Source organism: Mustela erminea, chromosome 14 (assembly GCF_009829155.1).
Source record: "Mustela erminea isolate mMusErm1 chromosome 14, mMusErm1.Pri, whole genome shotgun sequence".
Taxonomy (NCBI): Eukaryota; Metazoa; Chordata; class Mammalia; order Carnivora; family Mustelidae; genus Mustela; species Mustela erminea.
Genome location: NC_045627.1, coordinates 54,424,005 through 54,496,093, shown reverse-complemented (window position 1 = coordinate 54,496,093; position 72,089 = coordinate 54,424,005). Strand labels below are relative to the sequence as shown.

Sequence of the window (72,089 nt, the reverse complement as noted above, 5' to 3'; positions counted from 1 at the left end):
TGCCAGGTTAACCTACAGGAAAAAGGGAGAGTTGGAATTAGGCAGTCAGTCATATGTCCTTGGACTGGAGATGAGTCAATAGAATCACAGCTATTTTATTTTATTTTATTTTTCTTTTCAAAGATTTGGTTTATTTATTTAGCAGAGAGCCAGAGAGAGAGCACAAGGTGTGGGGCAGTCAGAGGAAGAGGGAGAAGCAGGCTCACTGCTGAGCAAGGATTCCAATGCATGGCTCAATCCCAGGACCCTGGGATCATGACCCAAGCCAAAGGCAGAAGATGAACCGACTGAGCCACCCAGCTGCCCTGATCACAGTTATTTTAACAGTGGTAACACATGAGATTGTGATGAGAAAAGGGCACCCAAGGGAGACATGCCAGTGTTCTGAGTAACAAGGGAAAGAATGTTTCCCTGAAAATTATTTTACTTTTTGACTTAATTTAATTTAACTTTTAGAGAGAGAGAGAGAGAGCGAGCGAGCAGGTGGGGGGCAGGGGAGAGAGGGATAGAGAATCTTAAGCTGGCTCCATGCCCAGTGTGGAGCCTGACATGGGGCTCAGTTTCATGACCATCAGATCATTACCTGAGTCAAAATTAAGAGTCACGTGCTTAACTGGCTGAGCCACCCAGGTGCCCCCTGAAAATAATTTTATATCAGAACTGAAAATAATTTTAGAAGATGACGTGCCGGGAAAGTAACAGGAAAGCATGGCCTCTCTCAGCTGATGAAGGGAGAATGTGAAAATGAAGGCAGAGGAGCTGTGGGAGTGGCTGGAACAAAGTGTGCAGCCAGGATTGGTCATGTCTATGCAGGATAACCATTCTGTGGTCACAGCGATAAAGAGGGCACATTTGAGCTTCATCATTTTCTCCCCAACTGCTAGCATGGGGCCTGTGCCTAATAAAGGTTTGTCAAAGAGAAGTACCTTCAGGGATGCAGCCTGGCGCCATGTCTGCTTTGACTCTCAGCTTTTGAGGGTGGGAGCTGGCGTCGAGTGGAGTTGGGAAATGGCACGCATGGCTCTAATCCTCATGCCTCTTCCATGCTGGCATCTATCCCTCTATCCTCCAAAGCCAAGGGGAAATCTTATCTTCCTCCACAATTAGTTCCACTCAATCTTGTAGTTTCTTTGCCACTGGCGATGCTGAATGCCCTGGGGGGCTCCTCTGCAGGAGGAGCCAGCCCCCATCTCCAAGTTCTCAGCAGGGGTTGAATCAAGATTCAAACTCAAGTCTGTTGGCTTAGACCTTTCTACTCCTTCCTTTGGGCCATCACCTTCTGTGGAGCAAGGAAGATACATTTGAGCCATAGTCATCTCAACTTTGATAGAAAATGTGACTTCACTGTGGAAAACAGTACGGAGGTTCCTCAAAAAAGTTAGAAATAGAACTACCTTACGATCCAGCAATTGCACTACTAAGTATTTATCCAAAGAATATAAAAATACTAATTTGAAGGGACACACGCATCCCAATATTTACAGCAGCATTATCTACAATAGCCAAATTATGGAAAGAATGCAAATGTCCATTGACTGACAAGTGGATATATATATATATATATATAAAATATATATCTATATCAATATCTGTCTATCTATATATCTATTACTCGGCCATAAAAAAGAATTAAATCTTGCCATTTGCAACAACACAGATAAATCTAGAGAATATAATGCTAAGTGAAATAAATCAGTCAGAGAAAGACAAATATCATATGATTTCACCCATGTGTGGAATCTAAGAAAAACAAATGACCATAGGGGAAAAAAAGAGAGGAAAACCAAGAAATAGATTCTTATCTATAGAGAACAAACTGATGGTTACCACAGGGGAGGTAATGGGGGGATGGGGATTAAGGAGTGCACTTATGGTGATGAGCACAGGGTATTACTGTATGGAAATGTTGAATCACTAAATTGTGCACCTGAAACTAATATTACACTGCATGTTAACTAACTGGGATTTAAATAAAGACTTAAAAAAGAAAAAAAAAGAAAAAAAATAAGAAAAGAAAATGTGGCTTCACACATTCTGACCACAACCCATCTTCTCATCTCTTTGGAGCCCAAAGTTTTTCTCTGAATATTTCAGCTAGATCCTAACAAGGCTGGGGCCACGGGTTGTTTTGAGAGAATCTAGGGGCAATTTCTCCTGCCAGAACTCTAAGTTTGGAGCTTAGTAATTCTATTTCTGATGACTGCATTCCACAATTACTTCTCCTGTCGTAAATTGGAACTTTGGCAGGTGCATAAAAGAGAGCTGATTTACAACATACCCCATTCTTTTTTTTTTTTTTTTTCTTCTTCCCATCCCAGGCGTTCTTTTCATAACCCCTCCTTGAAATAGTGGGTTTTTTTGTTTTTTTTTTTTTTGTTTTTTTTTTTTTTTAGTGGTTTTTAGTCTTTGTTTTAGGTCTGTGTTTGTTTTTGCTGTTCATCTTCAAAGGAGAATTGGCAGACAGTGCTCTCTGGTTATTTCCTGATAGAATATCCACAATCCAGCAGATAGTCTTGTTCCTCTGTTTTGGAAGCAGAAGCTCCCAGGGTTTTGTGTTTTCTACAGTGGTGTCAGGTGAAGCTTAATGGCTCAGAACCATTGGCAATCAATCCACAGTGGGAGCAAACCTGCCTCCCAAACCCTGTACAAGTGGACTACTCACTTCACCCGTGTAACCATCACCCTCCAATTCACCTTTCAGTTACCTAAAATTAACTCACTGACGAGACCCTGGGGCAACAGTTTAGTTTGCTTCTTCAGGGCCAGATGTCTTTAGTGGGAGAGATTGGGACAATGGAGTACCTGTTCACAGAGCGTCCTGCTTCCCAGCATCTCCCTTCCTTTCCATCTGGAAGCTGTCCCTCAGTCTACTTGCACCCACTGTCCACTGCAGAGAACACACAGGGTGGGATTCTGGCTCCAGCTCCTCTCTGGGGGGTGGGGGGTTTCCTTCAGCCTCGACAAAGGGCGCCTTCTGCAGAATTCCCCAGACAGTGTTAGGGAGTGTCCTCTTTTTAAAGAAAAATGTGCTATTTTTTCCTGACACATTCCACCCATACAACTTTTTTCCTCTGGCTTCCATCTGCCTAGATAGAGATCCTCTCACAGAGCTGAGAAGAATCCTGCCATTAAGGTTATTAACCATGAGTCTTGAGTGGGCGCTGATGAAGACAGCAAAGAAGGGAGATTTGCATTTTCTTTTGTAGAGGATTGTAGAAAGAGGGGGCCAGGAGGGAGGAGAGAAGCAGATGTGTACACTGATGTTCGTTCCTGGATTTGCCCCAGGCAGCAGATATGCTGGAAAGCAGAGAACAGGGAAGGGGGCAGGGGCCTGCTTCTGCCCTGCTCCCTGTTTGGGGAGCAACTGCCATGCAAGGGAGAGTCAGTCAGAGAAGGTTCTCATTGGAATCTCTGTTCAACCATGGGCTCCTGCTTGTAGGGGACACTGAGTTGAAAGTCAGGAGTCCTGAGACAGAGTTCATCCTAACAGTTACTCACATCAGAGGCTGGGGCTCCATCTGGCACCGGTGAGACAGGGCATGAGGCAGCATCATGGGGCAGTTAGGTGGTCAGCTGATTCAGCAGAGAGGAATGCTGGGCTCGACTGAGCTAAGGAAGGATAGACTTCCATGTGTAGCTGGTTTCTAGTACTGGGTCAACATGTTTCGCACACTAGAAATGTTGCTTGGCACCCGGGCGTGGGATGTGGAACTCATTGCCTGCCATCTACTGCCATAAGACTATGTGATTCCTCTCCACATTCACCCAGAAACTGTACTGGAGAGGAGACAGGGAGGGATGGTGGGAAAAAGAGAGGAATGAATAGTTACCCTTATAAGGCATTATTACTCTGAGGGAGGCTGACACTCTGGAGTGAAAAAAAATGGGCACCTTCTGACTGAATGAACCAGGTCTGTAACTTACTGGCCCTTCTGTGCTTTACATAGTATCCATTTATTTTGCCTATTTTCTCCAACATTTTGAGAAAACAGTAAAGGACAAACTGAAAAAAAAAAAAAAAAGCCAATTGTTAGAAACTTTCCAGAAGCTTCTTTTGACAGATTCCCTCTTTGTGCCTTGTCTCTCTAACAATACTTCCTGGAGGTGGAAGAAATACTCTCAGAGTCACCTTCAGGGCTCTGGTGGAGCCGGACCTACTAGTGGGCAGTGTCCTTGGGACGTGAACAGCGTGCTCGTTTGCTCATTCATATAGTGGACACTTCCTGCTTCCTTCTTCCTGGGGCATAACATGAGGGCCACAGAGTGGCCTTTTCTCTCTCGCTCTCCTATTATCTGCTCACATAACAGATGTGATAACCAGAACCAAAGCCCACAGCCCTAGATCAAGCCTGACTGTCTGATGTATCTTGGTCCCTTCCTCTGCTCTGGGGGTGGACCTGGAGTGAGGGGAGGACAAGGAATGTGTCTAAAGATAATGCAGTGGGGCAGTATGAGCCTTGGTTGTTGCTGCTCTGGAAATAGGAAGAAAAGAGACATAGATATGGTGGGTTCTGACACCCAGGCTTCCCAAATTTCCACAAGGATCTGCAGCTAATTTGTTCCCTTAATTACTAAGATCTGTGCAGGGGCTGCCTTGTCTACTCAGTTCCAGAAACAGTTATTGAATCCTTAGCATTCCCCACACAACATGCTAACAGCATCAAGATAAATGAGACTCATGCCCTGTTTTCAAGATGCTTGCAGTCAAGTGTGGAGAACAAAAGCTGAACTATCTTAATTAGTGCCCCAACAAAAGACATTACAGTGGTAGAAGGAGGAAATGATTGGCTCTAGAGAGGGATAACTTAATATATTAATGTCAAAACATTAGGTAGGTGGTTCGGTGGCCAGGTCCTTCATCAAAATTTTTCATACATTTATTTTTGGGGGGCATTTAAAATCAGAATATTTTTGATGTATAAAAACCTAATAAACTCCCCTAGCACTTACACACTGTGACTGTTGTATATTCATAAATATGCTCAGAATAATACATTTACGATGCCAAAAGAGAGACATGCTGAATTTATTGAGCAAACTAAAGAGAAAGAGAAGTTTCTGAGGGTATTTTTTAAACTACCTGGCATTGGGGTGCCTGGGTGGCTCAGTGGGTTAAAGCCTCTGTCTTCGGCTTAGGTCATGATCTCAGGGTCCTGGGATGGAGCCTGGTGTTGGGGCTCTCTGCTCAGCAGGGAGCCTGCTTCCCTTCCTCTCTCTGCCTGCCTCTCTGCCTACTTGTGATCTCTGTCAGATAAAAAATAAATAAAATCTTAAAAAAAGAAAATCTAAAAAAACCCAAACCACCTGGCATTAAGTGCTAAGCATGCCAAATACTAGGAAACTGGATAAAATAAATGTTTTTGACCAAAAATACCTTTTAAATTTTGTATTTGATATATCTTATTTCTTTTTCGTATCAGGTGTATTTTATTTATCCAAGCATTATTTTTATGATTTTTAAAGTGGATGAGGAAACTATGTAAAAAATAGTTACTCCTCACTGAGGACTGACCTCTGTGTTAAGTGCTCATTCCAAGAACAGGAAGCATTTGAAGAGAGACTTGAGAAGGAGGAGAAGTGTTTCTGATGCTAACAGCAGAGGAGGAGGTGGCTTGGCCTCGCACAGTGGGGCATGTCCGCCCTTGTTCTCTTGTCTGCAGGGATAAGAGGGGAAGCATCTGGCGAGGCTGCGAGGGGCAAAGGAGTGCTGAGTTTCTATCAGCTGTGTTATGGGGAGGGGGTCCCCTAGTCTGAGAAAGATGCACTAGGAATCAGGTACATCAAAACTGATCTGCATGACCAGTGGTCACAGCAAAGCCAGGCTCTTACCCCAAGGGAGGGCAATCTTAAAGCCAGCTGGTTTTAAATCATTTCCTAATCCAAGGGCAGTACAGTTCAGGGAAGTTCAACAGGAAGTGACAGGAGTAACACAGAAGCCAGCAAATGCAACCTGTATATAACAGCTTTGCTCAGTCCCTGCCATTTAGGAGACGGGCATCCTGAGGGAGAAGGAGCATGGCGTCTCAGGAAGAACTTGTGGTTTGGCGTGACCAGAGAGGGTTCTAGAGAGTGAGAGGTGGTGGTAGTTAGGGAGGAGCAGGGCCTCACAAGAGCTGAACGCATAGGAACTTGAATTATTCTTTTTGCTGTGGACCATAGAAGCCTGGCAGGTTTTTAGTAGGGAGGCTTTGTTTCTGCTTTAGAAACAGAGGGAAAAGGCTCAAAAATCCTGGAATTAGGATATCAGAGCTGAAGTGGTATCAGGCTTCACTGAATGCTAGTGCTCTCCCTGTATCACAAGTAACTTGTTAACATAATCAAACCCTGTATTTAAAAGCAAATCCAAACAAAAACAAAGCCGAACAATACAACCACAAAACCCTTCCTGTTACTTGACTGTGGTTGAACATCCTATTTCTAACAGAGGCATCTTAGTTATTGGCAGCACAGCTTCTTGATTCTATCCCTATAGCAGGCCCTAGTTCTTACCATTAAAGAATCCTTCTAGAATGATAATCTGATGAACCATTTTTCCTTTACTCCTTAGGCTCTACTGACCCAAGGCAAAAATGTGATATTGGTGACATTGATCTTTCACTCTTCCTATAAGACAGTATGAATTAAATAACATTATTTAATTGTAAAAAAAAGTTTTAATAAAAACAAATTAAAAATGTTGACATAGGATGAAAATGACTTAGGCTTACAGGTAACTGGTCTAATCTTTTAAGCTAAAATATTTCCCCAGATAAGACCTAGATTGGTTATATGACTTTACCGAACCCACACAACTAGCTGGTGGCAGAGCTAAGTCCAGAAAACATCATTCCTAATGTTCTTTCCATTTCACCAGATGACCAGATGTATATCCATCATTACTTCTTTACTCTGGTATTGATTAAAGTGTATTCCTGTTAGCCATTGTTGCTTAGTACCTATCTAAAACTTAATGACTTAAAACAATAATTGGTGATCTCTCATTTTTCTGTGGTTGACTAGGTGGTTAGAGTTGCTGTCGGCTGGGGCTGTATTGATCTGAAAGCTCAACTGGGCCAGACATCCAGGATGGCTCACTTGCCTGCCTGAGAGTTGATGTTGGGATTGTAGGCTGGAGCTCTTAAACATAGATGCTATGAGGCCTATGTGTTTCATAGCATGGCAAATGGGTTCTAATAATGAGAGTTCCAAGAGACCTATATAGTAGCTGCAAGGTTCTTTTTGACCTAGCTTTGAAGTCCCAGTAGTTTGCTTCTGCTGTGTTGTTTATTGGCCAACCAAATCACCAAGACCAGCCCAGATCCAAGGGGGGAAGATCAGAGCCCACTTCTTAGTGTGGGAGTGAATCACAGGAATTGCAGCTCTGTTTAATCTGCCACCGGGAAAGTAGAGAGAGTGCGGTAAGTAGTGATTATACAGAACAGCAGAATTTGAGAACCGTGGCAGTGAGAGCACAAGACAATAGAAATGCGTTGAATTAAGTCTGCAGAAGGCTTTTGTCATAGTTTTAGGCACCAAGTACAGAGGAACCCAGTCTCTGTCTTTCAACACTCATATTCTAATAGGGCACAGACATTAAGCAGGTAGTCACTCAGATTTTCAGTGTTGTAACAGAACAACAGAAGTACTTATTCATGAAAGCATCTACTCATCCATTCATCTGCCATCCTTTATTGAATCCTGGAGCTAAGATGACTTGGGTCACTGAGCCTATATTCAAATAGAGGGGAGATAGACCACAGCACACCACATCCAGAGAAGAATCATTGCAGGCAGTGATTTAAAAAAAAAAAAAAGTGAGATGGGGAAATAGAGGGAGGGGTTGGGGGTAATTAGGGAAATTCTTTTATAGTACAGGAGAGAGCAACTCTTACCTGAAGGATGATAAGAGCTCAGCCAGGTAAAGATCTGGAGGGAAAAAAAACCTTATAGGCAGAGAAGACTAATAATAAAGGCCCTGAGGCATGAAAGGTATTGGGGTGTTCAAGAAGCAGAAGGAGGGGCGGTGTGGTTGGAGCTCTGTAACTGGGGAGTAGGAAGTGTGATATGAGGCCAGAGGGCCTTCCTGAGCTCTGGGGTGCAGAAGGTTCTCCTTGGGAGTCAGTGCTCCTCACAAAGCAGGTGGTTTGTGAGTTGAGTCTTGAAGCATAAAAACTGCACTTGGGTCAGGTGAGTTTATGATGATGGGCGGGGTCATGGGAGGCTTAGGTAGGAGGCAAGGAAGGATAATAATAAAGGGTACTAATATTTATTTGTCCCTAATTATGTTCCACGCACAATGCCACAGGCTTTATCCCACTGAAACCTTATAATCTCTTTATTAGATGGATCTTGTTATCCTTATTTTACCAAAGACTAAATGAAGGTCAGGGGTCAGATTTGGGGTTTGTTGACTTTGGTGTACTCATAGGAGGCCTTTAGGTGGAGCTACATAAATAAACCATTGCTTAATAAACTGCAGCTTGCTTATATCAGGCACTGGGTAAATCAGTGTTGAATAAGATAGGGGTATATATGGACTTGGGAGCGAATCTTCAGTGGGTGGTCCTGACCTTGAGAGGGTAGATAAGTGCCTAGTTTGCAGCTTCATGAGCACCCAGATGGTGTTGCTGATATGCTAATTAAAATATGCTTTACTTTCCAATAACAAATTTTATGATCACTGTGGTGCCATGTGTCCTTTCTGGTCCATAAGTCTCTGAACCCCATTCCTGTGTTTAGGCAGAGCCTTTGTGCCTTTATGAGCAGAGCCTGCCTTCCACAGGAAGGGACAAGGCTCCTTTGAGCTAGTGTGTGGTCGTGTTACCCAGACTTTGAGAACCAGATGCACCTGCCGGAGCTTTGAAGCAGAAGCTGGGCCATACAGCATCTATTTTTGAGGTGTCCTTAGAGGGACTGGATGTGGTGGGCTGAGGCTGCAGGAACAGAAGTTCCAGACAGGATCTCATAACCAGGGTTGGGGCCCTGGGGGTCTGAGATACAGACCTGAGCCCAGTAGTGTCCCTCTGGTCTATTCAAGTTTTCTCATTTTGGCTTAACTTTGTTTATATTTGCTTTGTTAAAAAAATCGCCCAGTTCACTTACATAATTATATTTACTGTGTAGAGTTGAACACAGTCCTCTCTTTCAATTATTTAGTCTCCATAGTGTCTGTGTTTATAAATCCTTTGGTATTCCTTTTGTTTTACATTCATAAAGGGATGTATTTTATTGGAAGATTCTTATCAAATATAACATATGAAAAATTAAGAATGAAAGAAATATCAATTTTGTAAAACTTAAATGTAAGAAAATTGGCATATAAGTATTTTTTTCTCTAAGTGGTTAGATTAAGTTTTTTTAAAATGTCTTCTTCTATCTTACTAGATAATTCAAATTTTGTGTAATAAGCCCATATTTCCTGTGCACTCAGAAAAAAAAAATGAGATGTTATATGAAAAACAAACTGTGATCACATAGCAATAAACATCATTCTGAAAGTTCTATTTAGGCAAATATTTTATATTAATATAACAAGTATCAGATACACATCCTCATGCATCTTTAAAAACTTTTCCAATGGGGGAAAAAAAAATACTTTTAATGATGCCAGTTTCCCTACTGCTTACCTTGACCAAACTCCATAGGTTTTGGTATGGGGTATCCTAATTATTGTTCAGTTTCAATTTTGTCTCTATGTTTAAATCCAGATTTATTTGAATGTCAAGGTGCTTGGAGTTGTTGGCTCTTCTTTTGTTATTAATTTCTGGTTTTACTGCATTGTGGTTACAGAAAGTAGCCTGAAAGATTTTGGTTTTAAAAAATATATTAAACTTTTTTTTTTTTGGCCTAGAACATGATCAACTTTGTCAGTGTTCCAAAGATATATAATGAAATATATACTATCTGTCGGGGTATAGTAACACACACATATATACGCACATAAACACATTGTCATGCATGTATATTTATATATCTGGTCTGCTGGTTAGCTGTATTTGCCAAGCCCTGGAGTCATTTCAACACAAGTTTGTTGAGGCAGACTTGTCCATTTCATTCTCAGCTCTGCCGCAAGTGCCTAACAGGACCTCCTTCACATAGGAATTAAATAAGTATCTGTTGAATGAATTAAAAAAGTTATTACACCCTTAGTTTTCTTTCTGTATGAGACATCATTTTAAAGTTGTACCAAACTCTTCTGTTTTGGCCATGTAATTTTGTTAAATTTGTCTATTTAAAATATATTTTAGTAAGTTTTTAAAAAAAATATTTATTTATTTACCTTAGAGAGAGATTGAGAGAGGGCATGAGCAGAAGGGGCAGAGGCATAGGGAGAGAGAATCTCAAGTAGACTCTGGACTGAGAGCACAACATGGGGCGCAACTCATGACCCTGAGATCACGATCTGAGCTGAAACCAAGGGTGAGATGCTTAACAGACCATGCCATTCACGTGCCCCTCTGGTAAGTTATTCTTGAAGCTTTTGGGTGATATGTATATTTGTATTCATTTCAAGAATACTTACTAAATGCTTGTTATGTCCTAGTCACTGTGCTAAGCACTAGAAATACAATGGCAAATTAAAAAAAAAAATCTAGGCTTTCTGCTTTTCATGATTCATACATATATAATTATGGAAACAAATAACCAAGTAAATAACTAAGTAAATATTAATTTAAAAGAATTCCAATTGTTTTATGAAGGAAGAAAAGGTGCAGTTGTTAAAGGTGGTGAGGAGAGTTGAATTATTGATGGGATAGTCAGGAAGTTGCCCTCCCTGGGATGGGGACATTGAATTGGAGGCCAATGGGCAAAGCGAGTCAGCCCCATGGAAGCTGTGGGGATGGTCCACCAGGCAAGGGAAGAGTACCTTCTATTAATATGAAATCCTTTCTCTCTCATGTGTTTCACTGAGTTCAGTTTGATGCTTCCTTTTTTTTTTTCCCCCCCTTTTTTTGGTACTTACACGATACATGTATTAATCTGCATAATCACACAACCCATACAATTAGGTGTTAATACTTTTAAATGATTTTTGTTGGTCTTATGAACAAAATAATTTTGGATTCTGCCATACCCTCCCACACCCCATCTGTAATTTTTTTGATTTGTAGTATGGGAATTTAATCTATTCCCATTTTTAATAATCTGATAGCTTTGGTTTCATTCCTGACATTTTCCTAGATGTTTTTGGATATTATCCTTTAGTTTTCAACATTGCTTGTCTTTTCCAGTAAGTTTTATATCAGGGAATTATTTATTTCTTGTCCTTGGGTGGTTCTCTTAGAGAGCAGCCTAGTTTCTGTGTTAATCCAAATAATGATCTTTGAATTTCTCTGAGGATAGTAACTGAAATTATTCTTCCTCCCAGCTTTCTTGGGATATAACTGACAAGTAAAAATTGTGTATACTGAAGGTGTACAGCATGTTTTGATATGTGTATATATTGTAAAATGATTACCACAGCCAAGCTAATTAACATACCTTTCACCTCATATAGCATAAGCTACCTTTTTTTTTTGTGTGTGAGAACAATTAAGATGTAGTCTCAGCAAATTTCCAGTATGTAATACAGTATTACTAACTATAGCCACCACACTGTACGTTAGATTCTTTAGAGCTTGTCCTTCTCCCATAACTGAAACTTTGTACCTGTGACCAGTATTTCTAAGTTCTTTGTTTCCTGCCGTAACTGTTTCCTCAAGGGCAAATTATTCTACTGATCCAGCTTGTTGTATCTAATTCATGGAGTTGGTTTTCCTTAAGTTTGGGGTGAACATTTAGCATTCAACTTATAAAGTTCTGGATTGGACACTGGGTTGTATACTATTATACCAGTTGTGATGGTCAGAGTTCAGTTTCCCCTGCCAAGTTCTCCATCATGCCCCCTACCCAGGGTCATTCTTCCCTGGCAGGAAGGCGATCTGCAAGGAGTAACCAAGTGAGCCGCCTTCTCACTCCTCACCTCCAACTCCACTCCTGCCATTGGGGCGGGAGTGGAAGTGTTGGCCTGGGGTCAGAGTGCCTTAAGAAATGTTAGTACTACTCCAGATGGACAATTCTTTTCCTTTTAACCTGTATCCACAAAGGTATGGGGACATTCTTAGGGTATTGTCATACTGTTTTCCTTGGCCCAGTGCTCTTCTGGGACCCTTCCCTGGAACTTCCCTCTTGACCCAGAGTCAGACATTCCCTGGAGTTTTTGGTCCTCTAATGAGCATCTTTCCTGTTGCCTGCTTTTAAACATTTGCTATTATCTTCATTATTTATATATATATTTTTCTGTTATTCCAATGGGATTTGGGGAGGAAAGAGAGAAATATGTGGCCTGACTTAAAAAAGAAAAAACAACTTAAAAAAAAGTATGTGGCCTAATTTGCCATCCAGGTGAGAAATCTGCATATAGAATTTATTGGCTGATATAATATAGCAACAGATCCTGATATGCACCATTTCCTTTTTCAATTTGCTGCCCCCAACACGAAGGCCAAGGCAGAGATTCTTGAGCCAGAATTAAATCAATGAGACTTAAAGAATACAGATTTAAGAGTTTGCTGGTTTTTAGTTAATCCGTCACACAGGGTGTTTCAGGATTCCTACTCAAATAACTCAGAAGAAAGTTATTTTCCAGGTTCAGCACCAAGTCAGTTCTGCCATTTCACAGTTGCTGTTTCCTCCCAGCCAATGTTTAACCAGGATGATGGGGGCTGGTGAAGGTGGCAGAGGACAGTCCCTTGCAGGGGAGAGAAGGACAGGCGGACAAGAATAAGAGCGAATGGAGGCATGCCTCCAGTTCTGAGGAAATACAACAGGGGGAGAGAAAAGGAGAGAAATCTTATGTGACTGGAACAAAAGGGGGTATTGGGGGGATGCCACTGAGCAAGCCGGGTGGGTGGATCCAGGCATTTAAGAGCCTTTCTTGCTGTAATAGTTGGATTTTATTTAACAGGCAATGAGGAACCAATCGTGTAAAGCTTTCAGGAGAACAACAGTATGATTGGAAAAGTGTATTGCATGCCAGTATATGCCATAAAGAATAGACATTGACTTTGAGGGACAAATATGGGAATGCTGGAGCACTTGGGTGGCTCAGTCGGTTAAGCATCTGCCTTTGGCTCAGCTGGGATCGATCCCCGTGTCTGCTTCCTTTCTCAGTGGAGAGTCTGCTTCTCCTTCTTCTTCTACCCTTCCCCACTGTTCATGCTCTCTCTCTCTCTCTCTTAAAATATGGGAATGCCTTTCAGGGGTGTTGACAGCAGCACTACTCAGACAAGTTGACCGACAGGAGGGATCCCATTGTCAGGGGCGTCAGCCTGAGAGCAGAGCATGTCTGGACCCCTTTCTTGGTGTTGGGCTTAGGCTGAGAGAACAGTATAGGGCAAGATGGGCTCCAGCCTAGAAGGGCCTGCTCAGGATCCCCACAAAAAAGCTTGCCCATGCACGTGAAGTTCCATCCTGTGTGGAGGGGAGCACTCCATAGGGCAGCCAGCAGTACCACTGGGATGGTGGTCAGTGCTGACAGGGAGCATCAGAGCTCTGGCGTCACGGTGATTCAGGGCCCAGCATGATGGCGGTGGCTGAGTTCTCTTGGGACAACAGGTGGTGTTGACAAGGATGGGAAAAAGAGGAGGAGGGGCACACTTGCAGGAAGAGATACTGAGTTGAGTTGGGGGCATGTGGAGTTGGAGGTGCTAGTGGAACTCCCAACACTAGTGCCCAGTAGGCAAGTGGGAGCATCCAATTGAGGACTGGAAATGGGACTCTGGAACCTTGAAGAGAAGTCAGGAATTGAGTCATCTCCTAAGAGATGGTTGTGGTGGTGATGGGAATTGGTGAGATTCCTCAGGTCCAAGCAAAGAAAGCAAGCCAAGGAAAATCACGGTCAAGGCAAGTACAGTAAGGATCTACTGCATCCTTGAAGTATTTCTTTATCTATAAAGGGCATTTTTTATTTCATGTGCAATGAGAATTCCAGCATTTTATTATTAGTAGTATTTAAAATAAATGACTCAGAGGGAATTCTGGCCCAGCACAAGAAGTGCTAAATGGGCAAGGCTTGTTGCCTGCCTTTCTGAATTGCTTGTGGTACAATTGGGCCATTCACTCTGTTCCGGGCTCTCTGTGTTTCCTCCTTTCCGGGTTAGACCTATTTGCTAGGGAAAACAATCCATTTCTCAGGGCTTCAGTTTTATGTACTGTTGATCTGTTACTTTATTTCTCTAATCTTTTTCCCACAGCAAATAGTTTTTATTACCTGGAGCTAAAAACAACCTACAGGATACCAAAGCATAAGTTAAGGAAAATCATCTATGATTCCAGTGGGAGGAGTGGGGAACAAATAGTCCACCTACTTGCTTGGAAGAGCATGTGGCCTAAACAGCTATTTGATTTTTGTATTCACTTTTCAACTCGTTGTATTGACCTTATGTTTTTTATTACACTATAAATCTCTTCACCATATTGAAAATTGAGGAACACATTTCTTCTCCTTGGTTCCATGCATCTGAAGGCCATGGGTAGACAAGTGTATAAGTGCCAATGGAAAATAGCTTTTCTGGAAAATAGCTTTTCTGGACTATCAGGTTTGGTCCTCAAAGATTAAGAGCACTCCATGTGGTGAGCAATAAATCTGGATTCTTCTGTGTTTAATTAAGGTAATTTTCCTTCTTAGCTCCAGATGTGGAGATGAGATTCAATTTTGTTGTATTTAAAGGACCATGTCCTTCCAAACATGCATGTCACCAGCATGGAATGCAACCACAGACTGGCTTCCTTCGACTTGAGGAAGAAGTTCTAGCCCCATCTTCTGCTCCTGTGTTTTTCCATTGCATGAGTATGGGTTTGTGAGGTGATGGAATCCCACTACATAAATTCCAGATGTTAAAAGAAGAGCAAAGGAGGGCAAGAAGTTGAACCAGTAGAAGGCAGAGATTGTTACATAATACTTTTTTGCCAGGTATAGTATCTGTGAATAAAGACTTTATTACAGAGAAAGACCAATGCTCCTGCCCTCTTTTTGCAAATTAATCAATAGCTGTTAGGAAAATCACATAGTATTTCTTAGCTAGTTCCTGAAAAGACTCTCTGAAAATAGCAATATCATCACCAAGTAAACATAGCAAATTCTAGGACAAAAGAGAGCTAACAGTCCAGTTAAAATGTCTGAATTTCCACCGCAGTTCTCTTGTTAATGAGGTAGCCTGACCTATGCTTGACTATATCCAGAAAAAGGAAATGCGTTGTCTCAAAGGGAAGCCCATTCCACCTCTAGAGAGTTCAGGCTGTTGAAAGTATCTTGCTTATATTGTTGTGACAAGTTCCTTCTCTTTGAGTTGTTCTCCCTTTTGTTCCAGTTTGTTCTCTTAGAGGAACACAAAGCAAGTAGAATGTTCCTTATTATCTCTTAGGCTATGGGTGTCCAAAGTGATAAATACATGTCCTTGTCCTCAAGAACATCATAACTGAGTGGAGAGAAGGAGAAGTCCCTCCCCAAGGTTAGGGGTCACTTCTTATTCATCTGTATTTTAGTGTATTTTTAGGTAGAACAGGTGGCATAAAGTAGGCAGTGATATTTTTGAGATATCTATAAAATACCAAAAATATTTTTGATCTTGTATTTAATAATATTAATAAATATTTGATAATCAGAAAAAGCAACATTGCTTTTCTCTGGTTCTTATATCCCATGTCAAACTCTGGGACTTTCTGAGTGATGTTGGGTGGAAATTAGAATTCTGGCTCCTTTCCTGCTCTCCTACCTGGCTTACAATGTCCAAACGTCAGTGCTCCATTCTGAATGGCCACGTCACCCATGTGTTTGTGTAGTATCTGTCTAAGGATCCCATCCCCCACGGCTTGATTGCAGTTAGCCTGGCCTAGATAGAGACTCTAGGGAATAATTGAATGTATGAGCACCTGTACAATGCATTCTACCACAGTGGGGTTAGCATTTTTTGGATGCTCCCTCTACACTGCTACTGGAAATGGGTAGTGGTCTCTGCTCTGTGTGAACTCAGTCTGTCTAGGGAGATAATATAGCTATGCCGGGAATCCCAAGACAGTTTTGGTGACAGAGGAGTGGTACAGATTGGCCCAAGAATGGAAAGGGAGAGTAATGTGCAGTGTTAGTGTGCTGTCCAAGAGTCTTGACATGACTAGAGGCATTTCATACCAGAAGGGGTAATTGATAAGACCACTGGCACATAACTTCACAAGGCTGGTTGGGGGAAGCCTCATGAAGAGGTGACACCTGAGCCAGAAGACTGACTGACAGCAATGACCAGCACGGTCTGGGTCATACAGGCAGGCATAATGAACTGGACATGGTACTAGACTCACCAGGGAGGAGACGGAGAACAGCAGTCTCCAGACCCTCCACATTTGTGACCTTTCCCTCTTATGTAAGCAATCCAATGGCATTCTTTATTGATTAGCTCCTAGATGGGATGACCAGCTTAGCAAATGAAAATACAAGACACCCAGTAAAATTTGAATTTCAGATGAACAATAAATAATTTCTTAGTATAAGTATGTCCTGCAAAAAAGAAAATATTAAGATTCTCTGTTGTGGAAGCAAGTACAAAAGTGGATAGAAGAAAGGAGAGAGACGTCCCAGACACCATCCTAGTTAGAGGGAGGTAACGAGGTGGAAACTTCTGGGTTGATTGGCCTCCTCTCAGCTTTGCAGAGACCAGTCTAACCCTTGGCCAGTGTTGGACCGAGCCCAAAGTACAGACAGGTGGTTGCGTGGGGGAGTGTGTGGATGACCAAGCCTGGTCCTTCCCCCTCCCAGGACCCACTAGAGTTAATGAATGGTGGGGGAATCCCAGCCTCACCCTGGAGCCAGCCTGGCCAGTGGTGCTGTCAGAAGAGCTGTTCAGAGCCATGGCTGGGGGGGCAGTGCACTGAGCTGGGTTTCAGCAGGGGTGCCTTGGGCAAGCGATTGAGCTGAGGACAGCAATCCCTTGATCCATTTGAGGCAGATAAGAGAAGGCTAAATCCCCTCAGGTTGTTGTGAGGATTAAATGAATGAATGTAGAGAAAGGCATTAGTTAAATTCCTGGCCTGTGGTGACTATTTCTTTTTTCAGTATTTCTAAGAAAATAGAGTATCTGTTTGCTTCTTCAGTCAGACCGTATTGCAGATGACTTAAGACCGGGCAGCAAATTTGAGGTGGAGCCCATTATCAAAACGGGCGGCCCAGACCACAAAGCTGATTTATCTGAATCATAGCAGCAGCAAATTCCTGTTATTGTAACGAATCACAGCATGTATGCACACAGAGGCAGGGGGCTGGGCCTTGCAGCCAGGGTAACGAAAAGCAGACACTTGCAATATCCTAATGATGTGTGTAGCAACCAAACCTGTAGCCTGGTTACACAAAACAGGCCATAATGAAATCCAGTTTTTTTTTTAATGGAATATTTTCCCTACATGATAAGGTATTGCATATGGTTCTTTCCCCCTTGCACAGCAGTTCCATCCAAAGCAAACATTTTAAAGATTTTAACTGAAGTTGGGAAATGAAAACTTGCCTCGGCATAAGAATGTCAAAGCCATCTGCTAGAAAATCACAGCTCTGCAATATAAAATATGAAGATCTGTGTTGCTCAAAATGATTTAATCATAAAATATCATTTCCTGGAGCTGAACAGAAACGTGTCTACTTGGCCACTAGAGCCTTCTGGAGAAAGTCACTATGTATCTGCAGCGTGGTAATAGTAATTTTTGAATTTCAAAGGGAAAACAAAGGAGGGACTTTGGAAAATAACACTTTGAAGGGATCATCATTTCAATTCTTTGCAGATGATTTTGAAAGTTTTTTGTTAAAACAACTTTGACAGAGACGGAGAAACATAGCCATCCGTTTGGAGGAAAAGAATCAAAATGTGCTGTTTGTATTTTATTTTGAACACATTTAATAAATAAGGACTTCTCTGTACCATGAGAGCAAAATTCCAAATCACCAATGGGATGGGGGGCAGTCAAGAGTCAGGCTGGGCAGCATATGTAGCCCTGTGTTCAAGTGACGAGGACCATATTTTGGAGAAAAGTTTCTCTGGAAGGCCTCTATATATGTATGTATATCTATCTATCTATCTACATCTCATATTATATGTATATTTCCCCAATAGGACGTTTTTTTCAGAGTGATTATCTAGTTAGTTCTGGAAAATTGGTTCTGATACTGCTCCATTCTTTGAACATAAGTTTGATCTGATCTTATTTTAATATTAATTGGCAATTTTTCCTTAGCTTTTTTGCACAAAATGGTGCTCAGTGAACACATGGGGTTTTTAATCATGACATATTCCTATATTTGAAAAACAGTCTGTGCCATATATGCCTATTCTTAGTAGTTACGAACCTAAATGCAAACTTTTCTCTCTTTTAAGCACTCCTAAAATCAGTTGTGTGCATTAATCAATAATGAGCATCCATTTTTAAAATGGGCCTCTGATTTCAAAATTGAGAAAACTTCAAAATTGTATTAGGTATTTATTTTATTTATTTATTTTTTTAAAAAAGATTTTTATTTTATTTTTATTTTTTATAAACATATAATATATTTTTATCCCCCGGGGTACAGGTCTGTGAATCTCCAGGTTTACACACTTCACAGCATTCACCATAGCACATACCCTCCCCAATGTCCATAACCCCACCCCCCTCCCCCCCAGCAACCCTCAGTTTGTTTTGTGAGATTAAGAGTCACTTATGGTTTGTCTCCCTCCTAATCCCATCTTGTTTCATTTATTCTTCTTCTATCCCCTTAACCCCCCATGTTGCATCACCACTTCCTCATATCAGGGAGATCATATGACAGTTGTCTTTCTCTGCTTGACTTATTTCGCTAAGCATGATACGCTCTAGTTCCATCCATGTTGTCGCAAATGGCAAGATTTAATTTCTTTTGATGGCTGCATAGTATTCCATTGTGTATATATACCACATCTTCTTGATTCATTCATCTGTTGATGGACATCTAGGTTCTTTCCATAGTTTGGCTATTGTGGACATTGCTGCTATAAACATTCGGGTGCATGTGCCCCTTCGGATCACTATGTTTGTATCTTTAGGGTAAATACCCAGTAGTGCAATTGCTGGGTCACAGGGCAGTTCTATTTTCAACATTTTGAGGATCCTCCATGCTGTTTTCCAGAGTGGCTGCACCAGCTTGCATTCCCACCAACAGTGTAGGAGGGTTCCCCTTTCTCCACATCCTTGCCAGCATCTGTCATTTCCTGACTTGTTAATTTTAGCCATTCTGACTGGTGTGAGGTGATATCTCATTGTGGTTTTGATTTGTATTTCCCTGATGCCGAGTGATATGGAGCACTTTTTCATGTGTCTGTTGGCCATCTGGATGTCTTCTTGGCAGAAATGTCTGTTCATGTCCTCTGTCCACTTCTTGATTGGATTATTTGTTCTTTGGGTGTTGAGTTTGCTAAGTTCTTTATAGATTTTGGACACTAGTCCTTTATCTGATATGTCGTTTGCAAATATCTTCTCCCATTCTGTCAGTTGTCTTTTGGTTTTGTTAACTGTTTCCTTTGCTGTGCAAAAGCTTTTGATCTTGATGAAATCCCAATAGTTCATTTTTGCCCTTGCTTCCATTGCCTTTGGCGATGTTCCTAGGAAGATGTTGCTGCGGCTGAGGTCGAAGTGGTTGCTGCCTGTGTTCTCCTCAAGGATTTTGATGGATTCCTTTCTCACATTGAGGTCCTTCATCCATTTTGAGTCTATTTTTGTGTGTGGTGTAAGGAAATGGTCCAATTTCATTTTTCTGCATGTGACTGTCCAATTTTCCCAACACCATTTATTGAAGAGGCTGTCTTTTTTCCATTGGACATTCTTTACTGCTTTGTCGAAGATGAGTTGACCGAGAACTGGCTTTCTGGGTCAAGTGGTTCCTTTCCCCAAGTGTTCATCGAACTATAAATACATTCTTGATATTACTCTGTGCCACCGTGGGAATGCATCCCGAGGACTGAGACTCAGAACTGCACCTAAGATTTTATTGACAGATATTCTTTCTGGCTATCACCTTCCATTTATTCTTTGGTTTGCCTTTTATTATCAGGCTCGGTTTTCTAAGTGTCATTCTAAGAAAGGTGAGGGGTGAAGTAGGGGCAGGAATCTCTATTTCCATCATGAAAGTCAACGTCAATCTTTCCTCTCTTGGTGACTAATTGATGCCTCATGTTTCTGGAAATATTGCAGCATTTCATTCAGATTTGAATCTGGATAAGCCAAAGCATTTCCTCAAAAGTCATCATTGGGATCACCTCACAGACTCACTCATTCTATTTACCGGTGCTGTTCCCCAGGCTATTTTACACGTGTCATTCATTGGCTTTATCAGACGGGCTGCTGGTCTGCTGCTCTGCGTGGATTTGATTCTCCAGGCACCAGGAGCTTTTAGGTCTTCAGGCTCTGGTTTGCATGAATGTGTTGAAGGCTGATCTTCTCTCCACTGTAGCTGGCCTTTAAGTGCCCTCAAAATAATACCTTCAGTCTTAGAATAGGAGACTTGGGCAACTCCTTCCCACACAAATTCACTCTCCTCGGGTAAAATGCAAAGCAAGCACAACTGGGCAGTGCCTTCCTCAGTTTCTTGGTTCTCAACAATTGGTCAGTTTCCCCTGGATGGCTGGTAACCTATGAGTTCAGTCCTGTACCATCTTCTGGAAATGTCCAAGAAGACATCTTAGGGAATCTGGCTTTATCTTCATGTCCTGGATCATACAAGGGAACATTTTTCATTGTGGACTAGAACTTGAGTATTGACCAATGGGTGTATTTCCTGGAACTGTGCCTGTGTGTTCACTGAGGAGATTAAGATTCTGAGACCAAAGAGGTGATGTGACTGAAGAAAACTATTTTCTTACTTTCTCAGTGTTATGCACAAAATAGTGTCCATTGAATCAGTCAGTAGGTTTATGATAGGTGACTTCTACATATTAGTAAAAGTTAACACCTTTTTTTTCTTAGATCCATCTCAGTTATTCAATTGCTATTAATTAATTATTAATTATTAATTAATTAAATGCAAGTGTTTAGTCTTTGGGATAACAAGTCATAAGATTAGGGCCAGCACCAGATTTCAAGCCTTCTGGCCATTAGTCGGCCAGTTCTGGGTCATGCACTAATAATTTTCTTATAGCACCTAGAGAAAACTCTCTGTACTTAACGCTTTTCACAAGACAACCTCTTTCTGATTTTTACTGTTGATGAATAAATACCTGCAAGGGGAAGCACTGGGGCAGAGGGCATGAATGAGGTTTTTGTTACATACAAATAGGAAATGTGAGCCAATTTCCAGGCCCACCAGTAGTCAAGGGGAAAGGCAATCTCTGTGAGCTATTATCTGTGTTCAGACTGTCGCATTAATTCTTTAATATGATAATTTTGTCAATACTGTGTAGATATTAATGTTTTTTAAATATACACTGATTTTATTTATATATTTGTATATTTATTTATTTATTGAAAGATTTTAGTCATTTAATTGAGAGAGAGAGAGAGGGCGTGCTGGGGTAGGGGGAGGGACAGAGGGAGAAGCAGGCTCCAACTAAGCAGAGATCTGGATGTGGGGCTCGATCCCAGAACCTGGCGATCATGACCTGAGCTGAAGGCAGATGCTTAACCAACTGAGTGCCCCAATATGCACTGATTTTATCACAAATGAACCTGGCCTCAGGGTGCCTGGGTGGCTCAGTCAATAAAGCATATACCTTTGGCCTAGGTCATGATCCCAGGGTCTTGGGATTGAGCCCCAAATAGGGCTCCTTGCTGGACAGAGTCTCATTCTCCCTCTCCCTCTGCCATCCCCCCTGCTCATGCTTACATGCTCTCACTCTCTTTGTAGCATGCTCTCTCAAATACATAAGTAAAATCTTAAAAAAAATCCAGACCAAACCAAACCAAATGACCCTGGCTTCTTGTTTTGCCCTAACACAGATTGATTTTTATACCCTTTTCTTTCAAAATTTCCACTCATATTTTGTCCATTTGGACAGGGTGTTATGTTTTTTCTTACAGATTTATAAGGTATTTTTGATTTAATGATAATGCTTAGCTTTTTATGACCTGTACTTTACAAATACTTTCCCAATTCATCATGTGCATTTAAATGTTTTGCTAATATTTTTAAACATACACATATTCTTACATTTTATATGGTTTTATCTCCTAATCATTTCTCTTTCAGTTTCGGTGGTATATTCCTGATGAGACCCTCACTGTGCTTGGAAGCTCTTGCATTTTTCTAAGTTGGTAAGTTTATCTTGTGTAAAGGGAAAACTTTTCAAAGGAGAATCTTGACCATTTCCACTTGAGCTTAATGTTGCTTTTGGATTAAAAAATTCTATTCCCTGACATCATCACTTCTTCTCTCTCTCTCTCTTTATTTTTTTTTTAAGATTTTATTTATTTATTTGACAGATAGAGATAGAGAGAGGGAACACAAGAAGGGGGAGTGGGAGAGGAAGAAGCAGTCCTCCTGCCAAGCAGGGAGCCTGATGCGGGGCTCAATCCTAGGACTCTGGGATCATGAGCTGAGCCAAAGACAGATAGATGCTCAATGACTGAGCCACCCAGGTGCCCTATCATCACTTCTTCTCAAACATAACATTATTAAGGAAAATGTTAAGCATACACAGAAGTAGGACAGATAGTGTAATGAAATCTCATTTCTTCATCTCCCAACTTCAATAGTGATCAACACTCAGCTATTTCATTTAATCTTCCCCTTCTTCCCCCCTCCCCCCCTTTGGAGGAAATTCTAGATACTATGTCATTTCATGCACAAATCCTTCATTTTGTATCTCTAACAGAAAATACTTTTTTAAAAACACAATCATTGTATTTTTTCACATTTAGTACAACAATCATTAATACTTTAATAGATATTCACATAAAAATTTACATCAAACTAACTTCTTACAGATGCTTTGCTGAATCAAGGGTGCAGAGAGGATCCCCACTTTGCACTTAGGTGATGTGTTTCTTAGGTCTCAGTCTGTAACAGTTCTCCCTCCCTTTCTTCCCAGTTTGTGGAAGAAACTGGGTCATGGGTCATGTCCTGTAGAGTGTATTATGTTCTGGATTGAGCTGACTGTCCTCTCATTGCACAACTTTTTTATCGTCTATGTTTCCTGCAAACTGGTTGTACCCAAGTCTCAATTAAGCTCATTAATTTTTTCTTTTTTGGCAAGAATACTTTATATGAATGCTTTGTGCTTCCTATTGCATCATATTGGGAAACAATCATGTCTGTTGATGTCACTTTTAATGGTATTAAGATTGATTGCTGAGTTCAACTGTTGTGGGCCTAGGAGTCACCCAGTTGTCTGCATTTCCACTGATAATTCGCTCTGGGATTCAGAGCCAGTGTTGGATAGAACAGTCAAGAGTAATAGGCTGGAGTCAGAAACTTGGGTTCAAGTATTTGTTCTGCCAGTTACTTGTCCTGCCTGGGCTAAGTTCCTTGATCTCTCAGGCTTTTTGAGGCTTACTCAGTTTTGAGGCATGGATAATCCACTTTGTGTGTATGGCTGCTGTTGAAGTTGGATACATTCTTTGTGCAGGGCCTCGGCATGGTGTGGAAGAATAGTAGCTGTGATTTACTGCCATTGGTGTAAGCAGATGGAAAGTGTCTAGATGACCTTAAAGGTCTTTCCAAATCTGAGGTCCTACCATGCAGCTCTGATAGCTGGGTGACCTGTGTATTCAGAGAAAATCTGTGGGCAGGAGAGCTCATCAACCAGTTGTAATAGCTCAATAGAGATGACAATTCTGCCAGTTTAGGGTCCTGTAGGCAGAGCTGAGAGGTCTATAAATTCACATTTACTTTTCAAGTCCCATTTTATAACAGCTTGCCAAATGTGTCGCCAAGATGAAGATAGATTGTAATGACTATATTTTGGTAATTTCTTTCTTTCCTGAAATCAATGCTCAGTCATGTTACAAGGCTAGTCTCCATCTGGTTTTAATCAATGGCAGAGGGAGCACCATTTCTGGACAGAAGGGCTGTGTCTGTGTCTATTCAGGAAAAGCTGCATGGAGAGAGCTCCAGCTGAGCAATTACACAACAGATAATGGGGTCGTGGGTGGTGTGGACCACCAGATGGGCTGGTTCAGGTCCCAGATAGTCAGGTCATCCTTTAGGGCCATTTGTTCACAAATATTGTGAATACCTACTATGTGCCAGGCACAGTTCTAGGCCTTGGGATAGCTCAATAAACAAAACAGCGTTCCCTGTTCTCCTGGAGCTGATGTGTACTATAATTGAGGGCTGTGTGAGGGGGCCCCCAACATATTATCAATATAATCCATAAATTAGAAAGCAAGTCAGAAAGCGATATAAAGCATGGCAAAGAAAGTGTAGAGTGGACTAAAGGGGGTTTGAGGAGCCCTCGGAAGGGTGCGCATTGTGGTTTTAGGTGGGATGGTCTGGGCTGGGAGGCCTGGTTCACGAGAACAGGCTAACGATGGCTTCTTCAGATCTCATACACTCAGTAAACTATTTGCTCAGCCCCAATCTCTGCCCCAGATGAAACTGCCATGCTCAGAAGATCGACTGCCCTCTAACATCCCTGCCCTGGATTCCTCAATCACAGTGCTTCCCAACCTTCTGCTCTTTGCTCTCTGCACCCTCTAGGAGGTCCTGGGTTCCCCTCCTCCCACCCCCAGGCTTATCTCTGGGCCAGGATTCCAGCTTCAGCTCCCTCTGGGGTCACTATGTTTCATTCATTCCCTCAAAGTTCCCTCCTACCTTCTCCCCTAGCTCTATGTGGTCTAAGAGATTTCCTGGCCCCACAACTTTGCCAGGACAATATTGCTTCCTGGAGAAGACTGCCCGGGGAAGTTTGGGGCATTCTGGAAGATCATGATGTCATTGTCACTACCACTATCATCCTCATGACCATCACCACCACCATCACCCCATCTCATCATCTCTAAGAGTGTGACCAAGGAGAATTTCATATAAGCCACACATGGACATGGGTAATGAGCTCTGTCGAGTCGGTCGAATGGGCTGGGCTGGGTAAGGCTTTTGTTTGTCACAGGAAGACAACTTTGTGCAGGCCCTTGTTTAACCTGCTTTTCCCTCTTTAGAAAGAGAATTTCCACCAGATGAATCATGCCTAACATGTTTGCTGGAGCCAGAGACATTTGGCTTCCCAGGCTGTTTACTACAGCACAGACTTTGTCCCGTAAGTGTTCTTAGGAAATGACAACAGACAGAAAATTGTCATTGTTTTTGCTTAAAAAAAGTGGAGGCCTGGAGAGAAGCCAGTCCTGGGTAGAAGGGAGCTCCTATCTGCTGACCTATTCAGTGACACTTGGAACAGTAACAGTGACACTGGGAACAGTAACTCTGGGGCCATGGTAGTGACATGCCTTACAGGTGAGGCCTGCTGAGTTCTGCAGGAGATCCTAGTCACTGCCCCAGGAGGTGGTCCTCAGCCCTTCTTCCCACATTTGAAATTCTGGTTTTTTCAGAGGCAGGCAGGTGCCACTTCACTTGTTCTCTCTCTCTCTGTCTCTTTTTTTCCCTATGCGGTTTGATGGACTCGTACTTATTTAATTAAATTTAATTAATTAATTAATTTTAAAAAAGATTTTATTTATTTATTTGACAGAGAGAGAGAGATCACAAGCAGATAGAGAGGCAGAGCAGAGAGAGAGGGGAAGCAGCCTCCCTGCTGAGCAGAGAGCCCGATGCAGGACTCCATCCCAAGACCCTGGGATCATGACCTGAGCCAAAGGCAGAGGCTTAACCCACTGAACCACCCAGGTGCCCCTTGTAGTTATTTTAACATTTTACTCTTGAGCAACTGAGACTCTAAGGACACCTGTTCTGTGGAAGTGGAGGGGACTGAAAGCTCTTTCCCTCTACCCTCCCCAGTCCGTGTTTGCCAAGTAGGGCTGAGGAGGATTCTCCTGCACAGGCTGGCTGATGGCAAGCCTTTGACCTTGGGAAGCTTCTGCAGCCATGTGCATCTTGCCTTTCTATTCTTACTTTGATGGTTAGCTGCCCGTAGCATGCTCTGGCTGTCCAAGGAGAGAAGCTATTGCTGACACACGAGGCAACAATCAGTATGTGTTGGTGTTTGACAGAATCAAGAAGGGCAGCTCTGTGCCATGACTGTGCCAGTGGGCCTGGGCCCCCTCCCCCACCTGACTTTCCCCCACCACCTGCTGGTCTTTAGATAAGAAGGGACACTGATCATTTAGGGAGGGAGCAGAGTATGGTGGATGGGGCCTGGGCTTGGGTTTTGACAACCTGGGTTGGCCCCTGGTTCTGGCACTCAGGGGTGTGTTTCAGTGGTCTAGTCACTAAATTCAGAGCTAAATTCCTGTGCTCACTTTGCTTTGCTTCTGCACCTTGAATATGGTGTCTTTCCCTTCGTGATAGTAGAGGCAATCCCCTCTACATCCTGGAGTGGCTACTGGACTTACCTGGCATAGAAAGCATGTCCCGACATAGCTTCTGGGAGCTTCAGTGGCCCTTCAGAAGTCTCTGTGCCCCTCTGCACAAAGGCAGCTGTAGCCAGGTGAGGAGACACCTCATGCCCCATGGGGAAGCAGAAAGAGCAAACCATACCATGGGGGCCCGGAGAACCCATCCAGGTGTGCTGACACTAAGGGCCCGGAGGCCTCAGGGTGCTGGAGCCAAGAAAAACTGTCCTGCGATATTTGACCCTATATTCAGTCCCAAATGCTCTGTCTGGAGAAATTGCTTATATGTATTTGTTGCTTCGAGAGTTGGAAAATGTTTCATTGTCTTAATTACTGATTGATCTTTTTCTTTTTTCACATCTTTATTGGCCATTTCTACTTCTTGATATCCACATCTTCTCCAGTAAAAACACACATCAGGACAAAACAAGGCAGTTGCAGAATTCCTCTCCTTGGACTCCACTGAAGTCTCAGGCCATTTTTCTTCCCATGTCCTCTCTGCACCTTCTTCTCACCCTTCCTCCTGGCCCCCCTCTTCCATCTCCAGCCCTTTCCATCTGGGTCTTACTCCTACCAATGCATAGAAACTGTGCCCTCCATACCCAGAAGCCCGGAGAAGCCTCACTCTGCACCCTGGCCCTGGAGTCCCACAATGATGGCCGGACTCTCTGACCTCTGCGGGGTCGTGCTATGGAGTGTCCCTGCCCAGCCTGTCCCCTCTCTCTCTCTCTCTTTTTTTTTTTTTTTTTTTTTAAGATTTTGTTTATTTATTTGACAGAGAGAGAGATCACAAGTAGGCAGAGGGGCAGGCAGAGAGAGAGGGGGAAGCAGGCTCCCTGCTGAGCAGAGAGCCTGATGCAGGGCTCGATCCCAGAACCCTGAGATCATGACCTGAGCAGAAGGCAGAGGCTTAACCCACTGAGCCACTCAGGCACCCCGTTCCCCTCTTTATACCTCTTCTCTCCTTCATCTGGTCCTTCAGTCCCTGCTAGTGACTGCGTCCCCACCTGTCCTGAGTCTTTCTGGGTGCCAGTCTGCAAGTTACAAGCCCTCTGAGCACTTCTCTGTGACATTCTACTGGGATCTAAAATGACAAAAGTGAACTACAGAGTTGTTATAGTTGTAAAACTACAGAAGTGAATTACAGAACACTACAGTGTTCAATATAGAATTCCTGGCCGCCCTGCCCCCAATGTGGAAAGTGGGGCCCCGCTTCTCCTTGCTGTCAGTCTCTGAGTTGTACTGGTACCTTCATCACCCAGCAGCCCAGGTAACCACGGAGTGCAGCTGCTTCTCTCTTTCCAACTCCGCTGTCATCCTTATTTGGTTCTCATGAACTCAGTGAGCACAACCGATCATCAGCCCTGCCTTCTCCACAGCCACTCTGGACAGCTGCCGTACCCTGGACCTCCTTCTTTCTTACAAGACTGTAGTATTCCCCAGATGTTGGAATTCCTAGCTCATTTTTTCCCCATTCCAAGTTGCCTAATCATAACCATGATCTTCCCTGAACAGAGATCTGATTCTGTATCTCACTTCATTTCCTCGCCCGCCCCAGCTGTTCTCTGCATGCCTCCGAGTCTCTCTCTTCTGCCATCTATGGACTTTCTGGCATTTTCAGCATTGTCTACCAGGACAGACCATGAAATGCTCTCTTTTTTTTTTAAACTTCTTAGCAGCTTTGGACATTGTTCTGTCTTCAGCCCTTGACATGCTTCCTTTTCTTGACTTCCGGATCACCACTCTCTCCTGGTTTCTGTTCTCTCTGCCAGCTCATTGCTCAGACAGGTAAATAGTGGCATTCCACCAGGTTCAGCTCTGGGTCTTCATTCAGCACCATGGCTTCACTGAGCTCCCGTGAACGTTGAAATGTGGTATGGAAATCTTTTCCTAGATCTTTCTTCTCAGCTCCAGAAGCACATACCCAACGGCCTTTTTTTTTTTTTTAATTATTTTTAAAGATTTTTATTTATTTATTTGACAGAGAGATCACAAGTAGGCAGAGAGGCAGACAGAGAGAGAGAGAGGGGGAAGCAGGCTCCATGCTGAGCAGAGATCCCAGGACCCTGGGATCGTGACCCGAGCCGAAGGCAGAGGCTTTAACCCACTGAGCCACCAGGTGCACCCCCAACGGCCTTTTTGAAGCTTCTATTTAGATGGCACCTCTTTACAGAATCAAAACAGAATCTGACTTTTGAGCTCAGAGTCACTCCTAGTTCCCGTGTCCCTCGTGCTAGGAAATCGCCAGGCAGATGCTGTCCTCTCAACAACTCCGCATGTGGTCTGCCCCGATAGTGTCACCTGCCAGGGATTCTCAACCACATCCACCATCATCCAGGGGCAGCGCCTTAGAGGGAGTGGTGGCATCTCTCTACTGTATCATGGAAATCGCCTCCATACCTTTTCTGTGTCTGCTTCTGTTACTTGCAACCCTTTTCCTACACTGAGTCTGACCAGTGAGATCTTTTTCAAAACTTCTTCATACCACTTCCCTGCCAAAACCCCTCAGTGACTCTATGTACTTCTTCATTATTATTATTATTATTATTATTATTTGTTGTTGTTGTTGTTTTCAGAAAAAGAGCAGGATCCCTAACTGGACCCAAAGTTCTCCCCAGTCAGGCCTCTGCCTCTCTTTTGGGGCTGTTCTCGCCCATGCCTTGGGCCTGGCCGCTCTCTGCTATTTGGGCTATCGCATGTTACTTTGGTTGCCTCTCTGCACATCCCTCTTCTCTGGCCTGTTCCTATGCACTGTGCTCCAGACTTCAGTCCAAGAGTGGTTCCTTCAAGAGGCTTTGCCTGAGCCTCGGAGGGGCAGGGGCCAATAGCTTCACGGTGCACAGAGTCACCCTCTGCACCCAACCACTGCTGCTCTATAACTCCTTACAGGTTGACCAGATGAGCAGAGGTCTTTCCAGGGCTGTGAGAATCGTGACTCATTGTCCTCCACCACTAGTTGAGAGAATAAATGCTTCTTTTTCCAACACAGCTTGGCATCACATAGACCATATTTGATGATCCTCCATGTGCCACCACAGCTTTGATAAGCCTCTTTCATGGATGAAGAAAGCGAGGCTTGGATGACTTAAGGATCATCATGAATTAGGTTGAAACTCTAGAGGTTTTGGGTTCCAAGCCAGCAGGGCTTGCTGCCTTTCAGTTCTTGGAGTGTCCCAATGTGGCTCTAGTTTTCTGCCTGAGAAAAGCCAGAGTTGGGTGAGAGTGACTCACCCCACGGCCCCTAATTGTGCCGGTTTCACTGGGAGGAAGCCGTGCACGAACACGGGTATCCTTGAGAGCCATTTCAGCGCTATCCGGAATGGGAGCGGGGTTCCTGCATTTGTGGTGAGCAAGTTCCTGGCTCCTTTCTGCCCTCCCCGTCCATCACCTTCTGTCTGTCTGTCCCTGTGACTTCCTTATTTTCCAGTCCCTCTGCCTTGGGCGGACCCACCCACGTCTGTCTGTCTGTGGGTCTCATTCTGTTCTGCTCTGCGGCCCCGCTCAGATCCTCCACTCCCTGAGGGAATTCTTCCCCTGACCCGTGGGGGCCTCACCTCTGGAGGCAATTACTGCTTGGACCATGAAAATATAACAGGAGATTCGAAGAGCTATCATGTTACATCCTTCATATTTTACCAGCAATAAATCCAGCCCTTTTGCTCTTGAGTGGACTCGCAACTCTATAAATTAGGAGTCTATTTCTAAGGAGGAGGATTTCATATTCCCTGAGATTCCCTATGACCTGCTCATATTTCAAGTATTGTACCAAGGTTGGACTAAGAAGCCAGGGGATTTCAGAATAAAAGGAAGTTATGCTCTGGGAGCTGAAACCACACGCTTCTTGCTTCTCTCCTTCCTGCCCCTTCTGACTTCAGCTTCTCTTGGATTTCTGTGCTGTGCTTTGGCTCTGGTCATCTGGCCTCAGGCCATCCTTGGATTCGCTTTTGCTTTATAACTGGATCTTCAGAATCTTCCCTGGGAACACCTGTGCCCACGACCCCACAGGGCTTGCTACAGTGCAGCTTCCGCAGCTCCCTATGCCAAGGCAGGATCTCTGGGGCAGGGGCCTTGATATCTGCCATTTTTATCTCTTGCAGGTGATTCTTTTTTTTTTTTTTTAATTTTTTTTCTTATTTGACAGAGAGAGAGATAGATCACAAGTAGGCAGAGAGGCAGGCAGAGAGAGGGTGAAGCAGGCTCTCTGCTGTGCAGAGAGCCCGATGCGGGCTCGATCCCAGGACCACTGAGATCATGACCTGAGATGAAGGCAGAGGCTTAAACCACTAAGCCACCCAGGCGCCCCTTGCAGGTGATTCTTATGCATAATAAAGTTTTAAAACTGCTGCTCTATGTGCTAAGTTTTTGGGATTTGAGTTCCATTTCCAAAAGCCTGTCTTTAGCTTGCTTCTTATTTTAAACTCTATGCTGTAGGTGCTGACCCAGTACCCCCCTACAAAATAGTTGTCCGGGCAGTGAGAGAACAGTCTTCTTTCTCTCTCCATCCTGTATACCTTCTCCCCCAGGCCCAGAGAGTACTGAGCTTCCCAGAGAACTCCGGGAAGGCGAGAATACCCCTGCCATCGGCCCTTTGGTGCCATGGTATTGCCAAGGGAGAAATTTTCCAGGGCAGTTCTAAAATGTGTATGGCCAAAGACAGAATAAATGTTGTTTGGAGAGTGGCTTAAGTCCTGAAAAGAAAAGACAGGGACTGTAACTGTGTGAAGGGAAGACGCAGAGGAAGGAAGCAGAGGTGGGGATTCAGCAGAGGTGAGGAGAGAGGGGCCAAGGGTGGTGGCGCAGAATGGACGGGGCAGACTGGCAAATGGGGTCCACACAGAGGGTGGTCCCTGACCTGGAGTCTGGCTCCTCAGGGCCCTGTGCCTGTCTGGACAGAGGAGACTGGCTCACACCTGTCCTCCCCCCACTACCCCTGCCATTGCCTCCATCCTAGGATTCAGGATGAGGCATTAGTACATCTCAAATGCTGGGAAGGCAGCACTGGATTTGAGACAGGCTGAGGGTGAGTGTTCTCTCGCATATTGTCCCTGTTCTGGGTTCCTTCAATCAGAGAAACTGCAGCTCAGAAGGATGCCTTCAAGCAGGCTGGCCAAAGCCTCTTAGCCCCCTTTCTTTTGCCTGCTAAACAGCCATGCTTGTGTCTCTTCTTAGATTTTTACCAATCTCAGAGCCCTCAGCAAGCTGCTTTCCTTTCTTTCCTTGCTTTCCCAGGAGGAAGCTCCATCTGTGAGCCTCTTTCTTGTATATGGCAGAGACTGGGGGGTGGCCTTGGTGGGGAAGGACAACACGTGGGGTTGGTAAGTTGAGACTCATTGGGGCTTTCCTGTTGGACCACATGGACTCACCCTATTTTGTTTGTTTCATGGACAGAGGGGATAGAGACCCATCATTTCATGAGCATATGGGGTTTAGACCTCTGGCCCCGAATCAGGCAAAGTCCCACATAACAGTGTTCCCAGGATGGAAGGTGGAGAGGACAGATGACTGTCCCAGTGATTAAGGACACTGATGTCCGGAATGGATTCTGATATGTGGGGAAAGAGGGGGTTAAGGAGGGGACTTCAACTTGGCTCAGATCCACAGAAGGACAATTGGCCCATAACTAATTCAACTACTTTACAGGCAGCAAGTGCTGTCCAGACGATCACTGATGTGAGTGAGAATAGTTGTGTTTGTTCCTGAACCATCTTTTCTGCTGGGGAAAGACTAGGCCAGTGCTACTTGAACTTCGGTGGGCATCAGGTTCACCTGGAGAGATCTGTGAACTCCCACGGCTCATGCCCAGGCTTCTCTGAGGGGCCTGAGGCTTGTCGTCCCTGTGATCCTCCCTGGTGATTTAGAGACAGGTCAAAGTCCAAGAACCACTGACTAGACAATATGGAGTCCTATGACATGTCTGTGGGACAGAAACATGCCCTGTGTGGATAGAATTGCACCCAGGCTGATGGGAAGAGCAACAGAGTTTGGTCAAATGTTTCTTTAGGGACTGTCAAGTGTTTTAAACCCTGGATACCTGTTAAAATCAGTGGGAGAGTTTGAAAAAATAAAGATGTCTGACTCCCGTCCTAGAGACATTCTGTTTTCATCAGTCTAGGGTGGGCCACAGCCCATGGTACAGCTAAAACTCTTTAGGTGTCTAGTGTGTAGTCATGACTAGTGAGAACCCTTGGCCCACACGCCTGCTGCCATTTTTATCTTGGTTTTAGATACCATCTTTGCTTGCAGGTAATTCTTGGAAAGGCTACTTGATAAACTGCCAACCTTACATTTTTAGATTGAAAATCAGATATTGGGAATCATAACCATGGTCTTCCCCTGGGCATTCTGGGAGAAGTTTCTATTGTGGTAGAAATGAGGTATTTGTTAAAAGTTGATTTTGCCTTCACATAGTGCCATTCTTGCCTCCCCTGGGCCCACACATGGTAGGAGGAGGGTGGCTAATGCAAATGCATGAGCTTCCGTAGAGACTTGTCACAAGACTGAGAACATAAACCACTGCAAAGAAGAGGGTGGCGGATGGTGATGACAGTTTTAGCTGGGCTCATTTTGTTTCCATGGCCCTTTTACTAGAGGGTTACTACTTACCTATGTCTGTGTCTGAAAGGCCTCACAAAGATGCAGTCAGGGAGCACGGCTCACACAGAGCTGCTGTTGACAGAAACAGTCTTCAGGACTTTGCAAGCTGTTATTGTGCATTTTCATTCCCAAAGGCTCAGCCCCGGTGGAGACCTAAGAGAACAAAGGGAGCAGTGCTTGCCATGTGAGGCAAACGTGCTTCATGATCACAGAGGATGAGGGCTCAGCCAACATAGCCTGGAGCCTGCCAATTGCCTGATGGGCCCACTGGAGACTTAGTGCTGTGTGCACTCGGCTGACCTCCTTCAACTTCCCTAAGGGCCACGCCTTCGGCATTCCCACTGAAGTGGACTCCCTTCCTTTACCGACCTCAGAGTTGAGAGGAGAGGTTCAAGGTTGACCAAGTAGGAGAATGAGAACTCCCACAGTCACTTGGTGCTATGGAGGCCTGTACTATAGGGCAGTGTGGACCCTAGTGTGGACTTACATTTGTCTACAGGAGAATTGTTCATGGGAGAATTGTTCATCCTTCTTGTATAGCCTCCTCTCTTCATATAGAGATCCTCTGGGGACATTGTGGTTTCCATAAATGACAGGCTGGGAGGCTAAGAGAGTGGAATGTGACTTTAACAGATCTTGAATAAGGAAACCAAACATACTAATACACAAAATATTTGTTCTTGTCCAGGACAGGCCTTCTTTCTGAGATGTTCTTTGTCTATTCAGGCTGCCCAGAGGTAGATGATGTACTCACAAGGGAAGCTCTGGGGAAATCGAAGCTGTGACAGCTTTCCACTGGAACTTTATCATAAAGCTTCTTTTCTCCAGGGCAGTGGTTGAAATATAGGAAAGACAGCAAGGGCAGCCTAATTCCTTCTCAGCTCTACTGTATCTACATTCAGTGCCCTGGGAGACAGAGCTTTATCTCCATTTCAATTCTGTCCTCTCCTCTGGGAGAGTGTTATGGTTTCAAAAGCTACTGCTAGGTGCTGCCATTTCTCTCGTTTTCCAGGCTACTGATGAGAAAGATTTCACAAGATCCCAAAGACACCTTATGCTTCTTCTATTTGAACGTGGTTAATAAGAATAGAAGAGGGTTAGAAATGAGACCAAGAACTAAATACTCGAGTGGGGCAGATTTGGACTCAGTCTAGAATTTTCAGTGATTGTAGTGGCTCACGTGGAGTACTCTCAGCCTGGTAAGGAAGCAGTGCCCTATACCACAAATACTTCAGTCAGAGGCAGACATTAGAATTAAATAAGTCACCAAATATCGAGTACCTTCTTTGTGCCACAGTGGGCCCTGGGGTGACAACAGTGAAGGAGAACACAAGGATCCTTCTCATCTTGAGTTGAGTGTGTAATGTGAGAGGCAGAGAATGTAAACATGGAGAAAATGCATCATGTAAGTTGGGTCAAGTGCCTGATGGAGACAAATAGGATACAGTGACCGAGAATACGATGGGGAACTAACTTACACAGGGTTGTCAAAGACCATTCTGTCCAGAAGGTGCAAATGTAGCTGGTTATAACTACAGATTCGGATTGCAAAATCCCAGATCTGAAACTAACCTTGAGAGCAATTGAGTATAAATATGCGTGGTCACAGATGCAAAGATGTACAGGACCAGAACAGACTTACATGGAGGTTAGAGGGAGAGCGTGGCCAGGAAGCAGCATTCCGGGCTCCCAGTGTAGTCATGTCTTCTCCGTTGGACTTCATCTGTGAGTTCCCCCCATGTAAGTTAGGTTCTGAGACCTGATAGCTCTTTCCAATTCCTAAATAGTAGAATTCAAAAAGTTTGAGAGGCATTTATAGCACCTGGTTGTTCAGACAGTTAAATCAACCAATCTCTTTGTGGATTGAATTTTCTTGACTAACAAATTACATTGATTTCAAATCAGATGGATAGCAAATCATCTTGGTTGGCTATTCCATTCCTTCAGCAATGAAATTAGCTCATCTCCTGACTTGAAAGACAAAAATGGATAATAGATGCTTGAGAGAGGCTTATGGGAAGCATCCAGAGAGCTGGTGACTTCTGCTAATAGTAAACTTAGCACGCTTTGGTTCACTCAGGCCTTCCCTCTGAAGAGCACATTTCTGGAGAAGACAAGCTATTGGTTCCCAGCCCTTGGGCATGGGTGTTTTTGTTGGAGCCTGTAGTCTTGTCATTAGCAATGAAGCCATGCGTGGAGACCTAGACACTATTGGAAGGGACTGGAAGAAGAGGATCTGCCTGGAGCAGCTGGGGTGGATAGGGCTTCCACCATCCACGAGCCTCTGCCCTACTGCCCTCAGCCATGTTCTAGAATGAAAGGCAAGGGACAAAGGCAGAGGCCTGCCGCTGCCTGTACTGAACCTCCTCAGTCTAGTTTACTTTTGTCAACCTCAGGTCCTCTTCGTGTGTCTGAGGTTCTCCCTGGAGCCACACCCTCTATCACATGGCAGATGCAGGGCTGTGCTCAGATCAGTGTTGGAGGGAATCTGGCGCAGGGTGGAGGGAGTTTAGAAGCAGACTCAAGGATAGCCTACACACTGGGTGCGTTTGACCCTGAGAAGAGATGATACAGAGGGAAGGAGTTTGGTTTCAACACCAGAAGGATTGCACATGGAGCATTCAAGTCATTCAGTGAATGATCTTTGCATCTCTGTTTTCCAGGCCTAGCTCAGGTCCAGCGCTGTGATCTAGGCCCACAGGCTCTCATCAGGGTGCTGACAATATAATTGAATGAGGGCGATGGGAGACAATGAATAAGAGGAAAGTATGGTGATACTGGCAAGTGATAAGAGTAAGAAAGAAAAGAAGATCATGTGCTAGAAAGTTACAGATACGGGCTCCAGACTGGCAGCACTCTATGAGAACATGTCAGATGAGACTGGAATGGCATGAAAAATCCGACACAAGGAGACATGAGGCAGGAAAAAATGAACAGGGCAAAGGTCCCCAGGCTCCTGCTGGGGCTGGGACATTTGTGGACTCTCAGTGGGGTGGTGGTGCGGGTGAGGAGTGGGGAGTCAAGGTACCCCTTCTTATGTGAATCATCAGATATGAAGCATGAGTGGGGGGGGGTCACATTGAGGAATTCAGGTTGTCTTCAGAGGACAGGGGAAGCCACCCGGAAGTGTTAAATAGGGAGTGAAGGATTTTATTTGTGTGCTGGGGGTGGGGGGGTGGGGGGGTGGGGGGGTGGGCGGGGGAGAATGACTTGTTGGCGGGCAGAGGGAGAGGCTTGTCATGGAAGACCGAAAAGCAATTGCGGAGCCAGATATTGTGTTTGACCTGGAAGACGTTGTAGATGAAGAGAAGGGGGCCCATCAGTGATTGATTTCTATAAACAATATGGATTAGGTGTGTGGTTTATGTGTAAGGTGGATTCGATTCAGAAAGGCAAATTAGAGCCAATGGTGGACACTGGATGAAAGACATTTTTCAATTTTGGACATTGCCATTTGAGAAGCAATATAGGAGAAAGAGTGTGGAATTTGGTGTTTGTCAGACATGGATTCCGCCTCAGCCCTTTCACTCAAAAGGTGAGTGATACAGGGAAGCTCAATCTCTGGACCTCCATGAATCTCTGAGAGGAAGAGACCCATATGCTCCTGCAGAGTGACCACAGCATGCGCTGGGCACACACTGTCCGAGGACCTCACCATCAGTCAGCCCCCTTCCCCTTTTGTTCCCTGCCCACAGGAAGTGCTCAGCCTTGGGGTGCTCCCCTGAAGGCCCTTCAAATCTGAGGGGACGTGGGACGTTCTCTCTTCTAGGTGGGAATTTGTACTTATAACTTTAAAGGTCCTTCTCTGTTTTAATGCGACATGGTTCTGTGCATTAATTACATCTACGTTTAGCCATTGATAAATGCATGAGGAAGAGAGAGTTAAATGCTTGTTTTATGAAGCCTGTGGCAGAGTCTTCCTGGCACAGTAAGATCAGTGGCTGACAAAGCGCCATGGCAGGCGTGAACTGCAGGCCTCATGGAGGAGGGCCGTCATGTGTCACGGAGAGTTCTAGCATGAGCTGCCTTTTATTAAATGACCAATAATGCGTGATAGGGAAGTTTCTTTGAACTTTCAAGTCAGTTACTAATTTTTTTGGTCTTGTTTTTAAGGTTTGGCTTTTAGAGATAAGGGCATTAAGTTTGGCTAAAATTTATTAAGTCTTTTGAAAGCTGCTGTGAAACGGATAATTGAATGAGTTGGTGGTAGTGGTTGAGTAAAACTGTTGAGTTGACACATGTGTCACCCCAGTACAATCAAGGAATTGTCTGCCGCTTAGAAAATCGCTACTGTGAACAAAAATAAGCCCAATTATTTGAAATGATAATTTTCAGATTTTGGATTTATGTAAAAATGCAGGCAAATCCTGAAATTTTGTACACAGGATGAGCCCTGTTTTTTCAATACCTGGCAGTTCTAGGTCAGAGTGAACAGGAATCACTGATAATGGAAGGAGAAGAAAGCTAGAGACTTTTCTGGTTCAGCTTCTACCTAGGGAGGAGTTCTGGCATGGACACATTTTTTGAAACTGTGGATAGGTTATATAGGTTATATATATCTTAGAAGCCAGAATTCTTGAGGTTATAGTACTCTCGAGCTTGAGCTCCTAGGAATTCTGAAGGGTAACCTTGATTCTTTAAAATGAATAGAGGCTGAATTTATCTAAGCCCCAGTTTCTCTGTGACTCAGTTTCTCCCTCTGTGAAGTAGTGGCAAGAACACTTGTTCCTTTTTACAGTTCTTAAGGATGGTTTAGAGTAATAAAAGGTTAAATTAAAGGTTTTTAGAGTAATAAAATAATTTGATATTCTTAAGTAAAATGTGCTCTAAAACTGTGTTTCTCTCCACGGAAATGAAAATTAGCTTGTTCATTTTTTTTTTTTTTAGCTGTAACGGCCACTGGGAGATTAAGCTAGAATAAAGGAGTTTTAAAAATAGTGCTGTTCAAGGGTATTCTAATTAGATTACTTCTTGTGTAACTTAAGGGTGAGTTTCATTAACTCTGATTTTCACAAGTTGGAGGCAACTTCTGTTGTGCTCTGGTCAAAAGTCATCTCTAACATTGCTTATGGATAAGTGGACAACTAATTGTTAGAAATGCTACGAGTAGTGATGAGAAATGTTATGGTGTGGCCTCTTAAAGGAGTCCGTAGTACACACATTTAAGGTTAATGAAAGTCATGAGCTTTGATAAGGGTGTGTTTATGTCTGCCTTTCATGAAAATTGGTATTCCTCTCATCTTTTATTTCAGCAAGTATAGTTAAACTATGAAATAAACTTGACAAACTAAGTGTGTGCATCTTGCTTTCTTAGATCCAATATCTTTGCAGCTTGTAAGGAAATTTGAGATGATACAGCTTCCTGCAAATCATGTGGCACTGCCTCTAATTTTCTCTCCCTGCCACTAGCAACCTTCCAGCAAATCGAAGTGGAAGTTAAAGAATGGAATCTTCTCTTTTCCCTTCACACCCTTGGCTGCTATAAAGTCATATTTTATAGTTCTAGTGTATGACAGTTGAAGACATGTTCAGGGAGCTGAGGAAAGGGAAACACGAGTCTTCTTGCTCTGACCTTTAGCTGCCTTCCTTCAGGATTAATGGTAGAGCTCTACATCACAATTTATTCCCAGCAGTTAGTTGTTGGGAGCTCGGGACTCCATGTATTAAGAAAACAAAAAGATGGCACAAACGATTTGGGCTGTTAAATGCAATGAGAGGACCATTTCCAAGTCTGCTCAGTTGTGGTTCCTCTGGTTTTAATTCTCAGCCATCAGAAGGCCTCTGTGACCAGAAGGAGGGGACCCTGTCATTCCCTCTGACATGTTTGCTTCAGGAGGCATTCGGCCATAACCCAGAAGCTGCTGGACACTGGTGTCCTCGGGCTCTGGAGACAGAGGAGTTGGAGTTGGGTGACTGGAGTGCTGTCCTTGGTGTCTTCCAGTCAGTTTGCCTCCCTCTCCCCACCCTCCTTGGCCTTCACTAGTCCACAGGTGTCAGTCACATACCCGCCTCGACTAGACGCTGAGGATCCCCAGAGAAACCGTCCTTCTCCCAGGAGAACCACTCATTCATTATGAGACTCTGTAAAAACTGTCAGGAGAACTCAGCTTAGACCACTGCAGAAATGCTAACTAATCAAGAAATTCAATTACCGGGAGTTGATCCTTCTGCGTTTGGAAAGACCCCCCATTTCAGGGCTGGGGGCCTGTGGGGCGCAAAGGCTCCATAAAGTCCATGTTTACACATTCCCACTGCGTTGAACTACACACAGAAAACAATTAGTAGCATTTCTTATACCTTGTTATGCAACTTCACTTGTGTTTGTGGCAGGATTTCTCTCCAGGTTTCTGACAGGAGAACGTCACTCTTTCTCCCGAGCCACAGCAGGAACAGAGAGACCGGGAGACAAGGATGGGTCTGAGGCTGCTTGACAGTCACAGCCCGGGCTTGGCTCTGCAGACTGACTTCCTGCCGCCCAGGCTGCCTGGCGCTCCATCCAGCAGGAGCTGCCAGGGCAGCTGAAGCTGCTGATTACAAAGCCGCAGCTCATAGGTTAATAATTTTGTCTGGACTTCTATCAAGGCCGGGATGCCGGTCAGCAGCAAATGCAGGAAATTTTAAGAGATCAAGAGCAGTTGACAACAAAATCCATTCTGGGATGTTTTTAACAAAACAAGGATTCAGCACTTCCTGGGGGTGAGGACCAAAATGGAACATGACTGGTAGCCAGACTCACCTCTCCGATCTCGCACGTCTGTTTTGAGCCATGAGGAATGGTCTAAAAATAATGCCTGGGCCTCCCAGTATTAGTGCTTTTGTTATTTATCCTTTTATGCTTTGGTCCTTTTTTTTTTTTTTTTAATGCTTTGGTCTTTTGAAAAAGGTCTTTATATGGGTTGAGAGTTTCCTATCATTTGTATTTATAGAGTCCTTTATTCTGAAGGCTTCCAACTGCCTACTCCCATTTCTGAGAACTAGGTGGCAGGTCTTCTCTGGGGGAAGCGTTCAGATGGGCTATAAAGAGAGTGGTGGAAAAATGAGAAGAGAAGGCCAGTCTTTTGGTGACTTAGGGGTCAGCTTGCTCATCAGTTGCTCTGACTTTTCCTAAGAAGGGATAGCACTCCCTCTTGACTTCACCTGGGCTGGGGTCCCCCACTCGAATCCTCCCCTCCCCTCCTGTCTAAAGTTTGCCTTTCCTACTTGACCTCGTGGAGTTGGGCCTGCCCTACCCTTTGTTTCTGACCACTGCTCCTCCCTTCTCTGATTTTTGAGGGTTTTTTATGAGGGTTGTGGCCCCTCACGCCACCTTCAAGTCATACTTCACATGCATCTGTCTCTCCAACATGACTTTAGGCCCTTTGGGGACAGACACCTGACCAGTATATTTTTCCAGATGCCCAGTGCCCCTAATGTGACAATAGGGCCTTCACATAACCAGCAAGTCCGAACAGAGGTCATTCCTAGTCCTAATGCCTAAGATGATTCAGACCCAAATCACGAAAAAGATAACCATCTAGCAACTGACCCCGACACAGTGAAGTGTAGCTTGTAATACCTGTGTTCCCTGCATTACTGGATTATTCATGGTTCACTGCCTAGTTTCTCAGCATTTCAGTTAATTCATCTGAGTTACAATAAGATACTGCTGAGAATTGTGCTTAGAGACTAAAAGGAAGCCCTCTGCCCATATTGGAAGAGCTTCTTAAGTGTGGCATAATTACGATGAGCCAATCGTCCTCCTAGGAACAATGGAGGGAAAAGCTGTGGCAGAAAGGGACCCCCCTCCCCCCAGTGGCATTTGGTTAAGATCTAACACTGATTTAAGAACACTGATCACAGCCATGGGACATGAGACTGAAGACAATGCTACCCTCCTTGGGGGTAGTTCACAGTTTACTCCACACGCTGGGTTTTTTTTTTTTTTTTTCCCCACAGATGGACATAAAATAAGGCGCAAGCTGGACGGATAACCGGCGGGGAAGGCTCTGGTCTCAGTCCCACTGTCACAGCCAGCAGCTCCTTGGCCCCTTGATTCCTCCAGAGCCCTGGCCACCCCTGGCCAGATATGGGATGCATCCTGATGGGCCAAATACAGCCCTGTCCCTCAGATGTCTCGTGGTCTGGTCTTGCTTTCTCTGTTGATCCTAATGCGTCTAGTGATCTGATGACTAACAGCTTTCAAATGGGCACAAGGAAAATAGGAGTGAATATTGCCTATTGAACATGGAAGTAGCAAACTTACTCAGGAAAGGAGGGAATATTGGAATGGGTTGGAGAGAATGTGAACATGTGGAGAGGCAACACTGTCCAGATAAAGACATGGGAGATTGGAGGCCCTGTGGGTGGTCATGTGTGAAGGGGGCAAACTGGTGAAGGGACTAGGTCCCAGATTCCTAACACCTGTGTGCCTAGAAGAGCCATTGCCAAGAGCTGTGGAAACAGCACAAGATAACAGAAACAGCTCACTCGGAATCAGAGGTTGTTCTCAACTACTTTATACTACTGTTCTCCCACTTGATTGCTTAATATGTCCTGAACAATTTATTAACGTCCCTCAGCCCTGATTTTATCATATGCAAGTTGGTGGTTAATACGTAACCTCTCCAGCAATAAGAAAATTTAATAGGAAAAATCACAAAGAATGACAGCAAATGCCATTAAACACCTAGAAGTATTTTTAAGGAAAATTGATGTGATCAAAATGAAGAGAATGAGAAATCTTTACTGAATATAGAATGTACACATAAAATAATATATACATTTGAACAAATGTTATGTTCCCAGATAAGAAAATGGCTATTGTGAAAATATTGTTCCCAAATTAATGCACAACTTTAATGTAAGTCATTTCAGTATCCTCATGGCTATTTTAGAAACAGAAGAAATTCTGAGATTATCAATGTGAATATTTCAAATAAATCTTTGAATAAAAAGTAAAAACAATTTAGCTTTATAATTATTAAACTCTGTTATAAAGATACAGTTCTCAAAACAATTTGTTTTTTGTTCATGAATAGACAAATCAATGAAACAAAAATAACTCAAACATCTTGATACATAGAGATAAAGATATACTGATATGTGAATGAATGAAGGGCTCTATGGTACATAAAGCAACATGAATAAGTCTAAAATAAATGTATTATTCTACAACTCACATAGGAATAACCTGTTAGAAAATAAGGAGAAAAAGTAATTAGTCTTAAAACAAACACACTAGGTAAAGTTCAAACTAATATGGAAGTTCAAATATAAAATAACCAAAGACAGATGAAAGGGAAAACTTCATCAAATATTTGGAAAAAAGATCTGCCCTTCATCCTGTGGGTTCAGAAATTCATTTTTTAAAAATTGTACCAGAGTTTATTGAACCCCTGAATGCTGCTTTGAGCTGTTCAAACTCATAAAACCAGTATAAACCACTTAGTGACAACTTACTAATTTATAGGGGGATGAAAGCTGTCTTTGGTCCCACAGGACACTACATGGTGAGTGTGGAGTAAGAGCAAGGAGAGGCTGAAACCTGGCCTGGAGTTTAAGATGCACCTGCTGGACCATCTGGAAGTTAAGGATTGCAAATTGCAACACACTATCAGATAATCAGATGGTATCACATTCCTTTGTTTCCCCAGATTCGCCTAAACCGGCTTGAGCACTCCTCCCCAGCACTGTCAGGAAGTCTGTTGCGATGTTGGCTCGATCTTTGGATTTCTGGATCATTCAAGAAGCCCAGAAAATCGTGGTCCCTCCATCTCTCCAAGTAGAGGGATCTGGCCCTTCAGCTCACGGGTGCCATAAGCACAAGGCAACTCTGAGTCCAGGCCTGTGAGGGGATGCTCTGGGTGCCCCCACTTCGGCTAGCTTGGTGTGGTTTCAGAATCTCCCCCACCCCCCTCCTAGAAGTGGTAAAATGCTTTCAGTTCTTTCCAGCTTGGCTTTCCCAGCATCTGTGCAGTAGAGAAACCGGTGACTCTTGCCTTTCTTTTCGACTCCCCTTGCCCCTTTCCAGGCCTTGAGATGGGAAGGTATCAACCCCAGCCTTTTTGTGCAGACGAGGGCACATCTTTCTGGTCGCGTAGAAGAGGGAGACCTGGCATTGTCAAATCATCCATCGGAGGGTGACCATGTAATTTATTTTCTGAAACAATACAGTTTGAGAGTGAAATGGAGGCGAGTGGGGGGTATTAATCATGCTGAGAAAATGGGAGTAAAGCAGGACTATCTAGCCCCCTCCCTTACTTGTATGGTCTTGTATTTTCTGGGCTCGCCTGGCCAGCCCAGCGCTACTTCTGACTGTGACATACTTTAGCTACATTGATTCCATGAATACTGCTACATTCTTCCCTGCCTCCATCCCTTCAGGGTAACATCTCAAATTTCTGAACTCCCTGATTATGGGTCGGTTATTATCGTAGAACTCTCGCAGGAAATCTTGTCTCCAAGTTCCTGAGGGCATCTCAGGATGGTTGTCCACCTATTTCCTCTTGCCTTCCTTTTTCCTCTCCCCTGCCCACCGGAGGGGATTTATCGGAATAAAACAACCTGAAATTGTAGTATTATTTAAAATAATGCAGTAATAAAATCCCAGGAGCAATGCAAATGTTCTACAATAAGGGAATGTCCAAATAAACTTGACAGTATCTGGATGATTAGCTAATATTTAGGAAGGTGATGATTTTGAAGAATTTGACAACACGGAAAATGCATATGCGATAATGATTATAATGCTATAATGGTTAGTGAAAAATTAAGAAGGAGGCTATAAAGTCATACCACTCTGACTATAATTATGTGAAAATAATAACAAATATGTTAAAATGTCAGGATGGAAAATGATGCCAAAATGGTAACAATAGCTTTGTTTCAATTATGGAATTAGGAGTGATTTTTTTTCCCTCTCTTTCCCTATTCTACAATTTTTCTGGAATGTGGTTAATATAATGGAAACAATGTCCTCTCCCTCCCCTTCTGCAGGAATTAAATGAGGTAATTATTATGAAGTGCCTTTCCTTTGTTTCTTCCCTCTCTGTAACCCCATTGTATCCTTACGACCTTGTCCTGAAAGAGAGAATGGGGTTTGGGTGGATTCCCTTGTTGATAGGGGGTATTCTCAGGGCAAGGCTTTCTCCTGTTTTCTCTCTTGTCCTCCAGCTATGTCAACCTTGAGTCACAAATGACATGTTCTTGACAACCCCACTGGACTTATCTTGGGGACCTCCTGCACCTGCAAAGCAAAAGCTTCCCTATCACTTCTATAGAAACTTCAACCCTGTCAAAAACAGCTTTGTTATGTGAAGTTTTATTGGGAAAGGAAATGTCCTGAGAATTTTCTACAGTTCAGCGTGTTACGAAAGTTCACTCCTTCTTTCTGACACTCACTCAGATTTCTGGCCACCCTGGTGGTCCTGGCTCTCACATGTTGAACTATGATTCCCTGCTCAGGTTCTGAATTCTGAATTTAGCTTCATCTTGGTGGATGTTTTCCACATCTTCAATTTTATTTTATTTTTTTTCTCAACCATTTGTGAAAAGGAAAGGGATTCTTTTTGAGGACGATTCATCTTTCTGCCATCGATTAATGAAGCCATCTCCAAATAGGATCCCCCCTTCCAAGACAATCTTGGAAGAACCGATGTGTCCTTGGAGGAACCTTTGCACAGAACAAAGGGTAGGAGCCTGGGAGAAGCCAAGGTTCTGCTGTCAGATTTTCTCCCATGAGCCAACTGAACTCAGAAAATAGCCCCTTAGAAATATTTCCTCCACCTTTTGGAAAATCCTGACCTCACTAATGTTAAAGAGCCTTTGAAGAATTTGACAAGAATTTGAAGTCCATCTCCAATATTTCAGCATCGCTTCTAAAGCAGACTATGGGCTCATTCTCATGACCATCAGGAGAGGCTAGTTCATTCTAACAATAAGAGTTCTAATTTAAAAAGTAGAAGTCTGGGTGGCTCAGTGGGTTAAAGTTTCTGCCTTCGGCTCAGGTCATGAGCCCAGGGTCTGGGGATCGAGCCCCGCATCGGGCTCTTTGCTCAGTGGGGAGCCTGGTTCCTCCTCTCTCTCTACCTGCCTCTCTGCCTACTTGTGATCTCGACTGTCAAATAAATAAAATCTTAAAGAAAAAAAAGTGAAGTACAGAGCTATATGTGCCTTGAGGTGTCATTCATATTAAAATGTATTTAGCATGTATATATTTACATGTGCATAGGATATTCCTGCAGCGATGAAATCAGTAACAAACCTCCTCTGGAGTGAATAAGTGGAAGGCTAAAAAACAACAGAGACAGATATTTATGTGTATTTTTAAAAAATTTCTTTTGACTTTTGTGTATCTATTTCTGTATATATATTTATATCTGTATCAGCATTCCTATCTATTACATATTTAATTTTTTTCTAGTAAATATATGTATGGATGTACGTATATACATATCATATTTATATTTACTAGAAAAAAGTTAAATGTACAATTGGTGGGAATGCTAAAGAGACTTTTCCATTTGGGTGAATAACCCCTTAGGACAATTTTCTTATTTTCATCTATCTGCATTAAAAAGGGAAATAATTTCCATGCCTATATCTTTGGCAAGCCCTCTAACCCTACTTTCTCAAATTGCTTCAGGCTGCTGCAAACACATTTAAGGTTTGCTTTCTTTGCTTTTCAGCTCCTCACTCTCCTGGGAGCCACTTTACAAATTTTCTGGCTAAGAACCCACCCCACCCTTCCCTGTCCCACCAGCAAAAGGTACAAGAAATCCAAAACATAAATACTGGAAAGTGGATTTTTGATAAGAACTTAAGACATAATATTTATATAAACTTCAGCTCTTACAAAGTGCATCGAATAGTCTGGATGTTGAACGATAAGGAGAATGTAGTTTTCAGCAGCAAAGTCAAGGTGATCTAAAATCGTTTACACATGGACAGAGGAATTAGTAAGTGGATGGTGTAAGTTATGAATTGCTCCTTCACATTCAGGTGCAAGAAGCATCACATTTCTTTATTTTTCTAAATCAAATTACACCTGGCTCCGAGCATCTATTCCCCTTACTAACAGGGTTAGCAAGAAACACAATACTGGCCATTCTTGGGGCTCCCTCCCCTTCAGTTAGATTGCACAAGGATCGTGGGGCTTACAAGTCCAAGGAAATGGGGAAGCTGCTTCTTGGCCTGTCTGTTCAGTATAAGTGTCACTGTTGCCTTCCCTCTGCTGCATGATTGTCCTGTCACCTGTGGGACACCGGGGCCTGGAAATGCTCTCACACCATATCATTGGCCAGAGAGAGTGTTTGCCACTCACTGGGCTCAGAGGCAGCAGAATGTAATTTCCAGGGTCCCCAGCAGCCCTGAAGGACTAGCTCCCCTACTCTGGGAACACCATCTTCCCTCTTTTTACTTATACAGAAGCACAATTTCTTTTGAGTACCCAGTTTTCTGAAATAAAAGCTGGTGTTTTCAAGGCTGCTGTCCTACCTTCTGAGATTTGGGTCTGGGGGGTTGAAGTCTCAGGAACACAGTGGCTGTTTCTCTGAGTCGAAGTTTTCTCTGGCCCTCGTCGTCAGCAGCAACAGCATCTCTAGTGAAATGCTTGTTTTCCTCAGTGTCCATCTTCCTCTCTCCTCTCTCAGAGACAAGACTGTCTCTTCCTTGAACACTTTAGGTCCTCTCTGGTCCTAGGTCTTCGAGCTCAGTCACTCAGTGCTTGGATGCCCAAGGTTCCTGGTACTTGTAGGTCACCTGGGACCAGCGGGTTTTACGGCTCACCCTTGGACAGCAACACCCCTGTCCTCTTAGTCACCATGTGTGCAGGGAAGGAGGTGCCTGCAGGATGTTTGGAAGCCCTCTTTTGGGGCTTTGTCATATCTGGCTCACCTGAGCATTTGCAGTCTAGAAAAGTGGTTCTCATACTTTGGGTGTGTTAAGGAATTACCTACGTGGGGTGCTTAAGGAACACAGTATCTGAGCATCTTGAGACAGTAGTAGGCCATGTGAAAGATGGCTTTTAACCTCTCTCATAGCTAATTCTAATGTGGCTGGCCCATGAAAACATTCCTTATACTTTCAAAAGACAAGTCTACCTTCTCACGTTACTCTAGAATCTCCACTCATTTTTCCAACAGCATATTCATTTCCAGAAAGTGGTTAAGTAGGGCCTGTCAGTGCCCTAATTAGCATTATTTAATTAAGGTGTGATGAGCTCTTCTGTTTGCTTTCATCTACCATGCTCTGCTGAGAGCTTCTCCAGCTGTTCCTCATGTCCTGGCAGAGAGGGTGGGCTGGGATACTGAGTGCTTCTTCTATGACCGAGGGATGAACTGAGGGCAGGTGCATAAAGTAATTAGCTGTAGGGTGCATTGAATACTGGAAAATGAGAGATGAAAACAGAAGGACAGAGAAACTAGCATTCTGAAGAGAACTTTAAAGATTATTGCCTCATATTGTTGAAATCTGCTTTCAAATTTCATTTTTTTAGATGATAAAGAGTAATATGTATTCAAGCTCAATTCATACAATACAAATGTGCATGAATAAAAAGTTAATAATGCCCATTCCTTCCCCTAGACTCACACCACAGAGGTAGCTGATGTTAAGGCATTGCTATGCATCCCTCCATGTTTTTCTTAGTGATCTGAAAGTTATATAGAGATAAAGGAATTTTTTTAATAAAAAAAAAATAGAAAGTGAAGACATTATTTTATTTGTTTCTGTCACCTAACATTAAATAAATGGACCCCTGTCACCTAAACAATAAATCATGGACATCAGTTCTAGTTCAATTCAAATAGATCTTTACCACTTTGTGTAGTCGCTTTCACTCTCCCAACATATTCAAGTCTTCATGAAAAAGACCCCTGACCAATGCATATACACACTTTAAATTTTAATAGCTTCTGTCAAATTACATTATCAAGACTTGTATTACTACAATGCATGCAACTCATTAACCACACTCTCGATAGCATGAATTTCTCATTTGCATATAAATGCTTTAAAAATAATGTTATTGCTTCATTGCAAGATGATAGAAGCCCATCGCTAAAAATCTCTAGACCCAATAGCGTAAGGTGGTCATTGTTTACACTCAGATCAGCATTTGTTTTGATATTTCTTTATGGCCATTGACACATACGCCAAAACTCTTAAGTGAGTGGTATCACGTTAAAACAGCTATTGTTTGACCTGCTTTTAAAACTCAGTGCTATGTTGTGAACCTCTTTCTGGGTCAACAAATGGAGATTTGCACCATCAATGTATTGGTGTAATGGGGGTACCTGTATTCTTCCTTCCCTTACTTTTTGTGTATGTGCATTTCCAACTCTCACTTTCTGGGACACATGTGTTCATACAAATCCCCATTTCTTTTTTTAAAAGATTTTATTTATTTATTTGACATAGAGAGAGAGATCACAAGTAGGCAGAGAGGCAGGCAGAGAGAGAGGAGGAAGCAGGCTCCCTGCTGAGCAAACAGCAAGATGCGGGGCTCAATCCCAGGACCCTGGGATCATGACCCAAGCTGAAGACAGAGGCTTTAACCCGCTGAGCCACCCAGGTGCCCCATACAAATCCCCATCTCTAACTACTGGAGGTACTCTGTTTTAGGTTTCTTTTTTCACAGATTAGAAATAATTACATTTGAAAATATCTAAAAGTATTTGCTTTTCTTCAAAGATGTGAACTACTGTTAAAACAAGTATTTGAATCTTTGAATTACTCATTTTTAAAAAAGGATTTTGTTTGTTTATTTGAAAGAGAGCAAGTAAGCAAGAGCAGGAGGGACAGAGGGAGAGAGAGGGAGAAACCCAAAGAGACTCTGCCCTGGGCACAGAGCCCCATGTGGACCCTGATTTCAGGACCGTGAGATGAGACCTGAGCAGAAACTGAGAGCTGGACACTTAACTGACACTAACTCCATTTGTTAAATGGAGCTTATACTATGCTTTATTGATTTACCCTTAGTTTTTAAGTTTGCAACATGTTCTATGTTTACTTTTTTAATTTGGAAGGTATAGCATTTTTTTTTTTTGGTTCTACATTTATAATAGTAGGTAATAACCTTAAATCTACTTTTAAAATTTTTAACAGAATTATTAAATGTTTTGCTCAATATTCAATTTTAGAAATAAATTACTATTACTCTATTATTTATAGAAATAAATATTGTCACTTAAGGTGAAGAAATGAGGATATATAATTATTACTCACTGCCTGTCATGCCCCAATTTGTTATTCCATGTTCTAGAAGTTTTGCTCCTTGGTACCATTGTAAATTATTAATATTTTTACATTGAGAGGGTATTCCTTTAAAGAATGGAAACTCTAATTACCTAAGTTAATTATATTTAATTATCTTTCTTTATTTTCTCTTATTATGGTATACTTCAATAGGTAAGTTGTACATGTTTCAAATGTACACTTTGAAAAGTTTTGATATATGTCTGTGAAACCATCACAGCAATTAAGGTAATGAGTGTATCACTCACCCCTAAGAGTTTCCTTGTATCTTCTGGTAATCTTTACTTCTTGTTCCGCCCTGGCCCCCTCTTCAGATGACAACTGATTTCTTTCCTGTCACTACAGACTAATTTGTATATTCTAGATTTTATATAAATGGAGCCATTTAGTATGTAAGCTTTTTGCTTGGCTCCTTTCATAGTATAATTATTTTGAGATTTATTTATGTTTCCATGTGTATCAATAGTTAACTGCTATTTATTTCTGAATGTATTCTGTTGTACGGATATATAGTTGACCCTTGAACAGTCTAGATTTGAACTGGGTAGGTCCACATATATACAAAAAGGACACTACTATAAATATATTTATTTTTTCCTCAATAGCATTGTCTTTTCTCTAGGGTCCTTTAGTGCAAGATTACTCTGTATTAATAAAATATGTGTTAATTGACTGCTTATGTTGTTGTTAAGGCTTCTGGTCAAGAGTAGGCTATTAGTAGTTAAGCTTTTTTTGGGAGTCAAAAGTTATACATGAATTTTCAATTGTGCAGAGGGTTGGTCTCTCTAACCCCCTTATTGTTCAACACAATTGTTTATTCATTCTTTTGTTGATGTCATTTAGGTCTTTTTCAGTATTAGGCTGTTACAAATAAATCCACTAGGGACATTTTTGGTGAATTTTGTATAGACATGAGCTTTTATTTTTCTTGGAAAGATAACCATGGGGCATGGTTGCATCATATAGTAGGTATAATGTTTTAAGAAACTGCAAACCTATTTTCCAGAGCAGTTGGGCCATTTTACAATACCAACAGCAGTATATGAGAATTTTAGTTGCTTGGCATCCTTGCCAACACTTGGTGTCTTTTTAGTTTCAGAGATTCTAATAGGTGTGTAGGTAGGGGTCTCGTGATTTTATTTTTTATTTTCCAAATGAGTAATGACGTTAGGCATTTTTTCATGTGTTTGTTTGCCACCCACCTATCTTCTTTGGTAAGAGATCTGTTAAAATGTTTTGCCCATTTTTCTTGGGTTGTTTGGTTTCTTATTGTTGAGTTTTGAGAGGTCTTTATGTGTTTTGGGTGCAAATATTTAATTATTATGCAATTATTTTCTTCCATGACTTGCCTTTTAATTCTCTTAATTGTGTATTTGAAAGAGCTGAAGTTCTTAATTTTAATGAAGTCCAATTTATCAATAACTTTTTGTAGATCATTTCTTGCTATCGTATCTGAACTGTCTTTGCCCAATATAAGGTCACTGTGGTTTTCTCCTGTTTTCCTCTAGAATTATAATATTTGACTCTCTCTCTCTCTCTACACACACACACACACACACACACACACACACATCTATGGCTCATTTTAAGTTAATTTTTTTATGTACAATGCAAGGTATGGGTTAAATGTCATTTAAAAATATAGATTATCTTTTTTCCCTCAGTACTATTTGTTGAAAAGATTATCCTTTGCCACTGAATTTTCTTTGCACCCTTCTTGAAGTTCATAAATGTGTAGGGCTATTTTTGGACCTTAGATTCTACTCCACTGATCAATTTGTCTTTATGCCAATTCCACACTATCTTGGTTACTGTGCTTTGATAAGTCTTGAAATCAGGTGATATTAGACCTGCAAACTTATTGTCTTGTGGATTTTTTGGTCTGTTCCAGGTCCTTCACATTTCCACTTGAAATATTAGAATCAGTTTGATAATTTCTACAAAATTCTCTGCTGCGATTTTGATTAGGATTGCATTGGATCTGTAGATCAACTTGGAGACAATTTTTATCTTAACAGTATAGTCCTCTGTTTATTTAGTCTTTTATAATTTTTCTGAGCATCATTTTGTAGATTTTAGTGTATAGGTCTTGCACATCTTTTACTAGATATTTACCTATGTATTTCATATTTTGTGTTGTTATTGTTAATACTATTAATTTTAAAATTTCAATTTCTGACTTTTCATTGTTAGCATGTAGAAATACATTTTATTTATTTATTTATTTATTTGACAGAAAGAGATCACAGGTAGGCAGAACAGCAGACAGAGAGAGAGAGGGGGAAGCAGGCTCCCCACTGAGCAGAGAGCCTGATGCAGGGCTCGATCCCAGGACCCCGAGATCATGACCTGAGCCGAAGGCAGAGACCCAACCCACTGAGCCACCCAGGTGCCCCTACATTTGATTTTTGTGTATTAATCTTCTATCCTGCAATTTGTTAGCCTTTCATACTAGTTCTAATATCTTTTTATAGCTTCTACAGGATTTTATGTATAGATAATGGTATCATCTGCACATAAATATAGTTTTACTTCTTCCCTTCCAAGCTGGATGTCTTTTGTTTCTTTTTCTTGCCTCACTGTCTTGGTTAGAACTTCCTTCTTGACGTTGGATTAAAAAAAAAAGGAAGGTGATGGATATGGTAATTAGTTTGGTTGTAGTAACCATTACAAAATGTATATACACATCAAAACATCACATTGCACAGCTTAAATACATACAATTCTTATTTGTCAGGAAGAAAGAAAGAAAGAAAGAAAGAAAGAAAGAAAAAAAGAAAGAAAGAAAGAAAGAAAGAAAGAAAGAAAAAAGAGTATTAAGAGCATGTGTCTTATTTTGCAACTTGGAGGAAGTATTCAGTCTCTTACCATTAAGTGTGAGGTTAGCTGTGGTCTTTTGTAGAGGGCTTTTATCAGATTGAGGAAGTCCTTTCTATTACTAATTTGCTGAGCGTTTTATTTTTGAGATAATTGATATTCTAATTTAAGAAATAACACAGAGAGATCCATAAAACCTTCACTGTTTCCCCAGTGATAACATCTTGCATAACTATTGTACAAATTCACAACCAGGAAATTGACATTGATACCACCATTGACCTTATTCAGATTTTACCAGATCTATGATTTCATTTGTGTGCGTGTGTGTATGTGCATGTGTGTGTGTATGTGTGTAGTTCTAGGCAGTTTTATTGCAAGTGTAGATTTTTGTTATCACCCCCACATTAAGATGCAGACAGCCCTAGGAAGATGTTGCTGCGGCTGAGGTCGAAGAGGTTGCTGCCTGTGTTCTCCTCAAGGATTTTGATGGATTCCTTTTGCACATTGAGGTCCTTCATCCATTTTGAGTCTATTTTCGTGTGTGGTGTAAGGAAATGGTCCAATTTCATTTTTCTGCATGTGGCTGTCCAATTTTCCCAACACCAATTATTGAAGAGGCTATCTTTTTTCCATTGGACATTCTTTCCTGCTTTGTCGAAGATTAGTTGACCATAGAGTCTATTTCTGGGCTCTCTATTCTGTTCCATTGATCTGTGTGTCTGTTTTTGTGCCAGTACCATGCTGTCTTGATGATGATAGCTTTGTAATAGAGCTTGAAGTCTGGAATTGCGATGCCACCAACTTTGGCTTTCTTTTTCAATATCCCTTCAGCCGCAGCAACATCTTCCTAGGAACATCGCCAAAGGCAAGGGAAGCAAGGGCAAAAATGAACTATTGGGATTTCATCAAGATCAAAAGCTTTTGCACAGCAAAGGAAACAGTTAACAAAATCAAAAGACAACTGACAGAATGGGAGAAGATATTTGCAAACGACATATCAGATAAAGGACTAGTGTCCAAAATCTATAGAGAACTTAGCAAACTCAACACCCAAAGAACAAATAATCCAATCAAGAAATGGGCAGAGGACATGAACAGACATTTCTGCCAAGAAGACATCCAGATGGCCAACAGACACATGAAAAAGTGCTCCATATCACTCGGCATCAGGGAAATACAAATCAAAACCACAATGAGATATCACCTCACACCAGTCAGAATGGCTAAAATCAAGTCAGGAAATGACAGATGCTGGCGAGGATGCGGAGAAAGGGGAACCCTCCTATACTGTTGGTGGGAATGCAAGCTGGTGCAACCACTCTGGAAAACAGCATGGAGGTTCCTCAAAATGTTGAAAATAGAACTGCCCTATGACCCAGCAATTGCACTACTGGGTATTTACCCTAAAGATACAAACATAGTGATCTGAAGGGGCACGTGCACCCGAATGTTTATAGCAGCAATGTCCACAATTGCCAAACTATGGAAAGAACCTAGATGTCCATCAACAGATGAATGGATCAAGAAGATGTGGTATATATACACAATGGAATACTATGCAGCCATCAAAAGAAATGAAATCTTGCCATTTGTGACAACGTGGATGGAACTAGAGTGTATCATGCTTAGCGAGATAAGTCAAGCAGAGAAAGACAACTATCATATGATCTCCCTGATATGAGGAAGTGGTGATGCAACATGGGGGCTTAAGTGGGTAGGAGAAGAATCAATGAAACAAGATGGGATTGAGAGGGAGACAAACCATAAGTGACTCTTAATCTCACAAAACAAACTGAGGGTTGCTGGGGGGAGGGGGGTTGGGAGAAGGGGGGCGGGGTTATAGACATTGGGGAGGGTATGTGCTTTGGTGAGTGCTGTGAAGTGTGTAAACCTGGCGATTCACAGACCTGTACCCCTGGGGATAAAAATATATGTTTATAAAAAAAAAAGATACAGACAGCCCATCACAAAGATCTCTTAAGCTAATCTTTTACTTCACAGCTGCCTCCTTTCCTATTCTCCTTCCCAGGGCCTGACAACCACTAATCTGTTCTTCATCTCTGTAATTTTGTCATTTCAAGAATGTGATATAAATGGAACCATACAGTGTGTAACCTTTTGAGAATGGTTTTCTTCATTCATCATAAGGCCCTGGAGTTCCACCCAAGTTGTTACATGTGTCAATAGTTCATTCTTCTTTGTTGCTGAGTAGTATTCTGTGGTTTGGATGTGCTAGTTTGTTTCAGTATTCACCCATTAAAAGACACTTGAATTGTTTCCAGTTATGGTTATTACATATAAAGCTGCTGTGAACATTTGTGTGCAGATTTTGTAAACATAAACCTGGGATAAATTTCTTTGGGATAAATGGTCAAGAGTATAATCCCTGGATCAGAAGATAATCCTTTTCTGTGAAATGTCTCACTTTTTTTGCCTGTTTTCTAGTTGGATTGATCTTGACTATTGAGTTTTGAGAGTTCTTTATATAGTCTAGATACTAGTCTCCAGTTGGGTATGTGGTTTGGAAATATTTTCTCCCAGCCCATAGCTTGTGCTTTTACCTTCTTCATACAGACTTTTGCAGAGCAACAAGATTTTTACTTTTGATGAGGTCCACTTTATCAATTTTTTTGCATTTTCTGGACTGTACTTTTAGGGTCAAGTGTTAACAACTCAAGTTTCCAAAGGCTTTCTCCTGTTCCCCCCCCCCCTAAAAATTTTATAGTTCTACATTTAAGTTTATGGTTCATTTGGAATAACATTTGTACAAGGCATAAAGTTTAGGGGCTTCTGCCCCTCCCCCCCATTAATGTCCAGTGACCCTATTGTCTTTTGTTAGAATTACCCTATTGTCTTTTGAATTGCTTTTTACCTCTGTCAAAGATCTATTGGGCATATTTGCATGGGTCTACTTCTAGGTTCCATTGATATAAGTGTCTATCTCTGCTAATACCAACTTTCTTATTTACTGTAATTGTATAGTAAGTGTTAACAATGGATAGGGTGATTTCTCCCATTTACTTATCCTTTTTCAAAATTGGTTTCACTACTCTAGGTTCTTGCCTTTCCATATAAATTTTAGATAAATTTGTCTTATTTTATTTAACTATTTTTATAGTCGTTTCAGAAGAAGAATTTAGTGATTCGTCAGTTGGATATAACACCCAGTGCTCATCACATCATGTGCCCTCCTTAATGCCCATCACCCAATTACTCCATCCCCCCACCGACCTCCCCTCCAGCAACCCTCCATTTGTTTCCTAGAGTTCAGCATCTCTTATGGTTTGCTTCCTCTCAATTTTCATCTAACTTTATTTTTCTTTCGCTTTCCCTATGTTCATCTGTTTTGTTTCTTTAATTTCACATAAGAGTGAAATCATATGGTACTTGTTCTCTGACTTATTTTGCTTAGCATAATAACCTCTAGTTCCATCTGCATCATTGCAAATGACAAGACTTTTTATTTTTATTATGTGCAAGGCTTGATCTTATGACCCTGAGACCAAGACCCTGAATGGGATCAAGCGTTGGATGCTTAATCAGCTGAGCTACCCAAGTGTCCCAGGTTTGTTTTATTTTAAAATCTTGCTGTAATTTTGATGGAAATCGCATTAAATCTAGAGATTAATTTGGGGAATATTGAAATCTTTACTATATTGAGTCTTCCAATAGATTAATATGTTGTGTCTCTATTTATTTAGGTCTTCTTTTATTTATTTTGCCACATTTTGTGAGTTTTAGGAGACAGATTCTGTACATGTTTTGTTAGAATTGTACCTATATATTTCATATTTGGAGAAATGTCAATTATATAGTTCCTTTCATTTCAGTTTCCATGTGTTCATTTTTTGTAAATAGAAATGTGATTTATTTTTGTGTGTTGGTCTTTTATCATTTAACTTTGCTGAACTCAGTTTTAGGGATTATTTTATTTTATATTTTTGGTAGGTTCCTTAGGGTTTTCTATGTACACATTATCAGTTATCAGCAAATAATGGTTTTAACTCTTACTTTTCAATTTGTATGCTTTTTATATTCTTTCTCATAATGCTGGCCATGACTTCTATTACTTTGTTTAACAAGTCTGGGGAGAGAGGACATCCTCACTCTATTCCTGATATTAGAAGTAAAGCATTCAATCTTTCACTATTAAGTGTGATGTTCTTATTGGTGTTGTGGATGCTCTATAACAAGTTGAGGTAACTCCCCTTCATCTAGTGTGCTGAGATGTTTATCATGATTGTGGATTTGGATTTTTTCTTTTTTTATGATGGCTTTGGATTTTGTCAAAAGCTCCTTCTGTATCAGTAGGTATGATGATATAACTTTTTCTCTTTAGCCTGTTGATATGTGGATTATACTGATTGATTTTTCAAATGTTGAGCCTGCTTCATATTTTATGGTGTAAGTTCTACTTGGTCATAGTGTAAAAATTCTTTTTATTCTTTTAAGATTTTATTTATTTATTTTACAGACAGAGACCACAAGTAGGCAGAGAGAATTTACAAGTGTTTGGAGGTTTTTCTGTTGTCTTTCTAATGCTGATTTCTTATTATTTTATGTATTTTGAATGTAGCTGCTCCTGCTTTTTAAAAACTAGTTTTCTTAAAGTTTGCTGTAGGTGTGACAACATATCTATGCAATAGTTTACTCTTTTACTAGTTCAAATGACAGCAGAGACCTTCTTTTCTCTTTCTTTCTTTCTTTGTTTCAACAATTTTATTTATTTGTCAGAGTGCGCGTGCGTGCGAGATAGAGAGAAAGAGAGAGAGAACAAGCAGGGGAAGAAGCAGAGGCAGAAGCAGGCTCCCTGCTGAGCAGGGACTCGATGTGTGACTCAATCCCAGAATCCTGAGACCATGACCTGAGCCGAAGGCAGCCACTTAACCTACTGAGCCACCCAGGTGTCCCAGAAACCTTATTTTCGTTAGGTCCTTTTATCCTTCCCTATTCTTAAATATGATTGTCTTAAGCATTTCTATTACATATACTGCATCAGAAAGTGTTATAATCTTTGATTTACCTATCAAATATGACTTAAACTCATGAAAATTATATTTGGCCTTCTTTCAACCATTCGGATATTCTTTCCCTCTCTGTCTGTCTTTTTAAGTTCTGTTATATTTTCCTTTCTGCTTAGAAAACTTCCTTTATACATTCTCTAAAGATAGACTTGCTAATGATGAATCCTCTTAGTTTTTCTTTATTGGAGAATTTCTTTATGTGTCCTTCCTTCCAAAAAGAGGTTTTAGCCAGATGTGGAGTCAAGAGTTGATTATATTTTCCTTTCAAAATTTGAAAAATGTCGTGCCTCTTCCTCTGGTCTCCATGTTCCAGGTGAGAATTTCACTGTCACTCAAATTGGTGATCCCTTATGAATAATGTATCCTTATTCTCTGGCTGTTTTTCAAGTTTTTTTTTCTTTGTCTTTTAGATTTTGGAAATTCAGTTATGATGATATGTCAAGGTATGGATTTTTCTGAGTTTATTCAACTTGGATTTCACTCAGTTTCTTACATCAGTAGATTTTTTTTCATCTTTGGGAAATTTTTATCCATTATTTTGACAAATACTCTTTTAGTCCAATTGCTCACCTTTTTTTTTTTTTTTTTTGCAACTCCCTTGATAAAAATTAACTCTTTTGTTATTGTTCTACAGGTCTCTGAGACTGTGTTTACTTATTTGAACTATTCTCTCTCTATTGCTCAGATTGGGTAAATTACTCAAATCCACTATTCTATCCTCTGAAAACTCCACTCCACTATTGAACCTATCCAGTCAGTTTTTTATTTTAGTTATTGCATATTATGGACAGAGTTGTGTTCCTACAAAATTCATATATTGAATCCCCAACTCCAAGTGTGACTGACTGTACGTGTAGACAGGGCCTTTTTTTTTTTTAAGATTTTATTTATTAATTTGACAGACAGAGATCACAAGTAGGCAGAGAGGCAGGCAGAGGGGCGGGGGTGGAAAGCAGGCTCCCTGCCGAGCAGAGAGCCCGATGTGGGGCTCGATTCCAGGACCCTGGGATCATGACCTGAGCTGAAGGCAGAGGCTTTAACCCACTGAGCCACCCAGGCGCCCCTAGACAGGGCCTTTTAAAGGCTACTAAGGTTAAATTGGAATCTTACGTGTGGAATCTAATTCAAAAGAACTGGTGTTCATATAAGATGAGTGAGGGATACTGAGGCTCTCTCTCTCCCTCTGAGCATGTACAAAGGGCATGGGAGGAAACCTGTGAGATGGTGGCTGTCTGTAAGCCAGGAAGGGAGTTCTCCCCAGAAACAGAATGTTCCAGCACTTTGATCTTAGTCTTCTAGCCTCCAGAACTGAGAAAATAAATTTTTGTTGAGTTATCCAGTGACTTAATATCACACAAGTGGTATTTTGCTATGGTAGCTCAAGCAGACTAATACAGTGCATTAGTTCTATAATTGCTATTTTTAAAAAAATCTTTATACCTTCTATTTATTTGTTGAGATCTTCTATTTTTCATTTTTTTTTCAAGAGAATTGGTCATTGCTGATAGAAGCATTTTTATGGTATTTGCTCAAATATCCTAGTCAGATAATTCTCACATCTGATTTATTTGAATGTTGTTCTGTGTTACCTCCCATTCAAGTTGGGATATTCTTTGCCCTGGGTATAAGTGATTTTTCAATTGTATTCCAAATATTTTAGATATTATATTATGAAACTCTGGGTTTTATTTAATTTTGTTTTAGCAGGTAATCCCCTTTTTGAGGGGTAGCATTTGGGTTGGGTGGGTGAATTTACCACGTTTCCTGCTGGGTACTGCTAACACAGCCTCAGCAGAAGTAGAGCACTAATACACAGCAAATGACTGACCTGAGGTTCAGCTTACCCCGAGGTCCTGCTGACACCGTCCTCTCACCAACTTATTGCCTCTGAGGGGAGGTGTAAGCTCAGGTCCTTTCTGGGTATCTGACACCAGGGAGGGAGGAGTGAAGGGCTGACAACTGCTTTGACTGCTACAGGATGGGTAAGGAAGCTCCGCTCCTTTCTACTGAGATCTGCTGAACCAGGGAGGAAGGTGGAAGGAGGGATGTACCAACTTACTCTGCCTCTGACCAATAAGTTCCACCTCGTTGATGCTGCATGGGAGAGGAGGCTGGGCTAGCTCTGGGCTCGGTGAACACTGTGGAGAGAGAGGGAGGAAGCATCAGCTAGGTCAGGGTGGAGTCTAACTCCCTACTTGGCCCTACTGGCAGCACACAGGGGAGAAACAGAATCTTGTTTAGTCCTGTTTCACATTGTCTTCTTCAGTCTCCAGGATGCTGGCTGCATCTAGAGGGTCAGCTCCCCACTGGGCTCTGATGATACCAGGAGTAGGGAATTGGGAGTGCTGAGCTGACTCACACTAACTCACTCATACTGGGTAGGGGGTAGAAGGTGACCTCACTGCTGTGGTCTTTTTCATGTTTCCTTTTTTTCGGGTTAATGGAGGTTTTTGGATTTGTGGGTTTATAATTTTCCTCACCTTTGGAACATTTCCAGCAATTCTTCAATATTTTTTCAGTCTGCTAGTGACTCCTTCAGGGACTCAATTTACATTTATATTTATCTTCTTGAAATATTCCCACAGTTTGCTAATGCTCTTTTCATTTTTAAAAATTCTATTTTTCTGTTTCACTTTGGTTTCTATTTCTATTTCACTTTGAATGGTTTCTATTTCTGTGTGTTCATGTTCACTAATCTTTTCTTTTGCAATGTTTAATTTGCTATCAGTTTTGTTTTGTGTATTTTTTATCTCACACTTTGTAGTTTTCATTTATAGAGGTTAAATTTATTTTGGTCAGTTTTATATGCTCCATATCTTTACTTAATATGTTCAATATTCCATGTTTTTGAGCATATGGAAATCAGTCATTACTTTTTTAAGATGATCTAGTCTGGCAAATAAGTCATCTGTTTCATTTCTTGGTTAGTTTCAGTTCATTGATTTTTCTCCTCACTGTGGGTTGTATTTTTCATGTCTGGTAATTTTTTAATTGGATACCAGATATACCTTGTTAGATGCTAGATATTTTTGTCTTTCTGTAAATATTTTTGAGCTTTGTTTTTGGATTCAGTTAAGTTGTTTAAAATGTAAGTTCTAATATATTTAATTTTAAGTTTAAGTAGGTTGAATGTTTACTGTAAGTTATTTAATAATTATGTTCCCAATTGATTAATACTTACTTTTGATTAATATGCTTTTGATGGATTATGTTTTCTGTAATAGTTATCAGGAGGTTTCATGGATCATCTACATTTGGATGACTTAACTATCTTAGATACATTTCTATTGCTGTTAATCTAGACATATGACAACTTGGGAAGTAGTAGAGCTCCTGAGTCACACTTTTACCCTCAAAATTCTACAGTTTCATTGTGTTCTATAGAAATGCTGAGGAGAAGACTATAGTCAGTGAATAGTTTTCTTTTTAGGATACCAGTTTTTACTTTCTCAATAAATCTATGATTCTTTATTGGGCAAATCTTGATTTTTTTAATCCTATATATTTTTGGGGGGCATAGTAAGACTTTGTATTATATTTATATTTTCTTTCATTAAGAGAAATATCTATTTGTGTCTGGATACATTTTGTATCTTGCAATTTGCTTTCTAGAATTTACTTAGGTATACTAATTATTTTTATGTTAGATTTCCATTTCTCTCCTATTTGCCTCTGTTATTCTCTCTCATTTCTTTACTTGTCTTCCTCTGTGTTTCTTATGATTAATTTTTTTTCTTCTTTGTTTCCTTGGAGTAAACCTCCCACAGTTTTCTCTTCAGCTACTGTTTCCATACTGTTTCCTTCTCTTTCACCTCCTCCTCCTTCTCCCTTGCTGTTCCTATATCTTCATCTCTTCCTCTGTCTACTCGTCTTCTTTTTGTTAAAATTTTACTTAATTTTGAATGCTGTGGTTTTCAATATATTTGTCTTTTAATAGAGTCAGTTCTATTTGAATTTGATAAACAAACAAAATAACACGGGTAGAATTTTCTTGACTCTGCCTTTTTTAAAACGTAGACAACATGTTGATTGTCTCCTTAGGATGAGTTAAACTAAAGTGTTGGACCCTGTATTAGGACAAAGGACATGCTGAGCTAGGAAGGAAACTGCAATCATGATTTCATTTCATCTAAGAACCAGTGAGGCAAATCTTACTCAATGTTTGCTCACTGACTGGATAAACCCCTGAATGCTTGCTGGCCCTGTCTCACAGAAAAGTACAACGTTAGGTTGGAGGATGAAAGCCACCTTGCTCATTACCAAGTACTCTTCAAATCTTGGGCTGAGAATCTCAGAGTAAGCCAAGGTGGTAATTGCCGAATAATGCATTTTGGTAAAATATTTCACTTTCCCTGAGACATCATAGGTTTTTATCCAAAGAAATTGTACCACGTGCGTTTGGGCTCTTTTGCATGGCCATGGAATAATCAGTGACAGTTATTACAAATTGGAAGTCTGTGGTTGTGACCAAATTCCTGGAATGGGTGACTCCAGACAGACAATGTCTGCCCTTCTAAGTACAGACTGGGGAGGGAAGTCCCCAGGCAGGACTGCCATTGATGTAATACATCTGTCAGGAGGCTCAGCACAAAGCTCTCCTTTTCCAAACATTTCTACACTGCTGTGTGGGAGTAGATCCCTTGAGGTACATTAAATCTGTGTTCTGCCGAGAGGCCCAGGACTCCCAGCATCCTTCAGGGATGGGCAGTGTGTGTGATTTGGGGAGGTCACTGGGTCCCCTATCACTCTTGTTCTCTCTGCACTGTGGCACTTTATGGAGAGTTCACACTCAGGCATGTCAGAGCTAAATGGTGCAGGCTGATCTGGTGTCACTTGCTAATGCCCTAGATTCTTTATTGCTGTAGATACGCGTGTGTGAGGGACAGTTCAGACTCCCAGTCGCCCAACTCTGCCCATTTCCGTGCTGAATGAGACAGCAAGCCCAGTCCTTTCTTCACCTCCTGTCAGAGCAGTCTTTGCTCTCATCCTGTTTTATATAACTGCCTCTCAGACGTTGATTGAACCTAGAATTTTGATATTCATTTGCTACTGCTTTATCTGGCCTATGATTCTGTGTGTTGAAGACTAAATGCACCAAGAGAGAAAGGGCCTGCAAATTATTTGTAAAAATAGACGTGAGATTTGCATCACTGAAATTAGGCTTGAATTGATTAAGCACGTCTCAATTAAAACTTAAAGAAAACTTCTTCTTGGTTGTGTAGTATAGAAAGTAGATGTTGCTCACAATTCTTGCAGGGTAAGAATAGGATCATCCACTCTGCTCCAGGCCATGGCTGAATGATTCCAGGGAGAGGAGCCTGATTCAAACAATCACATCTGTCTTTCAGGACTATGAAAAACTGAGTGGAAATAGAAGAGCCAGAAAGTGTTGGAGCACATTTACCTTAGGGCAGAACCTTAGACCTGAGGTCCACTGGCCACTGTATCTGGGGTACCTGGGCTCTCCTCTGAGGTCCTTTCATTCTTGCCTTACTTCTTCACTCTTGTTTCTACTTATTGTGTCCTCTGAACTCAAGAGTCTGAGAATTACCATAGCCAGTCCCCTGCTGTTGGCCATGCCTGTTAGACATGCCCCTATAGCTTATCCATGACACAGCTTGATGAAACATTGCCAGAAGCCAGGCTTCTAAGCTCACTCTGTCAAGGTACTTGGGCCCCGTTTTCACCCCCTTTATAGGTCACAAAACCCCAGGTAGGAAATAAAATGAAGATGGTGGTATGTGGGAGTATCTGCCTTTCTGAAATCCAACAAATTTACTCATAGATCCTTCTGGTTCATTGAAGTAAAATATTACCCACTGTATTCAAGAATGTATCTAAAGGCTTTAGGATTATTGGAACTGAGATGCATGCACCCATTTAATATATTTAATAATGATTATCGTTTCAATTTTGTGCTTGATGTTAATGATGGTAGGTAAATAAAATATGCTTATTGAGTCAGTCATAAGGAATTTAACATAGATAACACTGATTTACTTGTTAATTAATTGATGAAATCATTATCTAATTTATTTAATGGCCATTCACCCCTTCAGAAAACTATGGAGAACAACCTCATGGCAGGACAGGTGTTGGGGGAGACCAAGATAGGAGCAAAACATAACACTTGTTCCAAGGGAGCTCAAGGTGGGGAGTCAATCCTAAAAATTTTAAATATGTGTTGGTAAGCATGAGAAAAGACTTGTGGGCATGAACTTGGTGAAATAAATTTATACAGATATAACTGAAGGGGAGAAGGTCAGAAGTTTCTTGCCGTCATGCAGGTGAGAGTTGGTAATCTACATGGCAGTAATGGTAGTGGTTCTGAAGAAATATTGGCAATTCTCTTAGATACTGAAGCAGTAGGATGGAACTAAGTGATTGGAAGGGGTGGGGGTGGACAGTGCGGGAGAAGGAGAGTTGAGGGTACAGACTGAGTTGCCAATGGTAGTAGAGATAATGCTCGCTTTGGCAGCACATATACTAAAAAAAAAAAAAAAAGATGGTAGTAGAGATAAAAATGAAAAAGAATGTTTATGTGGGAAGTTTGTTTCTGTTTGCTCACAGGAACTGATGAGATCCAAGTGGAAATGCTGAGTAAGTCTGAACGTAGGAGAGAAATCTGGGCTGAACACCTGATTAGAGACTCCTTTTCTAAAGAGATGGTAATAGAAAGCATGGAATTGGAAGAGATCACCAGAAAGGGTGATTCAGGACAGAGTGAATAGTTTAAGGGTCACCGAAATTTAAAAGAAAGTGTGAGAAAAGAAATATGGGAGGTAAGTAAAAAAGGGATAAAGGAGTAGAAGAAAAAGTAGCAGAGTGTGGTGTGAAGGAAGCCAAAGAGAGTGTTTGGATTAGAAGGGAGGAATCATCTCTTTTGAATGATACTGAGAGGTGAAGGATGATGTGTACAAAGTTCTTAATGGATGACTTCTGTCTTCTTTGAGCTGTAGGAGAGAAAGTTTCTGAAGAGAGTGAATTTCAGAGGTTTGAGAACAGAATTTCTGGGCAACTTTCCAGCCTGATGTAGGAAGCAGGATGAGATAATCTATGTAATGTACTTTGAATAATGCCTGGCAAAGATTAAACTCTCAGTAAATGTTGGCAGCTACTATAATGGCACCAAATTGTTCAGCTTTGTGGTTTTTCTCTAATAGTGATTAGCACCTGGAATATAAGCACAAAAAAAGTTGGACAAATGCATTAATTCTGAGGGGGATTTTTCAAGAAGTGAGATGGAAGAATAAGAGACTTGTGAAAATTGGCAAGTGTGATAGAAATATTGTTCTGTGGAATCTTAACTGGATTAAAAAAAAAAACAACAGAGGACAAGAGAAGGCTGCTAGATAATGAGAAAATAAACAGTTCCTGAGCCAGAAAGTCTTGATAATATTACAACACTGGTGCAATGGGAGTAATTAAATGAAAAGGACTGAGGATGGAAGGTTGAGGAAGTGTGGGATTTGTGAATTTTGGACTTAAGAGTTCAGCAGTAATGGGTGATGACAGTGTTCTGGGGAGATAATGGAAGCAAGTTGACAAAGTGGAACCGGGTGAAGGTCACTGAGCTGATTTAAGGACTAAGAACTCAGGTGTAGGGCTTGAATGTTAAATCACCCAGGGTGGTAAGACCTGGAGGTAAGGGAGTGAACAGGAGGCTGACAGAGGTGGTAGCTAGAAACGCGGGATATATCTTAGTCTGTTTTCTCCAGAAAGCAAAGCCTGAAACAGATACTTGAGTGAAAGTTCTTGATTGGGACCCAAGGGGTAGGAGTAAGTGTCAGTAAGAATGAAACCAGGGAAGAGAAGCAGCCATACATCATGCTGGCCACTGCTGTAGGCAACTGGTTGCTGGATCCTGTTGGACAATTTAAGGAGCCGCATGAGAGGGATTGCAGGATCTTCTCTATGGAAAGAAAGAGGGAGACATTTTTCCATTGGATCCCATCCCCATTGGTCAAAAAACCCTGGTATAGTGCTATCACCCCTAAATTTCTGGGTTGAGCTCTGTGAACAAAGCAGTTTAGACAAAGAGAAACAGTGTGGCAGGAGACAAGATGCTTCCAGGTTGTACCTGCGTGAAGGTGTCAACTTCTACAGAGACCTGGCTGCTCCATTGTGACTAAGAGAAGAGGGGGGTGAGGCTGAGAGCATCTGAAAGGATGCCCAAGGGGCATCCATGGCAGGCCACCCCTTGTACTAGGCATATCTGTTCATTCCATCCATTTAGTCCCACATGTCACAAAGTCGGCTTCAAGGTAGTGGCCTGCAATCTCTGCAAATATGTAATTTAAAAGGATTAGTGATCTGGCTATATGGCAATAACTAGTATTCAGTGACTATTCCTCCATCACTTATTCTATATTTCCCTCACCCTTTGCCAGCACTTGGGCTGGGTCTGTGTCACTTGCCTGGAGCAGGAACTTTGACCTTCTTACCCAAAGCATCCAAGTCCTAGTTTGTCTTGCCCTGTTACCTGAAAGTTGCTGTGACTGACTGCTTACCATCCTCACTGGCTGTGAAAAGCCCAAGAGATGCACCAGTAAATCACCCGGGTTTTATATAGGCCCTCTCTTAATCCATTTTACAGAAGAAACACTAGCTCCTCAGAACAGTCAGGATACAGAGCCCCCACTAATAACTCTTCTCCTTTTTTTCCCCTGCTGGTTCACTGGCATTAACAGTCCTAAAGTGATCAGGTGAGAGTTCCAACTTCAAGCTGAGTAGAATCTGTATTGTGTTCACTTAGAGAGAAAAGCCTCGCCCCTACCATCACTTCGCTGCCTATGACCCAGGGTCTCTAATCTATCAAAGTCTAAGGCTGTGTGAAAGGAAGCACAAATTCCACATGAGGGTTGGTGACGTGAGAGGAGAGGCCAGTCTCACTTCTGGATGTTTCTTGATTTCCCTGATCCTCTAATCAGGTTATTCTGGGCTCTGACCCATTACCCAAGGCATCAGCTCTTCCCAGCAGTCGTGTACCTAACACCTCAAACTACTTCTCCCTATAAGTTCATCAGCCACATAGATTCTTGCTATTCTGCCTACAGGAAGATTTTCCTTTACTCTTGTCCTGTAGGGACCCTGGGTATAGAATACAGTAGCCGTCTATTTGAACTCGTTATTGCCGACTTATGCCAGTTCAGGTGTGGGAGCAGGCCTAGTTAATCCCTCCTCTGGCAGCTGAAAGCAGGGAAGCCCTATGAGTCCATGGATGTGAGTAGAAGGAGAGACATTGGTGCCATAGTGAGGGTGATGTGTGAGATGGAACCATCGGTTTATGTAAAGTGCTTTCCCTTTTGGGTCTGCATAGGTCAGATCTTGAACATACCAGTTCCTCTGTGCAAAGGATTGCTGTTGTGCCCACTCAAACTTGTGGCATATGGAACATCTGAATACATCCAGCCCCAACCACATGGTACCTTGGTCTCCCCTGGCTCAGAGCTTGTTTTACCAAGGTCCAATGACATGCAAATACATATTTGCCTAGAGCTATTTTTCAAATAGTTAGTAGCTTTCAACTTTAGAAAGGTGACCCTGCTCTAGCCTCCTCAGAGTCTGTGAACCAGCTCTGCTATAGGGACTTTCTTTTTTTTTTTTTTATTTCCAGCATAACAGTATTCATTATTTTTGCACCACACCCCGTGCTCCATGCAATCCGTGCCCTCTATAATACCCACCACCTGGTACCCCAACCTCCCACCCCCCGTCCCTTCAAAACCCTCAGATTGTTTTTCAGAGTCCATAGTCTCTCATGGTTCACCTCCCCTTCCAATTTCCCCCAACTCCCTTCTCCACTCTAAGTCCCCATGTCCTCCATGCTATTTGTTATGCTCCACAAATAAGTGAAACCATATGATAATTGACTCTCTCTGCTTGACTTATTTCACTCAGCATAATCTCTTCCAGTCCCGTCCACGTTGCTACAAAAGTTGGGTATTCATCCTTTCTGATGGAGGCATAATACTCTATCCCCAGGGGTACAGGTCTGTGAATCACCAGGTTTACACACTTCACAGCACTCACCAAAGCACATACCCTCCCCAATGTCCATAATCCCACCCCCTTCTCCCAAACCCCCTCCCCCCAGCAACCCTCAGTTTGTTTTGTGAGATTAAAAGTCACTTATGGTTTGTCTCCCTCCCAATCCCATCTTGTTTCATTTATTCTTCTCCTACCCACTTAAGCCCCCATGTTGCATCACCACTTCCTCATATCAGGGAGATCATATGATAGTTGTCTTTCTCTGCTTGACTTATTTCGCTAAGCATGATACGCTCTAGTTCCATCCATGTTGTCGCAAATGGCAAGATTTCATTTCTTTTGATGGCTGCATAGTATTCCATTGTGTATATATACCACATCTTCTTGATCCATTCATCTGTTGATGGACATCTAGGTTCTTTCCATAGTTTGGCTATTGTGGACATTGCTGCTATAAACATTCGGGTGCATGTGCCCCTTTGGATCACTACGTTTGTATCCTTAGGGTAAATACCCAATAGTGCAATTGCTGGGTCATAGGGCAGTTCTATTTTCAACATTTTGAGGAACCTCCATGCTGTTTTCCAGAGTGGCTGCACCAGCTTGCATTCCCACCAACAGTGTAGGAGGGTTCCCCTTTCTCCGCATCCTCGCCAGCATCTGTCATTTCCTGACTTGTTGATTTTAGCCATTCTGACTGGTGTGAGGTGATATCTCATCGTGGTTTTGATTTGTATTTCCCTGATGCCGAGTGATATGGAGCACTTTTTCATGTGTCTGTTGGCCATCTGGATGTCTTCTTTGCAGAAATGTCTGTTCATGTCCTCTGCCCATTTCTTGATTGGATTATTTGTTCTTTGGGTGTTGAGTTTGCTAAGTTCTTTATAGATTCTGGACACTAGTCCTTTATCTGATATGTCGTTTGCAAATATCTTCTCCCATTCTGTCAGTTGTCTTTTGATTTTGTTAACTGTTTCCTTTGCTGTGCAAAAGCTTTTGATCTTGATGAAATCCCAATAGTTCATTTTTGCCCTTGCTTCCCTTGCCTTTTGCGTTGTTCCTAGGAAGATGTTGCTGCGGCAGGGGTCAAAGAGGTTGCTGCCTGTGTTCTCCTCAAGGATTTTGATGGATTCCTTTCACACATTGAGGTCCTTCATCCATTTTGAGTCTATTTTTGTGTGTGGTGTAAGGAAATGGTCCAATTTCATTTTTCTGCATGTGGCTGTCCAATTTTCCCAGCACCATTTATTGAAGAGGCTGTCTTTTTGCCATTGGACATTCTTTCCTGCTTTGTCGAAGATTAGTTGACCATAGAGTTGAGGGTCTATTTCTGGGCTCTCTATTCTGTTCCATTGATCTATATGTCTTTCTAAATGCTCTGTAGAATCCTGTTCCACCAAATCCTAAGAGGCAGGGCAGTTTGCACACAGCTAGACCTATGGTGGAGAACTTTTCTTGCTCTGGGCCCCTCTCAAAACTGGCAGCTTACTGGATCATCTGATAAATGAGTCAAATCAGTACTTTTAAGTGTGATCTATGATGTGTCCCAAATCCACAAGGCCGAGCTAACATCATCTGATTTCTTAGTGGAGGGAAGTACAAGGTGCAACAGTGTGCCCTTTACCTGAGAGGAAATGTCCCAGCATATTCCAGACCACTGGACTCTACTGGACTCACCAATGGGGCAAAGCCTGGTGAGATTTATCGCCCATCTTAAGCCCACATGTGTCCATGATTGCATCTAGAGTATGTTCATGTTTTCAAATGAGAGAACTCTGCACTTCATGCCTTTAAAAGGTCATCCAAGTTGGGATTTACAACATTAGGGTTCTCAAAGGCCAATTCACTTATTTCCAGCTGAAAAATGGGACTTTTAGTGTCTACCCTATATTCCTCACAGTTTTATAATGAGGGTCATATGATATAGTATGCACAAAACACTTTAAACTGTAAAGCATTGTTTAAATATTAAATGATTCCTTCCTTCCTTCCTTCCTTCCTTCCTTCCTTCCTTCCTTCCTTCCTTCCTTCCTTCCCTGAAGTTTGAGAGAGGAGAGAGAAATGGATTAGTGGTGTTCAGAGAAATCTTAGGAATTAAGCAAACAAGGGACTGCTCTTACTTATGCAAGACTGTCCTCAAGACCTCTAAGTCCCAGCTTGTGGCTTGGGATTGATAACTGAAGGGTGAAATGGAGCATTTCCAAGGTCTTACTTTTTAATTTATATCTCTCCTTTGTGGGGATACTAAATTGTAGCCAAGTTGTAATGAAACTCATCTTGAATAGAAAGTTTGCCAAGTACGTTATGAACTCTATATACTGCATAACTAGCCAGTTATTCTATGAAGAGGGGTGTGAGGGTCCATGCCCTTGGTGTAGGCCTTTGGGAAGGAGGACAAGGTCCACATATTCTCAGTACCGGCACCCTATTTCAGTCTAGGAGCTTGGCCTGGGATGGATTGGATTTTCCCAGGCTTTCACTGCTCTTTGAGTAGAAGGTGTGCTCCAGAGTAAGCAGTTTGATTTGGGAATGGATGGATGGCCAGGTGCATAGATTCCTAGGAATAATGATTGGAGCATTATGACAAGTTGATGACAGTGGCAGAGGAAGAGGCTCTAGGAATAAACCTTGGGGAGTTAGCTGTAGGAATGAGTTCCGACCAGCCTCATTTGCACTGTTCCTGGGCTGCACTCAGGTTGAAGATGGAGAGGAGGCCAAGTTGTTTCCTTGCAGGTCGGCTTTCTGGGAACAAAAATGTGCTGGAAATCCAAGCCTTCTTCCTGCATGAAATTGAAGGAAATAACTAGAAATACAGCTTCAGTGTGGATATTGAGCAAGCATGGCTTGCAAGGTGCACTTTCAAAACAACTTCTGAATCATCAGTGTGCTGATACTTGTTTTTCCTGATAATGTGGGAATCTGAAAGGACACATGTACATTCATAAAGGTACATGAAAATGAATATCAGTGAGAGAGGACGGGAGAGCAAAAGTCAAATGATTCTTCTTTCTGCAGCTGGGCTTCATGGTTTTGGGCTGCTGACATCCAGCCTGACCTGAATCCAAAGCCCTCTTTGGAAAGTGTCAGTTTTCATGAACACTTAGTTGTCTGCAACTTTGGTGTAGTATATCTATCTATTTTCCCCAAAATTAATTTCAGGACTTTTGGAAAATGGTGAGGAAAAATATATTTATAAAAGTTTAGGAACTATTTGATGGAGTATTATTGCCTTTTCTCATTGACAGTAACTCTAAAGCTGGTCTAGCAAATGGGGTTTAGTCAAATAAATCCAAAAACATTGTAAATATCTTGAGAAAACCGCTTTTCATTGTTTCATACTACAATTTCAGTTTCAAAGCTCCATAGTACCATAAGAACAGGGCTAAAGAGTGGTGTCTCAATGGAAATATCATTTTATTGCATTGTAAGAAAAAAAATACATGTTCTCTGTGAAGGAAGAACTTCGCATATTTGTAAATGTTTCCAATACTTTTCTACATATCTTGGTATTACAATCTAAACAAGAAAACCCATTGGAATCATTTCACTTGTGAGCCTGCAGAAAGCTCCTGTCTTTGCCAGGGTCATGCAAGATTTTCTCAGAGACCTGTGTGGTGGAAAGGCCTACCACAAGGGTTGAGTCTCATGGACTGGGCGAGAGTCCCAAGGCTTTCATTTATTTGCTTTTGACTATGGGAAGTTATATCCTTTATAAATCTGCATCTTCATTTGTAAAATGATGACAAAAAAAATAGCACCTATTTCATACACCAATTGTGAGAATTGATTATAAATGTGAAGTTCTTATTAGCATAGAACTTAGAACTTGGAGGAGAGTTGATAAATGACAGCTTTTTCTATTTTTATGATGACTATAAAAGACATTCATCAGAAGCTGAGTGAGTTGACCTAAATTGAAATTGTAAAGCACTTACTTTGTGCAAGACACTGTGAAAGGCTGGCCCATTGCAAGCACCTCAAAGGAATAGCAGGATGTGGAGGAGCAGTGCCAGGACACTTGAGGAATATAAAAGGTCCAGGCACACACATACAGGTTTATGCCCTAGCAGCCTGTGAACACCCACACATATAACACACCAACACACACACCAGAGCAGAACTCTGCTCTTCAACATTTCATGTGCTCCCTGCATTCCCCAGCCTCCCTTGCAGTGGGTCAATGCTTTGGACAACAGATTATAAGTAGAAGAATGAGGAAGTAAGGGCTAGCGTGCCTCCTCTTTCGCAGTTATTGGAACTTAGGGGAGACTAGTCCTGGGTCACATAGCTCAAGGTGGAGGGATCTGCTGGAAGGAACCACACCAAATATTGTGTGAGACCTATATCTTTGTATGTGAAGTAACTGAGATATTGGGGTTAGTCATAGGAACTAGTCTCACTCACTCTGAGACATTTACCTATAACCTGACAGTGCAGACCTCTAGAATAAACTCTGGGGAGAGTCAAGAACAATATACCCAATGGTTGATTTTATTAGCTCTTATATGATTTATTTTCAAAAAACATCATACCTATTAATATGTACACCTGGAAAGACCATGATGGTGAACTGTTGCCACATCCATCAAGCCTGTATTTAGAGAAACTATTTTCATCACCATAGTGGTTTATACTATGTTGGAAATTCTCTGAGAACTGGACTACTTCCTCAGCTCTTTCTGGCCTTTCTGGTGATTGAGGTTAATGCCCATCCCTAATCCAGATATCCAGAGCAAGGGATGTGGTTTCTTGGAAGAAGACAGGGAGGGGCCGATGAACGACCAAAGGAGTGCTGGTCACAGGCAGAGAATATGACAAGAAAGTTGGGGATGGGCTGGGGTGTTTTTATACACTCTGTGGGAGACCAGTGGAAAGTAGCAATCTGGGATCCAGGCTATGGATGGCATCAAACAAGGTCAAAAGCCCTTACTGGTGATTGAGAAGGTGGAAAAGGCTGGTGGTCACAACTGGGCAAAGTGCTGG

General features: G+C 41.9%; 2 long non-coding RNA genes across 2 annotated transcripts; one reads left to right on the top strand and one right to left on the bottom strand.

The window, feature by feature from the left end:
- Nucleotides 1-19,840: 19,840 nt before the first annotated feature.
- LOC116573555 lies at nt 19,841-34,777 on the bottom strand. The gene is made up of 3 exons (XR_004278874.1): nt 34,682-34,777; nt 33,049-33,192; nt 19,841-20,714 (listed from the first exon to the last, which is right to left on the bottom strand). It is a non-coding gene; the product is annotated as an uncharacterized LOC116573555 (long non-coding RNA).
- On the top strand, nt 22,187-55,604 carry LOC116573554. Its single transcript, XR_004278873.1, has 3 exons — nt 22,187-22,254; nt 42,672-42,799; nt 55,573-55,604. It is a non-coding gene; the product is annotated as an uncharacterized LOC116573554 (long non-coding RNA).
- Nucleotides 55,605-72,089: the final 16,485 nt, after the last annotated feature.